The sequence below is a fragment of the Pinus tabuliformis genome, chromosome 2_1 (assembly GCF_031772625.1).
Source record: "Pinus tabuliformis cultivar Carrire ecotype Pingquan chromosome 2_1, CPIR1, whole genome shotgun sequence".
NCBI lineage: Eukaryota > Viridiplantae > Streptophyta > Pinopsida > Pinales > Pinaceae > Pinus > Pinus tabuliformis.
In genome coordinates this window covers 766,337,432-766,409,520 of record NC_142299.1, presented here as the reverse complement: position 1 = coordinate 766,409,520, position 72,089 = coordinate 766,337,432, and the positions used below count along the sequence as shown (strand labels likewise).

Here is a 72,089-nt window from a genome sequence, read left to right as displayed (position 1 = left end):
CGCGCAACAGATCAAAAATTTCCTTAGTCTTGTGCTCATTCCAGTAGTCCCCTATAGATGCCATCTTTGGTTTGTCCTTCGTCCTGATGTTATGCTTCGATAGTTTTAATGGGAGTAAGCAGGGAGCATATGTTATCGATCCCTCCTTAATATCCCTTTCTCCTTTAGTCTCTTGAAATGTCAGGTGCCTCAGTCCCTCTAAATCGCCCTCCTCTGGATTGTGCTCACCATCCCACAGGCCATGGACTCTGTGTACCCTGACTCGTAAAAGTATTTTAGGAACTTTTCGTCAATGCATCCTTCTCATAACTGTCCTGAGGTGAAGAGTATTCTTTTGATGGCATACAGAGCCTTGGTTAGCCATCTGTTACTACCTTTAAATGAAAAACTACTGCGGAATTGTTCAGCCAGTGCATCCCAGTCCCTAGTTTGTCTTCGAATTTCTTCTTGTATGTACCAAGCCTATGGGACTATACCCATGGTGTGTACAAATGTGTGTACCCATATCTCCTTCGAGATTTGTTCCTTGTTCCATCTTTCCATGCAGCATTCTAGGTGTTGTCAGGGATCAGAGTCCCCCCTGTGTTTTACACTCTCTAATGGTCGATCCCCTTCCTACTTGAACCATTCCCTCATGGCCCACTTGACCTTGTCCTAATCACAAAGGGTGTTGCAGTGAGATCCCCACCATCGTGATGGCATTTCTTGTAGTGCAATGTCCAGCAATGGTACCTTGTGTCTTTCCCTTATGGTTCTATCAACTTTACTTAGAAATACGTCTATCGAGTCTATGTCGTGGAAAGTAGGATAATCACTTACCTTTGTTCCAATCCTGTTAATGCGACATATTGTAGTGAAGCATCTTGTATTGACTTTGTATCCTCCTTGCTGCCAAGAATCCCACGCAGCCTCGGAGCCCACCTCTAAGCTCTGTATACTCCTCCAGCTGACTGACCCCTCCACCATGGTATTGATGTAATCTTCCCTCCTCCCAACTATTAATTGGTACAGTTGGACTAGTGTTCCAGGTTCATCTAGGTCATCTACTGGCTTCGTGAATCTTGGTCCTTGGTATGGATCTAGCAGCCATATTACCCGCATCCCTTCTACTTCAAAGATCATCAACTCCTTGAGATCAATGATAGCATAATTCTCATAAGCCCAGCTGATACCAAGCAGTGTTGGGTACGGATATTTGTCCCCCATTATATCTATTACCTCAAAATCTGTGTGTGTTTTCACCCCTGCAACATCTACTTCCAGCCTCCCAATGGGCAGAAAGCAGTATTAGTTAGCCATTCTCAACTTGATCGGTGAGTACTTCAACTGTGGCTTTCTCAGTGCCTAACATGTTTTTCTAGGTAGAATCTTAACGTTTGAACCCAAGTCCAACATTGTGTCTTTGATCTGGAATCCTACCACTTGTGCGTCAATTCGAAACTCCATGCCTGTTCTTTTCTTGTTTCTTCAAACTCTCCTCGTGTGCTTCTCTAGCATATTTGTTGAGATTCCTTCTTCCCCAATTTCTCCTTTTAGCAGAACAGCTTTTGGACTCCTGCGTAGCTCTCCTAACATCTAATCATTATCGACAATCTACAAGAATAGTTTGAACCATTCCTCAATCGGGTGGGACACAGTGGACTTTGATCAATTTGGTACCTTATCCTTCTAGGGTTCCACCAAGTTTTCGAACATTTTTGCTACCTCCTGATAGTATCGTTTCTGTTGTCCAGGGTCATACGATTGTTTTGGGGAAGCTACCCAAAAATTCGGAGGTTTCTCTGGCGCATCCTGATCAGCCCTCGTCTTCTTTCCTCCTCTGGTTACTATATTCATGTTGGATAGTGGAATTATTTTAGTATCTCTCGGTTCTGCATTGATTAAGTTAGCTCCCCTTTGCCTGGTTTGCTCTTCCCATCTTGCGATCAACTCAGGGTAGTCCTTTATTGTGTGTGTGTTGACCCGGCATTGAGAGCATCAAGGTATTCTTGGAAGAGGACAATCTATGGCGACATGTCCCTTCTAGTCACAGTTGTAGCATCGCACGGGTCCCCTACCCCCTGTTCTTCCTCCTCCCATTCCTTGCCCTCCGCGAGTGGTCTCATTGATTCTGATCCAATGTTCGACATTATTCGGTGTGGTGATTTGTGCACGTTTAGAACTCACATGGTCATTTTTTGGTACGGTCAAATATTTTTGCAATATCGAGCATAATCGAGCTGAGTTTCCATAGCTCCTACAGATCTCATAGTACTCAGGTTGGTTTCGGCCCAGAAATGCCCCTTACGACCCTACCGCCACAACCCCAGCAGTAAGCAGAGCCCCTGATGATCTAGTGGGCCCTAATGTAGGATTCTCCCTCTTAGCCTCAGGCATTCAGTCACGACGTGACCTTCAACCAAACAATGGGAGCACCACACATTGCGTCTCACTAGACGAACTAGTTGTAAGTCTTTGAATTTCCCTGTTAAGATGGCTATCTAGTGTTGGAGTCCCATGATCGACGAATCTTGTGACCCTGCCCCCCCTTCCTGATATTCATGTTGGTACCCTTCCATCGCCTCAATGCAATTTTCCTACTCCAAAGCATACTGCAGGGTCTCAATATTTGTTATGTTAAGGGTGTCCAAGTAAGGGGTAGGAGTGCCTTGATAAACCAACCCCTTTGGTGATTGGGATCTATGGGGTAACTTAGCTTTCCAATTGCGACCTTGAACCTCTGCATCAATTCCCAGGCAGTCTCTCCATCCCATTGTTTTATCTCCCATAACTCTGACAACCCCTGTTGATCTGTCTATGGAAGCTTGAATTCCTATACAAAGCTATTCTTGATGTCATCCACTGTCGAATTCTAGTTTAGCTATGTCATCCACCTTCACATTGTTTGGCATTTAGCAAGCTCTCCATATCACTTCACATAGGTACCAATATTGTTCCACATCCTCATTCCCTCGACCCGAGAACTCCGGGTATCTGGTAAAGGATCCTATCATTCTGACCTGAGTGTGTGCTAGAAGCACAAAGCCTTGGTTCCCTCTCCATTGAGATCCTTGCAATCGTAGATTACTAAAAATGTTATTCCCACTAGTATTCAAGGTACTAGAATCTGTTTTATATCTAACATGCACACCATGTATTTGTATTGCTTTAAGCAACTTAGCAACAAATTTACCAGGATTGTTGTAAAGTACCAAGGGAAGGTCGAGGTGAATGCTACCTGAGATTCGAGGGGTCAGATGCTTGATTTCATCTCACGCATTTCCCTCTACAAACAATTGTCTCATAACATCACACATCTCATCGTCTATCTCTTCCTCGAGATTGTTGCGGCCACTTCCATTGGACACCTCCCGTAACTGGGGAGGGAGGGATCCTACCACCTTCTATGCTTCCATCTAGCCCATTTGTCTCTATTCCTTTCTCTAAGTTCTCCTCCATCTCAACTCTTCCTTTTGGACCCTCCGACACCACTCCTGCTTGGTGTGGCCCCTCTGCATGCACCTTCATAGCCTGCATGGCCCTTTCCTGCCACTTTTCTGCTATCAGCGCCCTCCTCTGTGCTCTCACTTTGCTATCCCTTTGTGAGTCTCCTACATCCATCCTTTCAGGGGAATCACAGTGCTCCGTTCAATAGCATTTCCCCCCTTGTATCCTTGCCCCAGCACTGGGTTTTTACGCTGCCATACTCGCTTCTTGGAAAGAAATTAGACCTTCCTCCACCATCAGAACTTTAATCCAAAGAGGTACTTCCTTCAGAAATTTTCCCCTCAACCCCAATTTGAACACTGCATCAGCCTTCAAGAAGGACTGATAACTTTCTGCCGCGAACTCGACCACGTATCCCTCCAAAGTAGTATGTACCCAAAAGTCTATTACTCTGGTCAGATCGGTGTCTAGGTGTTGGAGAGCTGCAAGATCAGTGGAGCCCCAACCATGACGAGATGGTTATTGTCCTTTCAGTCAACCCTTCACTTGCAGTCTTTGTGGCCAATTGTATAGTTCCTCCAAGAACTTACACCAAAATATCTCGTATTGATTGCTTGTAGCTTCTAAGTACAAGATTTCGTCGATCACCTTAGCAACAGTCTAGCTTCGAAGGACATCTTGTTGTGACACAAACTAATCCACTTGGTTGTCCCACCAATTTCTTATTTATTTCTTAAAGATCCTCAATACCATATTCTGAACCCCTCTTTTTTATTTCAGGTCCCGACAGGGGAACCATTTGTTGGCACGAAAATGACAACACGGAAGAGACCATGGGTTCAGGCTCAAGGGGCCAACAAAACTCTACTATAGTCTAGGACAACATCGGCATTTTCACCTTACCCGGAGGGCAAGGAGTCTCACCTTAGGCGTGTCGCAACCGAAGTTAGATGGAGCTAGGAGGGGTATCGATGAAATGTAAAGAACATACAAGAATAGCTCATCACACTCAATTCGTTGTACTATCTAAGATTGTCATTCTGTTCATGCCATCACAGGAAACTACCTAGCTATTGATCATTCATCTAAAATTTTAAATAACCCATAAAGAACACAGCAATACAATAAGGAACCCAAACAACTTCTTTCATTAAAACTATCCAAGGAGGCCGCGCTGATGGATCGTGGAATATGGGAGATCATCGAAATTTTGGATCAGCAAGAACGAAAATTCTATCATCGTCCTTATATAGACCCGGGATATCCTACAGCGGGTCTACCCCCTACTTAACATATCGAAATGGCAGCAGCTTTACAGATCACAGTTTTTTGTATAGTCTTTTTTTTGAACAAACTGAAGGTTGCTGAAAGGCAACAAATCATTTTACAGACAAAAACAGGATTGCACAAGTGTTTATATCAGACAAATGAACAATGTAATTTTTTGTAAAAATGTACAGATCCACAGCGATCAAATGGCATATGCGAAAAGCATCTACATATGTAATCTTTTCATATTAATGAAAACTTTACGGATTTTTCTAGAGGAAAAAAAAAAAACTTCTTTCATTAACTGAAATATAAGAGAGTACATGACAAAATATAAAAATTTTGAGGCTCTTTTGCCAAATATACACGAAGTACTTGTTATGCTCTTAACCTGCAAGACAATACCAAAATACCAAATATGCGAAGAAATATACCCAGAACATAGAACAATGAGAAATAATAGCAAGTATTTTATTATTCAGAAAGCAAAGTTCACTTGCCTCTTTGAGGGGGCAACCTCTAATAGAGCTGAGCTCAATTACAAAATAAGACACGATGCTCCTCGAGGGGAGTCTCTATCCTTTTTATAGGATTCATACATGCAATACCATGGGGCAATACCATGGTTCTTATTAATACCATCTATCTAATACCATGGCCCATTTGCAACTAACTATGGTCCCTTCATTAAATGCGGGTTAACCACTTACAATTATTAATATGGGCTTTATTGACTCTTTACTTAACTATAACTATGACTTGATCCTATTACATAAATAAGGGGGTTAGGGTGGGACCCTAACATGCCCTCCCCCATAAGAATAGCCTTGTCCTCAAGGCTGAAGCTACGGAAACTGCTGAAGAATAGTGGCTGGTTCCCAGGTTGCATCTTTTGGAGAGGTGTCTTTCCACTTGACGAGGACTTCCTTGATCATGCGGCCACGCAGGTGCCGTTCTCATGTGTCAAGAACCTGTTCAGGTTGGAGCCAAATTGACCCTTCTTCATCCAGTTCAGGTAGACTGGTTTGAATTCTGCAATTGTTCCCAATCACTTTCTTGAGGCATGAGACATGGAAAACTGGATGGATTTTTGCAGTGGGTGGCAAAGCTAGCTTGTAGGCAACTTCTCCAATGCGCTGAAGTACTTGATACAGTCCGTAGAATTTTGGAGATAGTTTCTGACAACCCTTGTCTTTGAGTGATGTTTGCTTATATGGTTGCAGCCTCAAAAATACCTGATCCCCTTCTTGAAATTGGCGTTCTGAGCGATGTTGATCTACCTGTTGCTTCATGCGGTTTTGAGCTTGATGAAGATTCTCTCTAAGGTGGGCCAGCATGGTTGTGCAGTTCTGTAGGAGTTGATCCACTGCTTGTACCTTCGAGCATCCCTTGATATAAGAAGTAGGGGAAGGAGGGATTTGACCATAAACTGCTTCATATGGAGTCATTTTGGTGGTGGCATGATAGTTGGTGTTATACCACCATTCAGCTAGAGGTAACCACTGTACCCAGAGATGTTGTTTTTCTGAAGTGAAACACCTAAGGTAGGTTTCCATACATTTGTTGACTACTTCAGTTTGACCATCAGTTTGTGGATGATAGGAAGTACTGAGTTGTAGTTGGGTACCTTGTAGCCAGAAGAGTTCCTGCCAAAATTTATTAGTGAAGACCGAGTCACGATCCGACACAATGGAAGTGGGCATGCCATGCAATTTGAAGATCTTATCCATGAAAGATTGAGCGACCAAATTCAATGTAAAAGGGTGGGGTAGGGCGCAAAAATGAGCATACTTAGAAAGTTTGTCCACAACCACCATGATGACTGACTTGTTTCCTGACTTTGGGAGACCCGTAATGAAATCCATAGAAACCTCCGTCCAGATTGAGGCCAGGATGGGAAATGGTTGTAATGTGCCTGGGGATTTCACTGTTTCTCCTTTTTGGCACTGACAGACGTCGCATTCAGCTACAAAATTAAGAATGTCCTTTTTCATGCCTGTCCAAAAAAATGATCTTCGAGTGCGAGCATACGTCTTCTGAAAGCCTAAATGTCCTACAGTGGGAGATGAGTGCAACTCTTCCAAAATGCGGCTTTTGAGGGTGGATGTTGGTGATATTACAACTCTGTCCTTGTAGCGAAGAATCTCATCCTGCCACGAGTAGCCCGCTGTGGAATTTGGATCTACCTGCAATTAATTAATGAGTTGGGAGAGCCAGGGATGTGAAAACCATTCCTTGTGAGCCTCTTCAATCCATTCTGGAATGGGAAGGGAAATTGCGAGCAGGGTACTTTCCTCCTCAAATTGTCGGGATAACGCATCTACTACAATATTTTCACGCCCTTTATTGTAAATTATCTCATAATCATATCCCAGCATTTTGGCGAGCCATTTATTTTGTTGTGGTGAGGATAGGCATTGCTCCAAAAAATATTTAAGGCTTTGATGGTCTGTGCAGATTTAGAAACGTCGCCCCAATAAGTATGGTCGCCAGGTATCTACTGCATGTAAGATGGCCATCATCTCCTTCTCATAGGTAGATTGTCCCAGATTCTTCCCACTTAGTTGTTGGCTCGTGAAGGCCAAGGGTCGACCTTCCTACATTAAGACCGCCCCAATACCCATACTCGATGCATCACATTCAATCACAAAAGATTTGGTGAAGTCAGGTAGTGCTAAGACTGGAGTGGAACACATGGCATGTTTGAGAGCTGTAAAGGCCTGTTGTGCTTGATCATTCCAGAGGAATGAATTTTTTTTTGAGGAGTTGAGTGAGGGGCCTAGCAATGCGACCATAATTGCTGACAAATTTGCGATAGTAACCTGTGAGACCCAAAAATCCTCTGAGGCTCTTCAAGGTCTTAGGTTGAGGCCAATCCTGCATTGCCTGGATTTTTTTTGGGTCCACCCTGACACCTTCACGCCCCACAATGTGACCCAAATACTCAACTTCTTCCATGCCAAAAGAACACTTGGACATCTTGACAAATAATTTATGCTTGCGGAGCAGTTGCAAGAGAAGATCTACATGTTGAAGATGTGTGGCCCAGGTGCAACTGTAGATGAGGATGTCATCAAAGAAAACAAGGAAAAATTTCTAAGATATGGTTTAAGCAGGTGGTTCATAAGGCTCTGAAAAGTGGATGGCACATTACAAAGACTGAATCGCATGACCAAGAACTCATAATGGCCTTCATGAGTTCGAAAAGCAGTCTTTGGAATGTCTACTTCTTTCATGCGAATTTGGTGGTAGCCTAAGCGAAGGTTGAGCTTAGTAAAGAATTGAGCCCCATTTAGTTCATCCAGCAAATCATCGACAATCGGGATGGGAAATTTATCTTTGACTTTCAACTTATTAAGGGCCCTAAAGTCTGGACACATACGCCATTCCCCATCTTTCTTGAGCACCATGACCACTGGCGATGAATAAGGACTAATGTTGGAATGAATGACGCCTGCTTCTAAGAGTTCCTTGATTATTTTTCTATTTCATTCTTTTGGGCGAACGAATATCTATATGGGTGCACATTTGGTGGTTGGGCCCTTGGGACCAAAGTAATGCTATGATCATGTTCCCCTCTCGAGGGTGGAAGCTCATGAGGCTTGTCAAAGACTGGCAGATGGTTGTTTAAGATCTGTTGCATCTCAGGAGGAATATGAAGAGAATGGGATTCGAAGGCCTGGATGGCATTAAATTGAGCTATAACTCCATGGTGGCCCTTTTTTAACAATTTTTCCATCCGATGTGACCTGATGATAGAGGGAGCTCCCGCCTGGAGTTCGTGGAGGGTATGTGTGTGGTTGTTCTGCTTAAAGCTCATAAATAACTCCTAGAAATCCATTGTGATTGGTCCAAGTGTGTGAAGCCATTCAACACCGAGGACAATGTCGCACCCTCCCATGTGTATGGAAAACATGTGGGTCTTTAACTGATAATCCCCCATTTGAAGTTTGACATTTTCACAGTGGCCTTCACATTTCATTGTTCCCCCATCAGCAATTTGGACCTGGAAGTTAGAAACTGCTCGGACAGAACAATGCACTGCTTCCGTGATTCTTTGATGGATAAAATTATGTGTACTTCCACTATCAATCAAGACTACTACTGGGCGATGCTTAATAAAACCTCCGATTTTGAGAGTTTGAGGCGAAGAAATCCCTACCAAAGCATGCAGCGAGATAACTGGTTCTTCAGGTACATTGTCCTGCTGGTTGTCCTCTTCTTCCTCCTCTAGTTCCTCAAGTGGTGGGGCTTCATCCGATGAACTGTGATCAGTAGCGTCAATTTGAAAGAATTTGGGCTCCTTGCATTTATGCCCGGGGGAGTATTTCTCATCACAGTAGTAACATAATCCTTGCTTTCTTCTTTCCGCCATTTCTGTTGGTGACACCTTTTGAACCTTGAGTGTTTGGGTAGTGCTTTAAGCCTGTGGGGGGCGACCCTTGGCGATGAAATTTGGGCAATTGGACTGGGCCGCTAATGCACGTTCGACTTCACGAGCTATCCTGCAAGCATGCAGCCAAGAGCTAGGGTGGTGCGGTCGGACATGGGCTTGTATGGCTTCTTTGAGACCACTGACAAAACATTCCGTGTAGAAATCATCTTGTAGACCTCCAGTGCGGAAAGCTAAGGCTTCAAAGGCTGTAATATATTCGTTCACTGTTCCTGTCTGTCGGAGCTTAGTGAGACAACCCAAAAAGTCAGATTCATGGTCAAAGCGATCCATAAGAGCTTTTTTGAATTTGTCCTAAGTCAAGGGCCTTCCATAGCAACGTAGATGCCATTGCCACCATTGCCATCTTTTATTGTCCAAGTACATGATACCCACACTAAGCTGAGTCGCATTATCCAGGATGTCATTCAGAGTGAAATATTGCTCCATTTGTGCTATCCATGTAGCCGGGTGAGAGCCATCAAATTTATACATGTCCAGCTCGGGTAGTCGCGGATGGGATTGTCGGTGGGTGCCAAAGAGGTGAAGACACTGGTTAGACTCACCCTCACTGTTTTCATTGCCAATATATGCCTCCTCGCATGCCTCCATCTTGCCCTTAGAGAGTGTTGCATTTAAGTTCTGCAGCTGCGACACGACCTCTTTCAATGTTGATTCAAGGCTATCCATCCTCTCATTCGCCATAGCTTGAGCTCTAGTTTGTACCATGCACCGATCTTGAAATTTGGGATTGCCCGAATTTTTTTGGCACTAACAATTGAATGGTACCACCTTGCTCAGCTCATCGTTCGAACGGAGTTTTACTCCTTGCTTAGGAATAATGCAGTAGCCGAATCCCAAAAATGTCAATGCTGTCAAAAGTCATGCGAAAATCACGCCCAAGTATAGGAACCCACATAACTACTCAAATTTGGATGGCGGATCTAATGGATCTGAGAGATCTGAATGGTTGATTTGATAGATCTAAACTATGGAACTGATTATTGTTGCGAATCTGATGGATCTAATAAATCTGAATGGCTAATCTGATAGATCTGAACGGCATAACTGATTGTTGCTGCTGCGACAAAACCCCATGTGCGATATCTTATCTAGCCAAGATTATGTGTGATCCAGAGATAGAGAAGGGAACTATGGTCTCCAAGAGTGTCAGGTGCTACAGATCGCAATATACATAAGGGTCTGACGGTAGTACTCAGCCCAATTTTTCAAGGCACTAACCAAGGAGGATCAACCATACCCTTAGTCGTACAACCCGACTACCCTATCGTACGCGTGAGTAATCTCTCCGAGTGTTGTTCTCGGTGTACTACAGCAGCAAGACGGCCGACGGTTTATCTATGGCGAGGCTTCAAGGGAGCTAGGGGGGCTTCTGATATACCCAGAGGGTACTTGGAAGATAGTGCGTGCGCGGTTCTGTCTAATGCCCTACTACTCGAAGGGGTACCCACAGGGGTTACAAGGGAGTCCAACAAGTGTGACCACCTCTTGTATGTCCTGCGTGCATGCCTCCCCAAATCTGCAGGTTTATGCGCTCAATGACAGATCCCGTGGTTTAAAGACGTCGAAACACGTCTCTAACCAAAAAAAAATTGCTAAAAATTGGAGGTCCCACCAGCTTTGGAAAGCGCTTTGATACCACTTGTTATGCTCTTAACCTGCAAGACGATACCAAAATACCAAATATGCGAAGAAATATACCCAGAACATAGAACAATGAGAAATAACAGCAAGTATTTTATTATTCAGAAAGCAAAGTTCACTTGCCTCTTCGAGGGGGCAACCTCTAATAGAGCTAAGCTCAATTACAAAATAAGACACGATGCTCCTCGAGGGGAGTCTCTATCCTTTATATAGGATTCATACATGCAATACCATGGGGCAATACCATGGTTCTTATTAATACCATCTATATAATACCATGGCCCATTTGCAACTAACTGTGGTCCCTTCATTAGATGTGGGTTAACCACTTACAATTATTAATATGGGCTTTATTGACTCTTTACTTAACTATAACTATGACTCGATCCTATTACATAAATAAGGGGGTTAGGGTGGGACCCTAACAGTACTTTTCAAAGAACACAACTGATAAGAGTGGACATAAGCAGAGCCAGGGACAATCCTATCTCTTCTGCAACCAATCCGACTCTCAATATCCCATCCTTTCTCACCCTCTTCATCAACAACCACTTCCTCATGCTATCTTTTGCCTTTTATCCTTTTCTTTGCATTCCCACTGTTAGTTCCATTTGGTTTACTCCTTCCTTAGTTGCCTTCTATTTCCAGTGCTTGGCTGCTTCTGTACTCTTCCGCTAACTTGCCTCAACTGCCTGTTCACTCCCAGTTCCAGTCCCTTTCCTTTGGCTGTCAATTCCGCAACCTGAACCGTTGTCCCCGCCACCTGTTCTTGACTTTTCTTCCTGCGAAAATCCAAAATTTAAAATGAAGGTCCCAACAAAATCCACATTATATTTTATGTGAATTACACTACATCAAAGTAATACCGCCCAAGAGAGAAGTGGAGCATGAAATCCAATTATTGTTAGACTCTTCATTACTGGATATTGGGCTTTATAGACAGTTCATTCTCTCTTTATTACATGAATGTGCATACAATTATTGCTACTATCCATTACATGAATGTGCATTTAGTAGATTATGAAGAAATTTCACTTTCTGGTTAAGGATATACAAATCTTTGGTTTTGAAGTCTCCATTTGGTTCTACTTGAAAAGTGTACAATTGATCATATAATTTTAGAGACATGAACATATTTTATAAGTAAATAAATATGAAAAGCATAAGGAGCTCCAATGTTAACAAATAGTACTAATCTATATGAAATTGAACCTATCTTCTCAAGAATCACAAATGGCTACTTGGAGCTAGCTTAGCATAATGCTAATCTATATGAAATTGATCCTATCTTCTCAAGAATCACAAATGGCTACTTGGAGATAGCTTGGCATAATTCCCCAATCTCGATGATTTTTTCTTAGAATTCACCCTAAGAAATACATGATCAACGACTCTCAACTCCCTATGAGTTATGCTCATATATTCAATGTAAAAAAATGTGGGTTGTCATTAAATTCTTCTTAATTCGAGTAATTTGTTTTTTTGTCTTCTCAAGAAACTTTGGCACAAGCATGATGATATTGATTGTTAATTATCATAGCTCAATGATGTTCAACCATTTTTGTTATTCAAGGCCTCAAATGAACTTGTTTTCATTGATGCATGATACTCATTGTTATATGTAAACTCTATCAAGTGCATGTATTCTTGCCACTTGAATGGTTTGTCTATTATGTACATTAACTACATGCCTTTAATGACTTGATCAACCCTCTTGATTTTCCCATTCATTTTTGGATGCAACAATTCAACTATGTTCTTAATACTTGGAGAAAACTATTCTAGAAGTTCAATGTGATCTTTGTCTTTGCTTTTTCTACAAATTCTTTTGGAACATTGTACAAACTTACCATCTCTCTTATAAATAATCATGTTATATCCTCAACTTTATGGGTAGAATGAATGGGAATGAAACACAAAAATTGTGTTACAACCTTACCATCTCTCTCATAAATAACGATGCTATATCCTAAAATTTATGGATAGAATTATTTGGAATAAATGAAGTGTCTTTTTATTGGCTTATCCACCAAAACCATGATGGAATTGAATTGCTTCATAACCATGGGAAATTTCATAATGGAATCCTTCATGACCACATCTCATTTCTAGTTCAACATTGGTAAGGACTACAACAAACCTAGTGGATGATGGTGCTCTACATTTAACCCCCAACATTGACACATGCTTTGCCCTTCTTTTGGTATATGTGAGGCCAAAACAAATGAAATAAATAAATCTAGTATTTTCTTAACTTCTTCAAGCTACCCTACGCAAATTTTCATCCATTACTAATGTGTAGGCTAGTAAGTTCTATGATTATTTTTCAGAGTTGTATATTATTAGAGGCATTAGTGTGATATAATGCCTACAAGAGGTGTATCGTTGATACTTGCTATTCTATAGCCTCAAATGGGGGTGGGTTTTCATTGAAAATTCTTATTGTTAAGTGGTGAATCATTTTGTTGTAGTCATTCCATGTGTTTGACGCTTTCTACGAATAATTGTTATTCTAACTTACCTTTTCAATTTCTGATTTTGAATTGTAATGAAATATGTATTTCATGTTATATATGTTGAGTTTAAATTCACAATGTGTAATACTTGTCATTTATTCCTCCTTTCTAGTGGGAACGGAAGTATGTTGATTGCTTATTTTTAGACAGTCCAAAATCCCCAATTACTTGTGTGTGATGTAAAGTCTTTAAGATATATGGGAACAATGTTGTCTAGTGAAGACATTGCACAAGCTATGATTAGGAATCGAAGACGCATCTAAGCTATCAATATAACCAATTTATCATGTCACTAACGTGAAAAATAGTAGGTTCTTTAGAATTGTACATGTTCATGGTATTAACAAAGCCACATTGCCTTGACAATGGGAATGAGATGCTTACACAAGTTAAATATTGATGAAATACTTAACCTGTTGGACGGGACACAAAATGTTTATAATGCAATGGATGAGATGACGACATAAAATGATGCAAGGCCACAAGAGCACTATGAGATCTCCTAGGTAATTATAACAAACATAATTTAAAGTATTTGTTGAGTGTAAAAATGATCAATGTTAACCAAATAAGTGAGGGGAAGAATGCAACATTAGTCAAATGGGAAAATATAATGTGTAAATGAAACCAAGGTATGTTTAGTTGTCCACTCTAATTATGTTGCAAAAAGGGATTGGAGTCACAACCAACAAGCATGAAATTTGTTACTTAGATGGGACGATAATAGTGATGGAGCAATTGAGTAGTATGCCTAAGTTATTTAAAGGATTTGATATTGTTAATAGAAGCTAGTATTGTTTTCATTTACTTGAGTTTGATTTGATTTTGAATTGGAGGATGATAAGGTTGCTTTAGATCTACTAGACATATTCAAATGGCACTAGAAAAGATAATCAAACAAAGGCCAAGATCAATTATGAGCTTGTGATATACTAGTGTGATGCATAGACAAAACTAAAGTTGCATTGTGTTGATGATTGTGTCTAGGACCCATTGTGAAAATGAATGAAAGGGTGGCCCATAGAGTTTGAGGAGGTTGGGGCCTCTGGTAAGTTGTGGTTTGCGATGACAAGTAGTAGGGGCTTCCTAGCCAGTACTGGCCAGGAAATAGTTACAAAGGGAGTTGGGGCTGCCTAGCTATTAGGGGTAAGGTAAACATACCTTGGTTTTTCTCCCCTTGAGGGTTTCCACTAGAAATATTTGTGTCCCTTGTATCACTATTGGTTCAACAGTATATCACATATGTGTTGAAATATGTCTTATATTACATGTGTATTGTATGATGAGATTGCAAGTTCCACTTTATTATTTATAATTGTCGATATATTTCTAAGCTATAAATAATGGGAGCAATACAACCCCTTATCCAGCTCAAGTGAACATCTTCAGATAGATGATATATGGTATCTAAGGTGCAAAACTGAGCTACACTTTGTTGGAGTATATTTGTACATTTTTTTCCGAAATTGTAACTGGGAGATTTCATAGTTATAGAGCACTCATATCCAAGTCAGTTTCAAAATTGGCATACAATAACTAAATACCACATTACCTAACAACCTATAAAAAAAACTAATTACATCCAACGGAAAAATTGCTTGACACTTTTGAGTGGTATAGATTCTACAAAATACACCTAATATACTAAGAACCTCATAAAACATAATTACTTAGCAAAATGCATGCAAACTCGTTGCTTATTCAATTTTTGCTTTGACTAGACCCAACTTTAGTTTTGATATTTCCACTCTGTCTGCAAGTTTATGTATTGTTTTATCTTTCTATGGTCCTCCACAGTTTGAACTTATAGGTTACATCTGATTTTAGGTCCCATATTGGTCTTGCTTTCTTATATTATTAACCATATTATGAAGAATATTACATTCAACCTCCACAACTACTATTTGCCTCTTTTGTTGGACGAGTGTTCAACATTTTTGCAACTTAGGGTGAGGATATGTTGTTCATTTTCATGATATTTAGTGTACCTAAAAAGATCGATGTTCTATTTACTTGAACAGACTCTTCATGCATCTAATCTCCTTCAATTCCCTGTAATCCATGATAAGTTAGTGATAATAAGGACTTTTTACCACATAAAAGTACCATGACTACTAAGCTACACGAATACTTTGCAAAACTCTTCATGTCAATAAAGAGATCAAATAGTGCACCAGCACTCTCAACAATGGAATTCTAGACAAATTCACATAGTGAATTAAGAAAAGTCTTTCGGTAGAAATCACATAAGAGAAATTTTTGGCCGACGCATTTCGAACCAACAAGTGCAGTTCATCATCAAGACCAAATGAAGAGGCAGACCATGGAAAAGGCTTAAATAGATAGCAATGTAGAGACCATAATTTCTAATAATGACTATATTTGAACAATAATATTTAAATTATGATATTAATTTATTAAGTAACGGCTATATTAATATTATATTAACTTAATATTAGAAGAATGAGAAGTGTGTGACAAGGAGACTCAAGGCTCTCTTCATAACCCCCCTACCATAAAATTTACATGCCATGCATTGAGCCATGTGATGCTTTGAAGAACCATTACATGACTTGATCCTCATGCTAGTATGTTTATGGAATGGGTAGATCATGATCTTCACCATTGATGCTAATGAACCTCCTTTTAATAAGATGGCTGATAGGAAATTTGTTTGCAATGTAATTATTCTGCCACATCACTTTTAAAAAATTGATACTAAAAAAATTGAGTGCCTCTTTTGTTGCTCAACCTAAACACCAAATCTAGGAGATTATCACGTTTATCGCATTAGAAATCATTTTGCCAATGATGGTCTTCGAATCACCTACCACTATCAATGATTGAATATTAGATTCAATAGCTAATCTCAAGCCTTCCAGTGATGTGAAAGTTTTTGCTAGGTTATTAGAAGAAATACCATAACATTCACACAAATAATGATTCTATTATTCCTACAAGATAGCCCTTCCCACATCTACCACCTCAATATTTATATGAGAAAGTTTTACCAACATCGTGAAAATCTTGAATTTTTCATATTTAATGTTCATTTGTGATTTATTTTATTTATATTGTTTTTCAATGTTGAAAAAAAATTGTGTTCTTAATTATTTGGCCACGCTACTTGGGAATTCACACTTCAATAATCATCCATGATTTTATTCACTAGAGCTAAAGTTTGATTTGATGTTTTGTTAGATTCTTAACATTGTATTAGCATATGTATTTCTTCCAATTGTGGCAAAGCAAATAGCCTTTTTCCTCCAACTATGTTATTTCTCATGGCATATTTGCATTTGAATGTTTTTCTTCCTAACTTATAGAGGGCTAAAGGTACACCACTCATTCCAACTCTATTTTTCTTGTTTCTTCTTGAAGTGTGATTATCATATTTATTAACTATGAAATTTTTGTATTTCTACTCTTTGTTTCATCTTCAAGAAATGCAATTATTGTATTTCAACTATGAAATTTTCATCTTTCCACTTTTTTTTGTTTCTTCTTCAAGAAATGCAATTGTCATCTTCTCAACTATGAATTTTTCATCTTCCTAGTAACCTTGTTTCTTCCTCAAGAAATGCAATTATTATTACCAACCATCAAATTTTCTTCTTTATAATACCCATGTTTTTTATACTAGAAATGCAACTATATAATATCGATTATGATTTTTTCATCTTGACTTATCAAATTAAGAAACATTATAAGATGTAATAGGCTTGCCAAAGTCGACACACTATCTTCTTTCTTCTTAAGGGATGGTTGATCCCATTCATGTTCCCTTGCATATCAAAATATTAAATTGCTTAATAAATATTAATATATCCTTTGATCAAATTAAGAAACATTACAAGATGTAGTAAGACTTGCCAAAGTCAACACACTATCTTTTTTCTTCTTAAGAGATGGTTGATCCCATTCATGTTCCCTATTATATCAGAATTTTAAATTGCTTAATAAATATTAATACATCCTTTGAACATAATCAACCTAAGTCATCTCCTCAATAACAATTCTCAAGGCTGCATTTTTTACCCTATCCAATATGGTCTATAACATACAGCACTTGTAAATAATTCAAACTAAGAATAATGAAAGTCCTTCCCGTCAAACTTCTAAATGGTATTCTAATAAAACATGCTTCTTGTTACTATAGTCTCGCTCCCATGTTGAGTATCTTATAACCTTTTCAAAGAAAAAAATTCCTATAAAACTTCTCAATGTTGAAATATGATAATGGTCATAATCACATTCCCACCTTTCAACCAGAAACCTAAACCCAACACTATATGTCAAGGTGATTTACTCATGTCACTACTCAAATGTGAAAGACAAATCTAGCCTATTGATATTCTCTAATATGAAGGTAAATTGTTGCTCTCACTATGTTGTTTCAATAACCCCTCTCATTTTCTCCATCATTATCTTAGAAGAGAACCTAGCCTCTCATTCTTATCCTCTCTTTCTCATTCTCTTTACTTTTCCAATAACCCATCTCATTCCCCCTCTACCTCTCTACTATGGAAAAGAACCTAGTTTGTATTTGCAATAGCCTTCAACTTCTTGGATGAAGAAGCCCATGGTATAACAAAAGTCCCATTTAAGGTATGAGATCAATATGCAAAATGATGTTATTTGCGTGAGACTAAAACCAAATGGTCATTTTGAATCCCTACCAACTACAAACTCAACAAATGAAGTGCTATTCAAAAGCAACGAATAGCAATATGAATATATTACAAAAGTAATGGAAGGGTGAATCTTAACTTTTAACTCCACTATTTATTGTAGAAAAGGCAATGAGAAAATTTCTTGCTCCACCACATGGTGAAGGGTCATTATGTCCTTAAAAGGGAGTTTCACATGCACACCTAATGTGTTTGGTCTTTTAAAATCTAACCAAGTAGCAAATGCCAACAAGAATTTTTCACATTTATCACATTTATTTTGTGCTCAATTTTTCACATTTATTTTGGTTGAACACATTTATTTTGGTTGAACAATTTAATTTTGAGTGTAAATTTTGGAAATAGAACCAATGAATATTACAATCTTATTATACAATATATTTGCTAAGTCATATAATAGTATTAGTGAACAAATCATATTATTTTATGTTTTAAAATTTATTATTACACATTCAATTTATTTATTTTACATGTTTAAAACTGCATACCTCAAGCACCCCAACATATCTGCAAACCTAAGTCTGTTCTTCTAAGGGAGTTTTCAGTTCTTCTAACAGAGTTTCATACAACATATTTAATGTGTATTTTAACAGAATAGAAAATACCATTGAACATCCTTCGCATTTATTTTGATTTTGATTACACATTTCTATTTTGAAGTTAGATATTTAGATTTTGAAAATAAAACTAATAGTATTATAATCTTACCATAAAATATAATTGCAAAATCATATAATAAAACTAGTGAATGGATCATATTATTTTATGTTTTAAGAATTATTGACAAATTTAATTTTATTTTTTAAGTTCTTCATACTTAAAAGAGCATATCTCAATCACCGCATACAGCACACCCTGCTTTTTAAAAAGGGCAGAGCCCCACAAATTCACAGACCCAATTTTTCAAAATAGGCAACCCCACTTCTATTTGTCCATTGCACACATTCCCTATCCACGCATTTGTCTCTTTCCCATACTCACAAAAAAGCCTAGCATAGTAGCAACTTAACATTCAACCATAGCATTGAGCTTTTCAAGAATTATTTCATTTCCACAATCATGCCCTAATAACATTTTAACAAATTTAAAGTCGAGACAAGTACAAGAAAGACGAATTGAAAGACGAGACTAGTACAAGAAAGACGAATTGAAAGACGAGACAAGTATAAGAAAGAAGTAATCAGCAAACAATTTCACAAAGATTAAGATGTGACTACTCATCAACAATTAACACTAAGATCGATTAGTTTTAATTGAACAACAATGTATAAATAAAATGACATTTTATTCAACATGGAATGAGCTATATACAATTGACAATTAATCATTTGTAGATAATAATTTACATCTTCAATGAATAACTAAAATAACATTTTATTCAACACGGAGTCAACGATACGCAGTGGCAAATTAATCATCTATAGATAATAGACTGAAACTTTCCTTCAAATGTGGCGGGGCAATTTGAGATTTAGTTGGAACGAGGATGTTAATATTAAGAAATTTTAAGTATCCACTTTGTGGTATACACAACAGAGCTTGCTCAAATGCTGGTGTGAGGACTTTGACCAGCATAAACACAACAAAGCTTTGAAAATTTATGCAATTTAATTTTCGACGTTAACTATCAACATTTTCTGACATATACGTTTGTTTTCTTCAGAAAATGATAATATGCTGACAAAAATTTTAAGCATTATTCATGCAAAAAAGTAAAGCATTTTTTTGTAGACAACTAGTACCTGGGGTGAAAGTAAACTGAAACCTTTGTAGGGCTTATGTAAAAAATTTGATAGTAGAGAAAGATACCACTGTTGAATTCTGGAAAATTTTTGTTTGGCAATATACTAAGTCCAAAAAATACCCTCAACAGCATAAAGCACTGCGTCCACTAAAAGGCCGAAGAACGTAGTCCAGACGTATTTGGACTCTCAATATCACAAATTAACATATATGAACAAATGGCCTACCGCCTTTTCTTGCTTGATTTAGAATTACTAGGTTTGGATGGGGATACCAATAAGTATATAAACCCCACAACGATTGTAAGGACGGACGTAAGTGGTCCATACTTGGCTGCCAGTTTCTGCACAAATAACACGAGATTGGAGATATCAAAAGCAAGCTCGGGCATTGAATAAGAAGACTATTTATTACAGCAATTAAAAATGTCTAAGCATGTCTTATAGAAAGTGGATGAGCTTTACCTTGGCCTGACATGGGTTGGAACCGCGACCATGCAAAAGAGGCAATAAAATAAGTAATATCCTTTCACAGTAAAGCATCATAACAAACACTGCTAAAACTAAAACAAATACAAACCGATCCTTGAAGGAGAGGTTAAATAACCCATTCATACTTCTCTGAAATTATTAATTAGGTCTTCGAAGGAACTTACCCATTCATACTTCTTTTCTGGGGGTCTTTCTGAAAGTATATCCAGAGGTGGAATTGGGGTTGAATAAGCCTCCTGCAAAATCATGAGGTGCTTCATTAATATGATAACGTTCCAAATATAAGAGGATAAAATTGCATTGTAAAAGAGAGTATGAATGTAGAGCGCTACTCGTCAACAAACCTGTAACACTGACTTGGCTGCCACTCGATACTTCACCACTGCAGGTCTACCATAGAAAATCCCTTTGACCTTGGACTCCAGGACAAAGGTGTGGGAAACAGAAGCACCACTGCAAATCTCCCACTGTTAGGTTTTGTATAACACATTTCTCATTTCTAAAATTCAGAAAGGTATTATATGCAAAGTTATTGTTTTACACTTACACATCAAGTTTGTCCCAAGTAAAGGATGTGTTACCACTGACAAGACTGAATGTGTCACTGGGCCAGCTATCATCGATAAGACTCGCATCGTAGGCCGTACTGAAATTAATCAAGCACACTACAAATTAGAGGTTTTGAATCCAAAAACAGCAAAAAATAAGTTAGAAACTTCAAGATTGAGACAAGTATCATCAGAACCAAGCATTAACAAAATCACCTATCCATGAAAGATGGCCTATTTATTCATTCTCTCTAACAGGGAAATACCCTGTTCTTTATTCAAAACCACACTCAGAACATCGAGAAGTTTACAAGCCATTATTAGATTTGTCAGTCTCTTTAGCATAAGAGATTGAAATAAGCAAAGTATTTTGGTAGAAATTTCTACCGAAAGACTTTGCTTAATTCATTATGGATCACAGAAGCTTGAATACAGAAATTACTACCCTATACGGAAGGGCCACTGCTATTAAAGATTGAAATAAATTATGTAATATTAGAATTTTCATTAACACACTATATGAGTTTTGCTATGATGTTCGGGTACATACATTGTTTGATTATTTTACCATATCTTGGTTTGCGCATGCAAGAAAAAAATATTTTTAACATGTAAATAATTGCTGTAAGGTTTTTAATCAATTACGCTCACATGTTTTCTGGATCTTTGATTCTCTAACAAAACTCAAAACCTTTACAAATAACCTTAGCAAGAACCATTACAATCAGAACATGGTCAAAATAGTAATCAAACAAATACAAAACCCACAACAAAAACAAATAACCAAGAATACCAATAACTCCATGATAGTTACTTCTTGGGTGCCTAGTTATAGTTCCTCAGATATGTACTATTGAGTGGGTCCAGCTTAGAAAAAATGTTATTATCACCGCCGTACAATGAGCAGACCAATGCCTAAGGCCATAACCCGAAGGTGGTATACCTTTTGTGGTTTTTTAATTCAGAGGGGCATGAGGCCACCGAGCCCAACTTAATGGCCATGGTGGTTCTACCTAGTGTTTTAAAAACCAGCTGAACCGGCATTGGTAGCTTTGGGTAGGCTAGGTCTCCCAGCTTGTGTTCATATCTGAATTCATTGACAATGAAATTCAGAAAAAAATCACTAACGCAAAAAAATGAATTGCACTCGGTGCCATTTTTCTATATTCACCCTTATATGGCATATACATGAGCAGACTTTGCATAGTTGATCTTTAATGATTTTCATTTACACTGATATACATGAACACATTTTTTTATAGAACTTTTATATTTATGTATTTTTTAGTTAACTGGTTCACAAACAAAGCCATCAGCCGATTCCAATCTGATTCCAATCCAAGTCTGCTTTGACCCTCAAATGATTCCAAATCTGATTCCAACTTTGGAAAAAATTGTTCTACTATGCCACCTGGGAAGAGTGAACCGGCCACTTTTCTGAGATTTGAACTATGGTACATCTTTTTGGTACTTTTCTTGGCATCAAGAGTTACTTATGCATGCTCACATCATAAAGAGTTACTTAGGCATAAGAGTTGTTGGGATGTGATTGCATATAAACATCAATTCTAAGTGTAACGTGACAAATGGAGGATAATGTAGGAATTTTTTATGCGCCCATATAGTTGAGAGCGGTCTCCATTATTTATCTCACGAACTAATAGCGACAAGAGTGGTATTGTTGCACAAATACACAGAACGATTTTGACAGCAAGTTGTCACAGTTGTTGGTCTCTTCCAGTGGTAACAGGATTATTCCAGAATTCGAAATATGTTTGAACATTCTGTTGCCACCTTCAAGCGATGTACATTCAACATACCTCTTTAAGCAGAAAACCCACATGTTGACACGAAACAATTGTTTTTACAGTGCTTTCTATGTTACAGTGGAAGCCAGAATTCTTCTGCGTGACTTCAAGTGGAGTATTAGTAAGGTTAACGATGAATGGTTTGTAAACAAGGAGAAGGTTAGAATGGATGTGGGGTTATTGGAAAAGCCTATTGTGGTGATTAGATCATATGAAAAGGAATTGCTATGTGCAATATGCCTCAATTGCTACCTCCGTAGCAGAATGAAGCCGACTGTTGTGGCCATCACTTTTGTAATGCATGTTGGATAGGCTACGTTCATACCTAAATATATGATGGTTTCAAATGCCTTCCTTTACGATGCCCAGACCCGTCATCTAGCGTTGTTGCGGGTGAAGATATGGTCTTTTCTTAAGTATTTGATGAGGATAGAACAAAGCATACATGGTATCTTTTTAGATCATATGTTGAGGACAATAGAAAGACCAAGTGGTGTTCAGCTACTGGTTGTGAGTACAGTGTGGGCTCCGTTATGGGAAGTGGTCCTTATGATGTTACCTGCAAATGCAAATTGTACAGATTGAGAAGTTTAGCGATAAACAGTGTCAACCTGTTTTTTCACTGAAGTTCGTTACGGAAGCATGGCTACAAATAGTTGAATGTAGATGTGTTTTGAGTTGGACATATGCATACAGTTACAGCTAGGCCAAAATATCCCCATGAGATAGAGGGTTGGATAGCTGAGACTGACAAAAAGCCAGAGCCCACCCCTTTAGATTTTAAAATGCAAGCTCACGAATTGCTTTGTCTGCGTGGAAGCAGATGTTTTGTTTCCTGGACTTGACTGTGAAGGAAATGGTCGGCCAGGTTTTGCAAGCTTGGTGATGGGGCATTGCCTTTATGAATCAGCTTCTCTAAAGACCTTCCATGCTGACAGAAAAGTTGTTGTCAAACTTTTGGGTGATATTCGCGATCATCTTTACAAACCAAACCATACTTGGCTATTTTTTGTCCATGAACATCTAAATACGAGTACTCGTGAAAGTAGCCTCAGCTATTAATTCAAATCCAGTAAGAGATCCCAGGAATCACAAATTATATGGAGGTGAATACATTTGTCCAGAGTGGATGAAACACAGAATGGTGGCTCTGTTAGAAAAGCGAAAAGGATGAGGAAGTTCACTCTGAAGATGTTGAAACGAATTCAGGGCGGGTTCAATAACTAGTCAGTGAAGGTGAATCAGAAGAAACAGGTAACAAAGCACACGATAATCACCCAGCAGAACAAGATGAAGAATTGGATTTAGATGATTGAAGAACAGAAAGAGCCTATGGAGATTGGAGCCGTGCATAAGATTTGTATTTCCGCTTTAGGAGTGAGACTCATTTTCAAGGATTCACCAATTTGGTTCTGATGGGTGGCAATATGACGGTCAACCATTCAATTGAAGGCGCTAGCAGTGTCTCCTCTTTGTATCCCTTTTGTCGATTATAATGTTAGCATCGTGCGTACCAAGATATAAAATGATCTAACATATAGAGGCATTTCTCATCGCATCGTATAAATCACGACCATAGTTTTAAGATTTGGCCGGCTTGGAACCGATTCGGCTGAGTTGGTCCGAGTCAAGGCCTCACCAGGTCGACTCGGCCAGTGAAATGGTTCGGCCGGCTGGGTTGGATGACAGCGGCCTGTGAATTAAGAAACAACAATTTTTTTTACTTTTTTTGCTTTTGGGGGACTCCAAGGTTTTCACGATGATACTTTAATGGTTTTTTGTCCCTAAATAAGTCTCTCGCTTGATCGTGGGAGGTTTGTTTAGGTGGTATCACATATGTAGTAGAGATTCCTTAAGGGATAGCTTCATTCTTCTTCAACACCTTCCAATAGGTTCTTTGCCCCTTTCTTAAAGCAAACCTAACTTTGTGGCCCCAACCTTGGCCCTCCAAAGATGAGCATCGAGCCTTGAGTTGATTCCACGTGATGCTACACCCCTTGATGAGCCTCCAAATGCTAAAACACTAAACTTAAAAGCTTGGACATTGGACTATTTGATGATATGCCCAAATGGACTGAAGATGCCCACTAGCTGGCCTTGACCCTATTTTGGTGGATGATGCCTTCTTCCAAAGCACAAATGAGGATGGTTATCATTAAGATGACTTAGGAGGGCTAGCACATCCCTCTTTGATGCCAATGCTTACCCTTAGGGGTGCCATGTCACTCACATGCTTGAAAAGGGTGACATAGGGTCTCTCCTAGATGACATCATGGTGGAGGATGCACCTTTTGAAGATGTACACATGCACTTTGGGACTTTCTTGGAGTGAGGAGCAACACTCTTGGACCCTTGTATTAGTTCCTTGATGACTTACAATCTATTTTGGAGGATAACGCCATTTCTAGCCTCCTTGGTTATGTGTTTTTTTATCTCTATATCATCATCATGTATGTATTGGACAGTGCACTGGGTGCCATTTTGATATAATGGATATATTCATGAGCCTACTTTGATCATATGTTGTCTTCTTTCTATAATCTAATGCTGTATGTTTGGAAACATGAATGAAAATCTTTAAAATTATGTTTTTTTTTATAAAAAAAAATAAATATTTTATGTATATTTTACAACGACCGAGTCATTGAAATCAAGCCGACCGAGTTGGAGTCGGAGTTGGGGTTTTAAAACATTGATCACGACAACATCGACAATAAAATAATAATGACAAGGAAGATGAAGAGGGGAGTGTTCCGTTGAAGGGAACCAAATGATTCAATCTCTCGACTCTGCTGTTAATCTCATTTCGTGAAACCTTCCTTTTCCCCGACAGTTGCCTGGCGATTTCATTGCTTTCTATCATTCTCCTCCTGCCAGACCACTTATCGAAGATCTATATCAGTGCAAGTTAGAGGAAAATGGAGTATCTCTTGCCAGACCACTTATCGAAGATCTATATCAGTGCAAGTTAGAGGAAAATGGAGTATCTCTTTGGGAGGCTTTGTGATGTACTACAGAAAACATGGGATGTGTGCAAAAATATTGATTATCCTCATGAGCACACAGCGGAAAGCATGAAAGATCTCACTATTACAATGTTCTGGCTAACTGCTCGACCTGAGCTTGAAGGAGGCATTAGCTTTGACGAAGTTGTGATAGAAAAGTTGGGTTGGCAACACAAGGAGTGCATGCGCTATGATACAACTCACAAGTTAGTTATTAACTGAGAGCCAACTTAGGATCACATAAAAGAATTGTTGTTTGCAAATAATCCTGACAGGGCAAGGATGTTGATCTGCGTCCTCCAAAATGGGCCACGACGTTACCTAACAGGCAATCGATATTGGTATGTAGCATTGGGTATTTGATGTGGGCTAGTCTTTGGTCCCAATGGCAGTTCATTTGCAGATCAATGGTCAGGATTTGTCCCGGCATCACCCTCTTCTATTCCCGAAATCGCCGCAAGTGATTCCGTAGGCGATATGTGATTCCCAAACTGTGTGTGGTTTTCCATGGGGCCTGCCTGTGGAGGTTTGCCATTACACCAAAACCCGCAGGTGTTGGTAAACGTTACAAATCAGTAACTAGGATCCCCAGGGTGGAAATTACAGATTCCATAGAGGTGCAGTGATTCTTCCAACACCTCCCCTCAAACGCAACTCGGGGGAATCGAACCTGGGTCTAGGCTCTGATACCATGTGGAGGTTTGCCATTACACCAAAACCCGCAAGTGTTGGTAAACGTTACAAATCAATAACTGGGATCCCCAAGGTGGAAATTACAGATTCCATAGAGGTGCAGTGATTCTTCTAACACTGCCCTGATCTTGTTTTAATTTAAAATCTCAATGTTTTTAATATTTGTATTGTAAATCTAAAGAGGTAGAAGTTATTATGTATATATATATATATATATAGATATATATAGATATAATATTAAGATAATATGTTTATTTATTTCAAAACTTTTCAAATGGAAGAAACATTTTTCTTAATTGTTCTCAGAATCAGTTTTGAAACTAATCTTGACAGTTAGGTTAGGGGGCAAAAATAAAAATCCAAGAAGGTGATTTTGAAGGGGTTCAGAGTACAGTCCTCATGACGAGGTATTGCAATCAGAAAATCTGTGAAGTCTGAATAATGTATTACAGTTTGATTCCAGTTTTGGGAAGTTGCAGCCATTATTTTTTCTCTCATGACTTAGTATTCATCCATGTCTTTTCTTCTTCTAGAAAGTGTAAGATGCAGTTGGTGCTTCAGTTTAATTTTTAATGAATTTACTTAATTGTACTCATGACAATTAATCTTGAAGCCCTTAATGAAGCGCTCCACATCCAGGAACCCCATTCACATTTTCTCAGTCTTGCATTATTCTTTCTGCAGTAGTTTAAATTTAGATTCTTAAGTACCTAATTTGGACTTTGTTTTCTATTCTTCTTCAATCCACTACTCTAGTCCAGTGTTCTACAGTTCTTAGAGTTTCTCTGGCCATTTTGCTTTGGAAGGCTAGGGTTTCAAAACGAGAAGTTTTGGTTACAAGCCTTCATGGTTTGTCCTTCCAGCCACTAATTTCAATTATTTTTATCCAATTTGAAGATGTCTCGGGCACTAGTTCCCCCCACAGCCAAGAACTGTCTCTGAGAGTTACAACAAGGCCCATTCCATCTAACTACCTAGTGGGCCTTATTTAATAATTTACATAGTGGACCTAGTCCACATTACACAAAACAGCCACCATATGCAACCGATCATAATATCTAATGAGCACTTAGGCCTCCATAACATCACTAAGGCAAATCCGACCATATTTAATCTCTTCGTGAAGTGTTTCCCTCAACAAGTGTAACTATGTGTTGGGTACTTGTTATATTCTTTGCATGAATAACCTTGTGATTCACTGCGCAGAGCTTGGATTGGGGTGGGGGTGTTCACAAAGGGCGACCCTACCTCCCTCCACCCCCCCCCCCCTTCCACAATGCTTGGGGGTTTGAGGGGCAAAGCCCCCCAAAGAGAAGAAAGAGAAAGGTGGTTTTTAGCATTTGTTTTGATAGTTTTTTTACACAATTTTTTTTACTTTTAGTGATTTCCTGGCGCATGGTGGTTCAAACGATGGTTTTGTAATTTCAATAAGGAAATTATGAATTGTATTGTAATCCAAGGTTAATGGATTGAGGATTTATGGATGTCATGGGATATATACTAAGTCACATGACACGAAGAAACAAGACACAGAGGACACGTAAATACGAGTATTCGACACGAGACACAGCAACCCTAGAAACAAGACACGAGGGACAAGTTTTATATATATATATATATATTCGACACGAAACATAGCGACCCCAGCAACAAGACACGAGGGACACGTTTTATATATATGTATATATATATATAATACTATACTGAAATATAGTATTAGTTTATTAATTTAATACATCAATGGTGTTAATTGCTCACAGTTCATTGTTCATTCTTGAATCTTCATGTTATTAACTTATTAAACAGATTAAGAACCAAATCAAGGATCTCAACAAGGGCATTCTGCATATGGCACATATGACATCAGACACTAATATTTTCTTTCTCGGCAGTTTTAGCTCTCTTGTTGACTAGTATATGAATCTGACTTACTCAAGTTGCACATCCTGGAAAATGTGGGCAATTGCAAGACAGACTCAACTAGGTAGAGCCCTATATATTTAAGTCAACTCTCTGTAGCCATTGAAATTTGCAATTAAAACAATACAATGGCTATATATGCATGCTTTCTTTATTGGTCAAACTTGGAGATATGCAAGGAATCAAAAAATGTTTTGAAAAATGGGAATTCAATGGCCTAAGTTCTGATATCAGAGTGCCCAATGTACTAATTGATGCCTATATCACAAAAGGAATGATTGAAAAGGCAAGCCGCAGAGTCTTTCTTGAACATGTTTTAGAAAAAGGAGGAAAACCAAATTTCAAAACATGGGAAATGTTTGTGGATGGATATTTAGAGAACAAGCATATGAATTGAGCTATATAGGCCATGAAGAAAGCTATTTCAAAAGTTAAAAATCATGTATGGCAGCGAACACCTGAAAAGGCTCTTGAATACATTGACAAAAATTATATAGGTATGGGCGTATGGAATACAAGAAAATGTTGACCTGGTCCCCACACGCTCAAAAACAAGAAGTTTAAGCCCCAAACCACGAGTTCCAAACCATGAATGCTATTATCCAAGACCCAGGTTGACGTGAAGTTGACAATTGGGAATCACTAAAGGAACTTCTAACACAACACAATAACGACTCCAACGAGCAAACAATGACCAAGTTGCAACACAGCAACGACTCCAACAATCTTTGATGATGAAAAATGACCGAAAAAACCAAAAAAATGAACAATGAGCGGGCTTTATGAGTGACCTTTTGTGGGACACGTGTCCTAAGGGGCAAAAACATTAGGGCACATTTTTGCCACGTCGAAAACGTGTGTCACAATTGGAGGACATGATAAAAAAACGTTTTGGACATGTTTTAGGTCATATTTCGCGTCCGACACGTGAAATATGAGACATGTGACCCTGAGGGATGTGTCCTGTGACTTAGGATATATATATTGTACTGTAACATTGTAAAGATATAATACACTAAAATATTTCTAGTTTTCTTTTATGTTTTTATTAAAGATATGTTAGTTATACAAGATTAAAACCAACATTTTGTATCAAAGTAGTTTGGATTCAAGGGGATGCCTTTGTGGCAAAGGGTTTTGGCTCATGCCTATACAAAACCTTGTTACAATGGGAGATCTATGGCATACATTCTTATAGTGAAAGGAAATGGAAAGCAATTCAAAGATAGAGATTGTGAAATTCAATGAGAAAAGTTTTGAGTTGTGAATCCAATAGATGCACCGACGTGATGTCAACAAAAGACTAAACCAAGTTGGATAGAAAGGAAAAGAATACAAAACAGTTGTGACTTTCAAATTCAATACTACTAAATGTTTCAAGAGAAGCTATAACAAAAGCATTATGGAACAAGTCCATGTTCAACAAATTGATCCCGCGGAAGAAGTTGTATAACCTAAGGATGAAGGATAGAGACTTGGTGATAGAGTATTTGAACACCTTCAATACTATGATAATTCAACTATTTCCTATTGATATTAAGATGTCAAATGAAGACAAGTGTATCAGTTTGTTAGTTCTTTACTAGACTTTTGGGATATGTAGTTGTTGCCACAGTAATGCGACTATTTTTAAATTTTGATGAAATAGTCTCATCCTTTTTATCGAAGAAGATGGGACACAAAAACACAGAAAGTTAGAACACAAAAGCCTTCTCTATAAGAGGACACTCCTAAGGTGGAAATAAAAATAAGTATTAAAGTGGGAAATGTAAATCTAGAGGAATATCTAAACCTCGAAGAAAATTCGAAAAAGTGTGTTAGAGATGTTCCTACAAAAGGAAGGAATCTAATGATGTTCCTACAAAAGCAAACAAACATGCAAATCATGAGACATGTGTACTTCGTTTCTTCAAACACATGCAAATCATGAGGCATGGTTGGCTGACTCATGTGCATCTTTTTAATATAACTCCTCATAGAGAGTGGTTTTATGAGCATAAAAAGTAAGATGGCAATGATATTTATCTAGGAGATGACTCAACAACCAGCATCATGGGATAAGGAAAAGTCAAGTTGAAGCTCATGGATGAAAGGATTAGAACAATTCTCGATATTCTACACATCCCAAGATTGGCCAAAAATTTGATTCTTGTAAGCAAGATGAGTGATGCATGTACAAAAACAATGCTTGAAAAGGAAGGCTACAAGATAGTTCAAGGAGCAATGGTATTGTCAAGGGGAGTTTGGATTGGAGCTCTGTATAAGTTAATGGAAAGCACTATTAGTGATGGGTACAATAGTTCCATTGCTACTAAGAGTGGAGCTGAAGAAGGAAAAACTCCTATAATATCCAAAGAAAAGACTATGTTGTGGCATCAAAAATTGAGGCATATCAACAAGAAGGGCCTTCAAATACTACGTGTAAAGGTATATGCTTAAATGTATGTCTAATTGCTCTCTAGATTTTGATTTATGTAAACAATGCTTATATGGAAAGCAAAATCAGGTTAGAATCTCCTCTAGTGCTACGAGGGCAGAGGGAATATTGCATTCAGTGCATAGTGATGTGTTTGGACCTATGTCAATTCCAACACTGAGAAAATTTGTGTACTATGTCACATTTATAAATGACTGCTCAAGGAATACATGGATTTATTTCCCTGAGAAGAAATCAGAAGTCTTTGACAAATTTAAAGAATTTGAGACTGTTGTCGGGAATCAAACAAAGGAGAAAATTAAAGTACTATGGACAGATAATGGGGGGAAATTCTGGGGGAATGAATCTAAAAGATTCAATAAGAGGTGTAGTATAGCAAGGCAAAAAACTACTACATACACACCTTAGCAAAATCGAGTTGTAGAAAGGATGAATGGAACGTTGATGAAGTAAGCAAGGAGCACTCTTGGTGGTGTCAAGTTGGGACAAGAATTCTAGCTAGAGGAGGTGAATACTACATGTTACCTAGTATATCAATCACCCTCATTAATGTCGGTTGACGAGAATCTACATGAGGTATGGACTGGCAAGAGACCCTTTTAAACATCTCAAGGCATGTAGACATTCCAATGGAAAAAAGGAGTGAGTTGGATAATAAAGCTGAAAAATGTATCTTTATTGGATATAAAGATGGTTTGAAAAGTTATAAGCTTTGGAACCAAAAAGCTAAGAAGGTTGTGTATGGCAGATATATGGTATTTATAAAGAATCAAAGATGATGTTAAACAGGGAGTCCTACCTAGAGAGAAAGAACTAGAGAAAATAAAGTTTGAATTGAAGGGTGTGTTTAACCTATTTGGAGGAGCAATTAGTTGGATGAACAAGAGATAATTTGTAGTGGTACTCTAAATTAAGAAAGTCAAATACATGGCTTCCACTCATTCAGGCAAGGAAGCAATATGGTTATAAAGATTGTGTTCAAGTATTTGGGCTCGTACAACAAGTTGTAAGTATAGATTGTGACAATGAGATTGTAATCTTTGAGGCGAAGAACCCAACTAATGATTCTTAGTACCACTTTGTGAGAGATATAAATAAAGACAAGAAGGTGTTGCTAGTAAAGGACACTTTGAAGAATGTTGTTAATACAATAAAAAAATATGTGAGCACAAAGAAGTTCTTTTGGTGTAGAGAAACAATGGGCATTATTGCCTCAAATTGTTGATCATGTACTTTTGTGAGCCCATGTATGCAAAGAAGACAAGAAGTAGGAGAACATTGGGTATGTGTTATATTCATTGAACAACTAGCCCCACACGTGGCTAATTGCATTGAGTGCAATGCAGGGCTTGAAGGGAGAGTGGTAGCCCCCTCTGCTCGAAGGTCGACTTTCGACACTCAATGATTTTCTTTTAGTGGTTTTGTGGTGCATGGTGATTTAATCCATGGTTTTGTAATTCTAGTTAAGGAACTACAGTTGTATTCTAATCCAAAGTTAATAGATTGAGGGTTTATGGATGCCACAAGATATACATATTGTATTTAACAATGTAAAAATATAATATAATAAAAAAACTATGCTTTCCCAGGTTTAGATTTCCAATGTGAAATTTGTGTTAAATGTGTGTGTGTGACATTCCATCCTTTTTATTTTTATTACGAATATGTTTGCAACAATTAATTGTACAAGATTAAAACCAACACTATGATGTACCTTCCCCAAGCAAGGTCCCATGTACAGGCATTGTCTTCAACACTTAGAATGAAGTTGTCCAAGAAATGTGTTTGTAAGCCCTAATCCCAAGTACTAATGTTGCCCTCTATGTTAAGAAGGAAGTAGTTCAAGAAATGCATCGATAAACCCAAGACCCATGTACGAATGCACATGGATCCCCACTTATGTGCATACAATCAAAGAACAACTAAGTGTTTTGCTCAAGCTACTCATCAAGTTCATATTGATCCAAAAATCCTTCCACTTAGATATTGGAACCATCTTGAATAAAAAGATTATTTGTATAGTTGCAAATTGGTCGTTACAGATCTAGAGGAAGCATTGCCATTAGAGTAGATCCAAACTAAGAATCAATAGTCATAACCTACTCATGACTTCCCTCACTAGGGTTCACATCATAGAGTATGTTCATCAAGGAGAAGCTAAAAGTAATCTTCTCATAATGATAAATGTCCATTTACCATTGCACACAAGAATCCTCGAAACAACACCATGCAAAAATTTCTCTGTAGTAACCTTCTTTAATATCTCTCCCAAGTTCCAACCTTCTGATTGCTTCACATGCGTCCTACATATTTTTACATTGTTGGAACATGTTCTCCATCCTTTAATGATCTTCCTCAACATTTCACAACATTGCCACCCTTCTCTCCAAATCCACAACCACCCTTTTGTGACTATACAAAGCATCTTTATGTTCTAGATTGTCCTAATATCTAGGTGTAAGATTATTTGGATCCATATGAACTTGTTGAGCATCTTGAGTGAGCACTCAATCATTTATCCATTTCATGTGTCATCAATGGGGAACAACTTGCACACCAATACATGGGACTCCAACTTATACTTGGACTGTTTAATTCCTAGGTTGAGAACAATACTAGTACTTGTGACCCAAGCATATGGACACATTTTGTACATGAGACCCTGTCTCATGGGGATACATCATAGGTACAAGTGGTGATGGCAATGCTTCTTTGAATGGTGGGATCTCCCCTAGTGATGTAATGGAGGCCTAAGGGCCCATTAAAGTAATGATAGGATAGAAGCCATTTAATATAATGTGGATTAGGTCCACTATGTAGTTATTAATGAATAATGCCCGCCATGTAGTTATCAACTTAGCATTCAATACATGTAATATCACCTGAGTCATTAATATAGGCTACACTAGTGGTTAGGGTTTGTTGGGTAACTATAAATAAAGATGAAGACCTTATGGGTTAAAGGATTGTTATTGTACTGGAGAATTGCTCATTTGGTGGTTGCCTCCTCAAAGAGGCACTCGAACAAGCGTTCATCTTTCCATAAAAGGATTAGTTTATGGTGTTACCTTACCTTAAGGGTTTTGGATTTAATAGAGTATTGGGCTTTCCCAGACATATGCTTGGATTATATTGTTTGTTATTCATCTTCAGCACAAAGGAACATAACACATCCATATCTCTTCAAAGAAGTTTCCATCTTTCAGACTTTATATACTAAGGATTTTAGTATTCAAGTGTTGTTACCTGTATCTACTGTTGGTTCTCTTTTGCTGTTAGTGCTATAGAATCTGCTGCTAGAAAATTGCTGGAATTTAAGTCGTTAGTGTTGAATCTGCTGTTGTTGGTTTTTACCACTGTTACTACCATTTTTTGGATTATATTGTTTGTTGCTGTTAGCACCTATCATTATTTCAAAAAAAAACATCAGATCCATATTTTGTCTCATAACAGTGGTATCAGAGTCACTTTCTTGGCCTATTGGGAGCAATGCCCGCGATGACATATTTATCTAGATGTAGAGAAGTTATAAGCAGAGGGGTAGAGTGGTTGATAGCTTCACTGATGAATATTCAATCTTATGGGAATCTTATAATAAAGAATTGATGAAAATCTCTTGAAATATAAAGAAGATCAAAGAGAACTTGAAGACTCTATAAGAGAGGAAGCAGCAATTGAATGTGAAAATACAGATCATGTTGACGATCATCAGACTGAAATCAACACCTTAGATCACAGATTTGACACTCTAGAAGTTGAGGATGCCTTATGGATGCTTTATCAACATTAACTTCAGCATTTTGTTAAGGCTAATAATGGAAAAGAGGTTTCAGTTGAACCATCAGTTGAGGTTAATCAAGCTATTAATCTCTAACCTGCATCTGAGATGGTTCAAAAGGTTAAACCAACTCAAGGCGGATCTTGGTGGACAAGTCATATTTGAAACACATGCAGCCATTTTCAGAACATGTGCTCATAGGTACCTATTTATTGTAATATAGTATACACCCTATGATTATTTCATTAGAACCAAGCAGAATAAGGATATCATATCGGATGCAAACATACTGTAAAGGGCTATACTTCATGAAGACACAAGGGGGGCAGCTATGCTATTTCCAACCAAGGAACCCCAAACATGAAGAGCCACACACAAAAAGGTGGGGCCAAAAATGCTGCACACAAGGGTTTCATGCGTCTACCTAAAGGCATTACTATATTAGAGTTATACCTATGTTCCACCAAGACTCAAGAAAGGGGGGACGCCAGTGTGGTGGGACGCACAGGGAGGACATGTACAAGTACACTAAATTGATTTAAAATTTAAATTCATCATTCATCATTCTAGAATCTAATTAGTACTAAGCAAAATAGACTATTGTAGATACTGAAGTTTGAAGACTGTAACAGTAAATTGATATAACTCAAACTCAAAAATAGTAAAGAGTGACAAATCAAAGAATCAGTCTAAGGTCATCGATATCTAGAGTCAAGACTCGAAAGTTAAAAACTGAAAAATAAAATGGACAATGAGCATTGAAGGAGAGTCACAGGGGAGGAGAGACAACAGTTAACTGGTAAGTCAAATAGCGCCACGCGATAAGCCGAGTACAGGTAAGTTTCGTAAGTCAAATGAGTAAGCTAGGGATTGCAAATTAGTTTAGGTTTTGATATTTTTTATATATTTTCCTTTTTAGTTTTAATTTTAAATTTTTTTATTTCAAGGGTTATTGAACAAAATTGAAGGGGCGCATCCCACCTCAAAAGGGGTGCTTAGTTTTAATTTTAATTTTTCTTTTATTTCAAGGGTTATTAGACAAAATTGAGGGGGCACATCCCACCTCAAAAGGGGTGCTTCTGGGCTTGTGCTCTTGATTAAAAGCTAGTTCCAGACCCTCATACATGATAGAATCAAACAAAAACATTGAAACCCCCCTAAATCCCAAAATTCTGAAAACTGTTAAGTCCAATGGATTTTGAGCGGGATCTAAAATTCTACTTTCTCTATATGAAATCCAATGATGTCAAGACTCAAAACCACGCACAAACATCCTAAGTCAATTAATGGTAATGTCAAAGATTAAGTAAAAGGATGAAAATGAGACACCTAACCCTTTCTAAGGGGGGACACCCACAAGCACTCCTTTTGGGAAAACACACCCCCCAAATTGGGGAAACGTTTCTCCTTGCATCTCCCCATGTCTCCCCAAAAGGGGAACGTGAGGAAACATTTCCCCAAGCATCCCCCCATCCCTGACGTGTGGGAAGTGTGGGATGTGTGCACCCCACCCTGGGGGACATGTCCCCATTGAACACTGAGTTATCAGATATGTAGAGAAAAGGTATTGGCAACTTGTGATGTATGGACCTTCACTAGGTGGTGCAGTTGTAGTGTTAACCCTTAAAATCTTGGGGATAGTTGCATCATCACTCTCGTCAAAAGACGGGGACAATATGGCCAAATGTATTATATTTCATTGCCTTCATCTAAGAATGTTGTTCATAGGGAATTTATTCATTGGAAAGTACGGCAACAATATTTAAGGACATCCTGTTTCTTTTTTATAATTGTTTTGATTGACTGTTTGTAACATCAAATTGATTGCAAAAGTACGGAAAAATTTAGACACTAATTAGTGACTACATTTGCCTCTTAAGAAAGCTTTTCAATTGCCTTCTCCCTGAGAGTGATGAGAAACAGTCTCATTTCATAGGGGTGGGATATCAGATCTACAAATTCATTGTCACAAAAGAAAGGATGACAGCTTTGTTGATTTTGGACCAATTATGCAAAACCAGAACCAGAATCCATCAATTGAAGCCTAAACCAGTCTTCTTGTTGATTTTGGGTAAAGCTCATATGCAAGGAGATTTCATTTCATTGGGGATTCAATCACCAAAAACCCCCATTTTAGTACAGAAACTGGTCCGCTAATGCATCATGTCAAAAGAAAAATCAGTCAACATTCGAGAAATGACTATTACATAGAGTTTAGGGATGACTCTAATTTGAGATGGGAAGAAACACAGGTTCAACATGTAGCCCTTTGGGAGGAATGCATTAGCCCTTGGTGATGAACTTATGCCACTTATTGTCTCCAAGTTTTGCGACAACAAACTGGAAAGCAAAAGCACACATGCAAGACAACTAATAGAATTTGAGGACTGGAAACACCACATTCAAATTGTTGCAGACAGACCAAAAGATGCATTTTGTCGGCAATATGTCCTTGACCTGATTTACCATAGAGAAGGCACTGTGGAACTGATTGAAAATACATTACCTGAATGAGAAGAGCAGGATCTGTTTTAAGACCTATATCCAATGCTTTATTCAACTTTCCAAGCATTATTCCTCAAATTGAACCAGCTTCCAACAACTAGCTACAAGTGTATTGGTTTTCAGAGACAAGGTGCTAAAGCAGTTACAATGACAACAGAGACAGTCAAAATTTGGTCATCGAAAAACAAGACTTTCGGAAAGTGCTTGAGGATGTTTCAGCATTCATAACTTGGTTTGGACCACAGTAAATTATCTTGGGCATGCACTTTATAAGCCGAATTCAAAGTTTAAATGTCACTCCTCTACACACATGAATCAGAAGTCTCACATCTATAATAACCTCTGTTATCAGCACAATTACCGCAAAAGGGATAGTCTGCCCATTCTGTGGTTGCTTACCTCTTACGGTGAAACCAAGAACCTATATATTTGCTGATAGAGGAAGAATGACAGAAAATCTGTTTAAAAGATTTTAGTATTAAGGATGATAAGGGAACCATGAATAAAACTTTTAGTTGGATGGGTGAAGATCAATGGGAGAAGGCACTTCATGGTTTAAATAGGACCAGACACTGCGACAGGAATCAAATGAGACGTGCAAAAGGCAATGGTTGCAGAACAGCCTTTATAATTTTAACCACTACAACCTGTTCAGTTTCACAACTTCAATATGTGACTCAATCACTACTACAAAGGTAGAAAACAGAATCCACATATTCAACAGGAAGCAAGGAACTTGAAGTAGCAACAACCACAACAGAATATCTTGCATCATGTTTGGAATGTGCAGCAGTATTAATCAAAGAGCCATCTTCTCCCATACAAGCCCTTTATTTTCATTCAGTCCTTTGCTTCCTAGATTATGCAAAGCTTCATTGTACCATAAAAGCCGCAATGTTCTAGTGTCATGCGAAGGCCATAAACAGGTGTTAGAACACATTCCAGATTAGTTGAGGGTGTTTCCTAAAAAATTGATTGTAAAATTGGACTAGCATGCAGTATTTGTGCAGAAAGAAGCAAGGCGCTCTTACTGCTCAGGTTGAATGAGATGTGTGTGTCATGTAGGTAGCTAAACTAAAATGGGAAGATATTTGACAACAAACCTCAAAAGTCAAGAAAAGGAAAAATGGCCTTTAAAAATGAATAAATAAATAAACTAAAATAGATCCATTTTAATCACAGGTCTACTAAAGAACAACAGTTTTTACTAAAAAAATTCAATCCCTCTCATTGTCTGTAAATCTGGGGTTAAGAAGGATCTATGCTAGCTTTGTTAGTGATAATAATTACATGGGAACATCTTTTCCTGTTCATTTCTTAGCTTAAGGAGTTATTAATGCATGCTCACATCAATGGCTACTCTTATGTATTCTCACATTAATGGTCATTGGTATGCATGCTCACATCAATGGCTACTCTTATGTATTCTCGCATTAATGGTTGTTGGTATGCATACTCACATCAATGGCTACTCTTATGTATTCTCACATTAACGGTTCTTGGTATGCATGCTTACATTAATGTCCCTCACTCATTAGATCCTTGCAACTCCACCTACATTTAGTGTTTAGTAGCTACCAAGCATAAGTTAATCAAGGATTGTTCCTTTTTTCATGGATTCCTCTGGTATGCAGTTTGACTTTAAAAACCGTTCTTAAGCGCAAGAGCAGAGACTACACGAACTAAGGCCCAAGAGTGATTTATAGGTCCAATGGAAACCTTATAATTGGATAGCTTTGTTAGTGATACTACTAATGTGGGAACATATTTCTTTGTTCTTTTCTTTTACACATGAGATCAAGGGATATTGTGGAGTGTGATATTGCAGGTAGTTTGCAAGAGATTAGTTGGGCCAAGAACAGTGTCGATACTGAAGGAAAGGAATTTCTTTTGTTAGTGCTGAATTTGTTATTGCTGGGTTTTATGATTGTTACTGCTGTTGTTTGTTGCTTCTTAAATCCATCAGTTTACAACTTTACATATTTTCAAAATTAAAAAAATTATCAGATTGCAACTTTTGATTCATAACACTAAGTACCTATACGCAATGTTTGACTAGGGTAAAATTATTTTCCCTTCATCGAGAACTCGGCCATCAAACAAACAAATATTAAAGTTTTAAACTTATAACACTGGTGGCAGGGACAGAAGAAACAAATTAATCATATCTCCAAAGCTCAATGTGGAAATGGCAGTCAGCAATCACGAATAAATGGCAAAATTGATGAGTCAGACCATCTATTTCTGAATTTTTCATATCGATTAGTGAGCAACTGCATAATGCCTAAGAATATGTGGTCAAAAAACATTCAAATCTGGAATGTCAGACCATTAAGTTCATTCCTGTGTATATATGCCCCAATTATAGTATAGGTATTCTTCCAATTATTTTAGCCCTTCGATTCAGCCCTTTGACATGGAATAATAGGTTTACCTTTGACCACAACATTCCGAAAGTAAGGTATGGTTTGTTGAAATTTGGTACCAGAGGACAGGTGGTTCCCTAAGGCTTTGATCTTTGGCCTAGGGAAAAGTGTCCAAAAGAATTTAATTTTTCTCCTAAAGTGACTATAATTTTTATAAAGTTAAATCTAATTTAAAAGTGACTTTAAGTGATAAAGTTACTAAAGTCTAATTTTAAAATGACTTTTATAAAGTCAATGAAAAATTAGAAAGGAAAAGTGACTTTGGAAATAAATGACTAAGTGGGTCTTTATTAAAGTGGGGTGAATTAAAAAAATAAAAAGTGAGATTTAAATGAGCATTTAATCTCAGCCATAGATCTCAATCTATTTCAGCCATTGGATTTAGGGATCACCCAAAAGTCACTTAGAGTTAGATTAAAAGAGGAAAAGGAGGAAAAAGTCATTCATTCTTTCATGAGCAGATTGGGAGAAAGAGAGCAGGAGAGATTTCTGAGCAGAGAGGAGAAGGAGACAGCAGCTTGGCACACATTCCAAGGCAGCAGTTGAGTAGATTTGTATAGCTGATTCAGCACATAGTGAAAAGCAGATTTTGGCACGATTTTCAAGGAGTGGTTTGCACAAAAATCGAGGAGCAGTTTGCTGATTTTTCTGCACCCAAAACGAAGGTCGTACAGCACATTTATTGTAGGTCGTACAACACATTTATTGCAGTCCGTACAGCGCATTTAATGCTGGCCGTACAGCAGCATTTAATGCTAAAAGTGGGCACGAAAGTCAAGGAGGCCGTACAGCATTTATTGCTGTCCTGTTTGCTATAATCTCCAGATTGCTGTGAAGCACAGGAAAAGAGATAAGTTGTAAATTTGCTTGCTGACTTTTTGCTGAATATTTCTCACTGTAAAAAGGCAATTTTCAGAAATAAAGAAGAGCTCTCGAACTGGTTTTCCCCAAGAGTTGTAGGGGGTTTTTCCAGGGTCACCTTGACCAAAAATCTATGTGTTTAAATGTGTTTTAATGGCTGTTTGTAACTGCTGAATTTTATTTCTGCATTTTTCAGCATTCTGTAAAATTTCCAGAATTTGTGTTGTCAGCAAAAATTTATTTTTCAGTGTTAAATGTATGGATACGGGAATGGGCATTTAACTATATGTAAGAAATAAAGTGAAACTGAAAACCGGGGTGGGAAAACAGAAATTTTTACATGGTATCGGAGCTTGAGTGGTGAAGCGCAGTTTGGGACAGCAAGGAGGAAAATTACAGCTTGCTGATTTTTCACTCAAAAAATTCCAGCAAGCTGATTTTTCACAAACAGCAGTTTTTATCTTTACTACAGCAATGCTATTTTTCAGTTTTAGGACTGCAGGATGTCATTGGGATTGAGGGTGGAGGATAGGCTGGATGGGCATACAAACTACAGCGTTTGGAAGGAGAGAATGCAGAGTATCTTTGAGGAGGCAGAAGTCTAGAACATCATGGTGCATACCACACGGAACCCTATTGTTGTGCCTACTGATGCCACTCAGTTGGCTGAGTATAATAAAAAGAACAACAAGGGTAAGAGACTGATTCTAGATGGAGTCAAAGACCATTGCATTCTTCATGTGAGAGGAAAGAGAAATGCCCATGAGATGTGGACAGCGTTGTCCAATCTCTACCAGAGTATCAATGAGAACCAGAAAATGGTCCTGAAGGAGAAGCTGAAGACTATTAAGATGGGTAATGATAGTGCAGCTGGATATCTCACAAAGATTACTAATGTGAGAGATGAGTTGGCAGCAATTGGAGAGGCCATTCAACCCACTGAGTTGGTGCGGATTGCAGTGAATGGCCTCCCCCGTTCATGGATGAACTTTGCTGATGGGGTTTGTGCACGTGAGACCCTTCCCACATGGGAGAGGTTTTGAGATGATTGCATTCAGACAGAGATCAGGAAAGGTCAGCTTGGGGCAGCCAAGCCAGTTGAGCAGGATGAGGATGTAGCACTCTCAGCAGGAGGTAAGAAAGGCAAAGGGAAGAAGCAGGCTTCCACAAGCAATGGTGGGGGCAAAGGCAAAGGTAAAGGTAAACAGGATAACACACAAAAGGACTATTCCAAGGTGAAGTGTTGGAATTGTCAAAAGATTGGACACTATGCAGTTGTGTGTCCGGAGAAGAAGAAGAAGAAGGGGAAGAACCAAAACATGGCAGCTTCAGCAGAGGTTGAGGACTTTGCAGTTCGTTTTGACCGAGAGTTTAGGTTCACTGCGTATGAGTCCTCTAGTGCAGGATCACCTGCCACACAGGTTCAGAGGGAGCATGCTTTTCCCTCGATTAGCGGAGCATCTTCAGGTATCTGGTATGTGGACAGTGGGGCTTCACGTCACATGACAGGAGTCCATGAGTACTTCTCAGAGCTTTCAAAGAGTGGCACTGATATAGAGGTAGTACTCGGTGATGACAGAGTTGTTAGAGCAGTCGGGGTGGGGACACTGACATTTCAAAGGGAGTCCAAACCTCCCTTGAAGGTGTCAGATGTTCTTTATGTGCCAGGGATGAGGAAGAACCTCATATCCGTCTCAGCTTTGGAGGACAGAGGATATGAGGTACTGTTCAGGGGAGGACAGGTGTTGATGTATCCCAGGGGCACTCCAGCTGATTCAGCTAGAGTGATAGGTGTACGCCATGCAAAGGTGTACAAGTTTGCATTCCAGTCCCTTGTGGCATTGAGCAGTAGTATCGACAGCAGAGCTAGCAGTTCTAAGCTGTGTGAGATTTGGCACCGCAGGATGGGACATATGTATCATGGAGCCTTGAGGACATTGCGGGAGATCACTACAGGTGTGCCAGATTTCAGTACTAATAACTTTGATACTTGCAGAGGATGTGCGATGGGCAAGTTTGCCAAATCCCCTTTTCCCAGCAGTGACAGCAAAGCGACTGGGATACTTGATTTGATTCATTCCGATGTGAGCGGTCGGATGTCTCATGTTTCCTTGAGTGGATATGAGTACTATGTTTTATTCATTGATGATCACTCCAGGAGGACCTGGATTTATTTCTTCAAGACCAAGAGTGAGGTCTTCAAGCGGTTTCAGGAGTTCAAAGCTCTTGTGGAGACACAGACAGGTCGGAAGATCAAGTCCCTGAGGTCGGACAATGGGGGAGAGTACACCCTTGGAGAGTTTGTTGACTATTGTGCGGAGGCAGGCATTAGGAGGGAGTTCACTGTTCCTTACAACCCCCAGCAAAACGGGGTTGCGGAGAGGAAGAACAGATCCATCGTAGGGGCTGCCAAAGCCATGTTACATGATCAGGGGTTGCCATTGTTCTTGTGGGGCAGAGGCCTGCAACACAGCTGTTTATTTGCAGAACAGGAGTCTGCATCGTGCCTTGGGGCACATGACTCCGAAGGAGGCCTTTTCTGGGAAGAAGCCTGATACTGGTCATCTTCCTATCTTTGGGTGCATCACATACTCCTACATACCCAAGGAGAAGAGGACCAAACTAGAGCCCACCGCAGAGAAGGGTATCTTTGTGGGCTATAGTGAGACCTCAAAGGCCTTTCGGATTTACATTCTTGCACAGAGGAGAGTTGTTGTTAGGCGGGATGTGAAGTTCGAGGAGGACAAGGCCTTTAGGAGATCACGGAAGTTAGAGTATCTGGATCAGCCAGACCCTCAGCAGCAATTGAGTCAGTCGCAGGGATACAGTGGGCAGGGATCAGGAGGATTTGGAGGTACATCTATGAGGATATCAGGTCCGTCAGTGAGCAGTGGCTCACCGAGCCAGAGGCGTGGTGCTCCAGGCAGCATGCAGAGCAGTTCACAGAGCAGTTCACTAGGGAGTCCACTGATGGACAGTTCACATGGTACCTCAGCTTCTACAGGTTCAGGGGCAGGCAGGAGGACAGCAGACAGACAATCAGGAGTTCAGACTCCTGATGATGATGAGGAGGAGGAGTTTCATTCTCCAGTGGGAGAAGTGCGCTCAGGGAAGAGGAAGCCCAAGTGGCTTCAGAACACCTTGAGAGATGCCACATCTGTTGCTGAGCCGAAGAGGCCGGTCAGAGAGAGTAGACCACCTGAGAGGTTTTGTAGCTATATGGCAATGGTTACCAGCATCCTTGACTCTGAGCCTTCTAGCTATGAGGAGGCAGCTAGCCAGCAGGTCTGGAGAGAGGCCATGCAGGAGGAGTATTCTTCTATCATGAAGAATGATGTTTGGGAGGTGGTGCCGAGGCCTGAGGGCAAATCCATGGTTACTTCCAGATGGCTTTACAAGGTAAAGCATGCTGCAGATGGCAGCATTGAGAAATTCAAAGCGAGGTTTGTGGCTAGAGGGTTCTCCCAGGTAGAGGGAGTTGATTATGAGGAGACATTCGCTTCCGTGGCTCGATATACTTCGATCCGCTCCATTATATCGATAGCAGCAGAGATGGGTTGGAAGATCCACCAGATGGATGTGAAGACTGCATTTCTCAATGGCTTCATACAGGAGGAGGTGTACATTGAGCAGCCACAGGGCTTTGAGGTGCATGGGAAGGAGTCCCATGTGTGCAGACTGAAGAAGGCCCTTTATGGCTTGAAGCAAGCTCCCAGAGCTTGGTACTCCAGGATAGATACATACTTGCAGGGGTTGGGTTTCACAAAGAGTCAGGCAAATCCGAACTTTTACTTTATTGTGATAGGTGAGGAGCCTCTCATTCTGGTGCTGTATGTGGATGACTTGGTCATTACAGGTGCAGAGAGACTCATAGAGCACTGCAAGAGAGATCTTGCGGCAGAGTTTGAGATGAAGGACATCGGCTTGATGCATTACATTTTGGGTTTGGAGGTGTGGCAGGAGGAGGGGCATTTCTCCCTAGGGCAGGGGAAGTATATTGTGGACATTCTTAGCAGATTCCACATGGAGGATTATAGACCCATGTCGACACCGATGATCACCAACTGGAAGAAGCTTCATGCTTCGGATTCCGAGTTGGTGGATCCCACATTGTACAGGCAGCTGATTGGTTCCTTGATGTATTTGGTCAAGACTAGACCAGATATTTGTTTTGCAGTCAACACGAAGAGTCAGTTTATGTGTGAGCCTAGGAAGGTTCACTGGGTGGCTGCAAAACACATTTTGCGGTACTTGCAGGGGACAGTGGATTATGGTCTGGACTACAGGCAGGGGGATGGAGTGAGATTGGCAGGTTACACTGATTCTGATTGGGCAGGTTGTGCTTCTGATAGGAAGAGCACTTCAGGGTGCTGTTTTGGGTTGGGTTCGGCAGTAGTGTCATGGTTCAGCCGGAAGCAGCAGTCAGTAGCATTGAGTTCAGCGGAAGCAGAGTATATGGCAGCCAATCTAGCTAGTTATGAGGCCATATGGCTTCGCAATATGTTGTTTGGCTTATTTGGTCAGCCATTGAGACCTTCAGTGATTTACTGTGATAATCAGAGTTGCATTAAACTCACGGAGAATCCAGTATTTCATGACAGGTCAAAGCATATCGGGATCAAATATCATTTCATCAAAGACTGTGTTCAGAAGGGCGCTATGAAGCTTGAGTATATTCCCACTGATAAGCAGGTTGCAGATATTCTTACCAAAGCCTTACCACGGGGCAAGCATGACTACTTCAGGAACAAGATGGGTGTGGTGAGGAACACCTTCCTCGATAAGAGGGAGTGTTGAAATTTGGTACCGGAGGACAGGTGGTTCCCTAAGGCTTTGATCTTTGGCCTAGGGAAAAGTGTCCAAAAGAAATTAATTTTTCTCCTAAAGTGACTTTATAATTTTTATAAAGTTAAATCTAATTTAAAAGTGACTTTAAGTGATAAAGTTACTAAAGTCTAATTTTAAAGTGACTTTTATAAAGTCAATGAAAAATTAGAAAGGAAAAGTGACTTTGGAAATAAATGACTAAGTGGGTCTTTATTAAAGTGGGGTGAATTAAAAAAATAGAAAGTGAGATTTAAATGAGCATTTAATCTCAGCCATAGATCTCAATCTATTTCAGCCATTGGATTTAGGGATCACCCAAAAGTCACTTAGGGTTAGATTAAAGGAGGAAAGGTCATTCATTCTTTCATGAGCAGATTGGGAGAAGGAGAGCAAGAGAGCAAGAGAGATTTCTGAGCAGGGAGGAGAAGGAGACAGCAGCTTGGCACGCATTCCAAGGCAGCAGTTAAGCAGATTTGTACAACTAATTCAGCACACAGTGAAAGGCAGATTTTGGCACGATTTTCGAGGAGTGGTTTGCACAAAAATCGAGGAGCAGTTTGTTGGTCTTTTTGCATGCAAAACGAGGGTCGTACAGCGCATTTATTGCAGTCCGTACAGCGCATTTAATGCTGGCCGTACAGCAGCATTTAATGCTAAAAGTGGGCACAAAAGTCGAGGAGGTCGTACAGCATTTATTGCTGTCCTGTTTGCTGTAATTTCCAGATTGTTGTGAAACACAGGAAAAGAGATAAGTTGTAAATTTGCTTGCTGACTTTTTGCTGAATATTTCTCACTATAAAAAGGCAATTTTCATAAATAAAGAAGAGCTCTCGAACTGGTTTTTCCCAAGAGTTGTAGGGGGTTTTTCCAAGGTCACCTTGACCAAAAATCTTTGTGTTTAAATGTGTTTTAATGGCTATTTGTAACTGCTGAATTTTATTTCTGCATTTTTCAGCATTCTGTAAAATTTCCAGAATTTGTGTTGTCAGCAAAAATTTATTTTTTCAGTGTTAAATGTATGGATATGGGAATGGGCATTTAACTATATGGGAGAAATAAGGTGAAACTAAAAACCGGGGTGGGAAAACATAAATTTTTACATGGTTAGTAATAAAGCGCCTCAAACAAACAGCTATGTATCTATGTCATTTTTATTAATGTAATCACAAAGAACTCTTCTTGTGCATTACATGTACAAGAAACACTAGGACAGTTCCAGCAAATCTACAGAAGCTGATAATTCCCATATCAAAGCAGACTCCAAGAGGCTTCATCGAGTAATATGGAAGATTGAATCAATTAACTGAAAATTCAACCAGTGAATCTCTACTAGGTTTCTAATTCCAAACTGAAAAGTCTAGGTACCTTTGGGTTTACTTTCTGCCAACATCTAAGGAGGGCCGCACTTTTGTAGGAAACAAAATCAAGCTATTGTTTTGACAGACTTATACTGTCAATGGCAAGATACTTGTACTTGAGATAGACTTCAGCAGTTATCGAGTGCCTTGATATATTTATACCACTCTTTTGGAATGTTCATGCAGAAAATTGGTTCTTTAGTATTTGGAAATAAGAAACTGAAAATATTAAACAAAAAGAGAGTTTTCTATCAAAAGTGATTTCATACAACACATCATAATAAGAGGTTAGAACATCATGGCCACAACTACAGGGGTGAAATTTGATTATAAGTGCCACATCTGAAAGAGAATTAGGAACAAACATACCTAGTATTAAACCAAACAAAAATGTAAAGGCAACAAAAAATAACCCCATTGCTACTCAATCTGTGTACAAATAAAAGTCAAGACAAGGAAATAATGAAAATCAACAACATTTGATTTACCTTGAAGAATAAAGGACGAAGAGTTCTCTAGTTAGACAAAATCAGGTATAGAAACCCTCATTTTAGAAGCAAACAACTTCATAGTGGAATTGGATAAAGGCAATTATGCCAGCCATAGTTAGTTACTTGCAAAAGTAATACTTTGTGTAAGAAAGTAAAGAAGACACTTTTACTGCATGCTTGGACGAGGTCAGACGTGGAAACCATCACAACTACTCAAGGTGCAGTGGTTGAGGTAATAAAGCCTTGCAGCAGGGACCAATAAGAAAATGACAATTTAACAATGTTGGATCATCCAAATACAAACAGATATGACATTGAAAAGACAACTCCAGTATATATAGAGATAGATAAGCCTACAAAATGTTAGCCTCTCACAAAACAATAATAAATCCAAAAATAAATAAATAAATTAAATATTCCAAGTTAGGAATTTGTGCCTAACTCTTGGGTTGTTCCTCTAAGATAGGAGTTAGTTTAGGTAACTCCTATATTGGTTTGTGTCTGGTGAGAAATTATCTCAACCAAAGGTGTCTAAGATAGCACACACTATCTTGAGAACACTGTCTCTCATCTATTTATTTGTAACACTATATTCAATTATTTTAATGAAAATGAGAGAGAATACCTGAGGAAGCATGAGGCTTCAGTGTTTTCTGCCAATATTTTGTGTCTGGTTTATTATGTGTTGTTTATATATTTGTCTGAGTTAATTTTATTTTTCAATATGTGGTATCAGAGCTAAGGTATTTGGTGTCTGATCATTCCATGGTAGTTTCCATGGAATATTGTAAGTGTGTGTATAGTTTCGCTGTGTGAAATAGTTGTGGAATTACCAGTGCATGGAATTCTTTTTTGATGAGAGGTGGAGATCACAGAAGCGAAAGGCCTGTGTTTGCAGAGTTACTGCTCTATTTGGAACAAATTTATTTCTGTAATGCGATCAAAACCACAGCTCGGTTGCACTAGGTTTCTCAAGACAATTTCAAATCTAATGAGCCAAACTTGAAATGTCTAAATATTTTTCTGTTTGTACATACAAGCGAAATTATCGTTCATAAACGCTGGAAAATATGTGTAACCCATTATTCTAGTTCATCAGCGTTCAAAACCTGCAATGTGCTCTGTTCGGCTTGGGTTTTGCAAAGCGAGGCACGAAAATGGCTTAAAATCAAACTGATGCATGCACCATCAGAGTTTATACGGTGTTGAGCAGTCCTTCGAAACTTTTAGTAGAGGGCTCGATAGCTGGTGTATGGAGTTTCTACTGCGGCTTGTGAATATTGTGCAGTGCATAGAAACACGCGACTGCAGGGTATTGTGGAAGTTTTTTGAAAGCTGAATGGAAGAGCTGTGTATACCTTGCAATGAAGAGCGTGCAACAAAGAACTGCGTATAGGAGCTACAACAATGCAGATGATGCAAAGGTGGAGATTTCAGCTACGCAGGCTTTTGGAAAATTCTACCAAACAGTCAATTGGTATGCAATTTGTTTAGCTCATTATAATAGGAAAAGAAATTTATCAATTTTTTAAATCTCGAGATTCCATGTTCACTATTGGCATATTTCAACCTTCTACTCTCGTCGCTGCCTTTGTTCTACTTTGCCCGCCTACGCTCCTGATTTGAGCTTTTGAATCAAGCCAATCTTCACTGCATATAAAGATTTCTTTGCATCGGTTATTGCACTATTACCATAGTCAGTAACAACTCTGTTTCTTCCATGATGAGACTGTGTGGGGAGGTCTAGTGACTTCACGGCTGGTGGTTACTCTGCCTAACAGAAATAAGTTGCAACCACATGCGCAAACAATTGATAAAGTTGATCACCAGAGCCAAGGCCGATAAACTGGAAAGTGCGCACCAGAATTCGTATTTTTGTGTTTCTTCAAGCGAACTACAGCCACATTTGTTAATCATTTTTGCCCAACGAGCTGTAGTATTGACTTTGACATTTCCAATAGTTTTCTTGAACAAAATTATACGGCTTCCTTCAATTTCTTCTGTTTATGGAGTGTGGCTCACCTGAAACAATTGTTGAAGAAAATTCCACCACGAAATTGCTGCAAATGAAATCAAAATCATTGAAGAGACCACTTAATTGCTGCAGATGAGATCGAACCATTAAGGAGACCCCGGAATTACTGTGATTGGCAAGATCCACATTACCCATGGAAGCTACATATCAGTAACCATTGTGCAGATCTTACCCAATTTTCTCAGATCAAGTGAAGCGTTGAAAAAAAAATAGTAATTTTATGAATTAGCTTTCAAAATGGAGTGCGTTGAGCCAGCTTGGAGGTTTTCAGTGCTTTGTGCCAGCTTAAAGGGCAGTCTTCACTTACAATTTCGAATGGGTAATTTTTTTCTCTCTGCAAAATGACCAAAATGATGTGCGTTGAAATTTTTCATGTTGTTCTACGTAACTTCTCCACATGAATTTTTTTTTAAAAAGTGATTTGACTTTGTTAAAGGAGATCTTTCATTTTTAAAGTGAATCCATAAAGTTCACTTTTTAATTCACTTCATTCAAAAAGGAACTTCATGAAATTCATTCACTTTTTAATTCACTTCTTTAAAAGGGAATTCATGAAATTCTTTTAAGGGATGTTTTCGTAATGGAGTGATAAGCTGTGACTTTAAATTTGTAAAACTTTTTTGGAGTGATAAGTGGTGGATAATTTTGGGAGATATAAGGACTGGAATAGGAAAGAGGATTATTGCATAAGGTGCATATTTTGTAATTTTGGAGTGATAAGTGAAGATTTTTAAAAAAGGAAGCTCATCGTTGTATTTTTGAAGAAAGCTTTTTAGCAGAGTATACTTTTATTTTTGAAGACAAGGGGTTGTGTGAAGGTGAAGGTTGATGTAATTCACTATTTAATAAAGACATTTTTTTTGTGGTGTTTGTGTCCTAAATCCACCCGAAATTGAATAAGAGGATCTTAGGTACACGAAGAGTGTGTTGATGATAGTGCATGCTTCATGTTGTTGCTTTTTGTCTAGTTTTGACACATAAATGATCTCATTTGACACACATAAAGTTCAATGCAAGCAAGCACAACACCTATAACGTAATAGCTGCAAGGAAGGATAATTAAGCTCAACATATGCATTTGTGTCACTACAACAAATAATCAAAGTTTTCAACATCAGCATTCTACCTCAACAAACAAATTCACTCAAATACAATCAAGTTCATGAATCTGCAAACTCCAGCATTTCAAAGCAAAGTCTACATCACTACAATCAAGTTAATGAATCTGTAAACTTCAACGTTTCAGAGCACAGTCTACATCAACATTATTGAACTTGTAATCAAACTCAAATTACATTGAATTGTAAGGGTGCATTCTCGGTTGAAACCGACACCCAAGTCTTGAATTGAGTCAAATTGAATTCATTGTAGTGAGTCATTAAATCATTAAGCGTTTTTTGGGTGCATTTTCGACAGTGTTCGACACCCTTCCTTTAAGCAGAATCAAGTGAATGCACGAATTTTAACTCTAAAGCAAACAAGCAACAAGTTCACATCTCCTGCAAGCAAGCGTGAGTATTCATTCAAGCAATTTGCGTCAAGACAGTACAAAGTTCAAACCTTCAAGCAAGCCAGAGTGAAGTTCATTGCAACAACCATCAAAGCAACCAAACAAGTTCAACTCTAACACCAATCAAGCAAGTTGAGATCGACATCAAGCAAGTGTGGCTATTCCTTCAAGTGAGCGTGAAGTCATCAAGTAAGGCAAGTGAACAAGTTCAGATGGCGCAACATATTCAGTTGTTAAACATTCTTCACAGTTTGATCATCTCCAGTGATGAAGACATGGTGCACATCAACAAAGAAATTCTTGCTAATCTTTCACGGCATCTACGACAAACACATGAAACCATTGAGTTTCTTCAACTCGAGTCGCAACTTCAAAGGAATGAATTGCAAGAAAAGAGTGATACTTTCAAGTCTTTGAACCATCCAGATGATAAGTCATTCATCCCAACAGCTTCAAGTGTTGAAGTTGTTCCAGTTCAAATTTCTTCCAAACCCATCATCAAGCCCTGGGAAGAAATTCAAAATAACAAGAATCGACGAGGCTTAGGATATGTCTCTGATGACACCAACTTACATATCCCAGATTATTCCAAGCCAATTAAGTTCGTCAGTGCAGGATTTCTTGCACAACTCACCTCAGCAGGTTCTGAGAAAGTTGCAGACAAACAAAATTGCACGCAACCTGAAGTTGAAGTCCAACCGAAGTGTTCTCATTGTCAAAGAACCGATCATATGGAAGATCAGTGTTTTGATCTCCATCCTTATCACCATTGTGGCAAGTAGAATCATTCCTCAGAAAGATGTCGCAACCAACGAAAATCAGCCAGATTGAAGATACATTATGAATGGATCGATCCATGGGTATGGTCATCCACAGTCAAAATATTGTCTCGGTTCTACAACCGACTACAATCACACATAGTGCAGCCAGCAGTGAACCGATGATGGTACTCTCATGCAATTGAACGAGGGAGTACAACAGTGAAACTCTCCTACACCTGAAGGGGGGGAGTTCAAATATATTTCGGAGAAGATTGTCTCTCCTTTCAGCTGACAAAGGGGGGAAATGTCAATGAAATTGACAAGTGGTTGTCAGACTAAAAGTCTCGACAACATCAGCGATGCAACCAGTGGGCATCTTCATCAGCCAGTGGGCATTTTTCAACAGTGAGCATCAGCAAATTCGCCAGTGGCCAGCAACAGTGAGCAGCTTTCATCATAGCAAAAGCAACATTGAGTTGTTTTTCGACATCATCAACCAATGGGCGATCATCATCAGCAAATACGCCAGTGGGTGTTCATCAAATTGTGTCAATGGACACCGAATGCTGTTTTCAAGCAAAGGATAGTTGGATCCTTTTGCGGCTTGGCATGTGATGCAGTTGTCAAGCGTCAATCAGAGATGAATCAATAATGCAGCTGACTCAGTCTCTTCATATTGCAGTTTCTTCAGCATGCAGTTTTGGCGGTTTTTTCAAGCAATGTTTTTGAGGATCAACATGAGAACTTGGAAGATGGTTCCTCATTCTTATTTTGGATTTATCATTGAGGGGGGGGAATGTTAGCCTCTCTCACAAAACAATAATAAATCCAAAAATAAATAAATAAATTAAATATTCCAAGTTAGGAATTTGTTCCTAACTCTTGGGTTGTTCCTCTAAGATAGGAGTTAGTTTAGATAACTCCTATATTGGTGTATCTGGTGAGAAATTATCTCAACCAAAGGTGTCTAAGATAGCACGCGCTATCTTGAGAACATTGTCTCTCATCTATTTATTTGTAACACTATATTCAATTATTTTAATGAAAATGAGAGAGAATACCTGAGGAAGCATGAGGCTTCAGTGTTTTCCGCCAATATTTTGTGTCTGGTTTATTATGTGTTGTTTATATATTTGTCTGATTTAATTTCATTTTTCAATACAAAACAGAAAACAGACTTGAACAATTGAACTGTAATAGTAGTTATATGTTTTTGCAAAAGAAACAAATGAAAGGAAATTAAGCTCAACCAACGTATTACTGTATATTTTACAAGGGAAGCACCTGCAAAAGAAATGCAGGCCATGCTATTAAGCAAATCGTTGAGACTCGAGACAATAACAATTGTGACAGCAACGACAAACATCAGATGCAACAGTGTAACAAGAAATTAGTCATGTGCCATGATTGGAAGAAACAACAACAATGGTTAATAGTTCATATGAAATGTACAAATAAGATATGTGGCCAATCACAAGATGGTAGTACTTGCAAGTTGCAATGCATCAAAGTGCAAGAAAAAATAGTCACCATTAGTATGGCTCAGATAGTGGAGAAAAAACCATAGAAAGCCATGGGAAATTTGTCAACTATAGAACTGCTAGAACTTGACAATCTCAAAAAATTGAATTTAGGCTTCTGTGATCCATATCAATTTTGAGAAGATACTTCGGCGAAAATCACATAGAGATACTTTTGTCGACGCGTTTCGAACCAACCAATGTGGTTCATCGTCAGGACAAGTTGAATGAGCAGATCTTGCTCATTCAACCTGTCTTGACGATGAACCACACTGGTTGGTTCGAAACGCGTCGACAAAAGTATCTCTATGTGATTTTCGCCTAAGTATCTTCTCAAAATCTCAAAAAACTTAAAAGACATTGAAATTTTTGAGAAACAAAAATAGAAAGGTGGTTCTATTTAGGAAACAGACATCTAAAATGTTATTTGCTTCCTAAATAGAGCCATAATCACTTCATCCAGATAAAAAGTAGAAAAATAACGTGAAATTTTCTAAAACCATTTTTTCACTTCCTTGAGATTTTGGAGAAAGGACTTCAAATTGACCCCAAATCCAAGGTCCTGGTAAGCAAAACATAGGCATTTTCAAGGAATGATCATCCAGATTCACACAATACAAACCAAGAACCAGAAGCTTCAGATCTAAAGGCCTCTGCAACAAGGTTTACTAAGCAGTAATTAATCAGTCAACCTTCATATGTGTAATTAATCAGTCAACCTGGCCTTTTAGGAGAGCATAGAACATAAAGACACTCATTTAGAGGAGCAAAAACTACAAGTCAAAAAGGCAAAGAACAACTGCATAGTGGATTTGGATAAAGGGAACTATACAAGCCATGGTTAGTTGCTTTCAAAAGTAATATTTGCTGGAAGAAAGTAAAGAAGAGACTTTTACAGCAAGTTTGAAATCTGGATGAGGTCAGCCATGAAAAACATCATAGCCACTAAAGGTGTGGTGGCTGTGGTCAGAAAACTTTGCGGCAGGGATCAATAAGGAAACCACAAACTAACAATGTTGGATGATCCAGACACAAAGAATATAACATTGACAAGACAACCGCAGTACAAATACGGCTATATAAGCCTACCAAACAGAAAAAGTCTTGAACAAGTAAACTGCAAAGGTAGTTATACGTTTTTGCAAAAGAAACAAATGCACCAGGAAATTAAGGGGCCTGAAAGCAAGGTTGCACAACCAGAGCAATATTGTAGATTTTGACAAGGACAATACTTGCAGAAGAAAAGCAGGTAACGCTATTGTGCAACATCATCCAGACTTGATAGATAATAACAATTCTGACAGTAATGACAAACATCAGATCCAACAGTGTAACAAGGAAAATGGCCATGCACCATGATTGGAAGAAACAACATTGCTTCATAGTTCATATGCAATATATGAAAAAGAACTGTGGCAAATCACAAAGTGATAGTACTTGTCAGTTGCAACCCATCAAAGTAGGGGAAAAAACACCCACGTGAGTATGATTCGGGTAATATAGAGAAGACCGTCAAAAAATTGCCACCTACTAGAACCACGAGAACTTACCAATCTCAAAAAAGCCATAGAAATTTTTTAAAAATATGGAAGGACGAGTGCTATTATACAACGACGAGACTCTATATATAGTAATAATTGTGACAGCAATGACAAACATCAGATGCAACAGTAAAATAAATAAATAAAATAGTCAGGCATCATGATTGGAAGAAACAACAACGGTTCATAATTCATATGAATTATATGAACAAGATCTGTGACAAATCACAAGGCGATAGCACTTGCCAGTTCCAAACTTGCAACCCATCAAAGTGGCAGGAAAAAAGGTTATATGAGTATGAGTCAGGTACCAGGGAGAAGGCCATCAAAATTTTGCCACCTACTAGAACCACGACAACTTACCAATCTCAAAAAATTGCCAGAGTTTTTTAAGAAACAAATACGGAAGGGCGAGTGCTTCTATTTGGGAAACAGATATCTAAAATGTTATCTGTTTCATAAGTAGACGCATTACCAATTCATCCAGAAAACAAGTGGAAAACTAACCTGAAAATCTCTAAAGTCAGTTTTGACTTTCTTGGGAATTTAGAAAAAGGACTTCTAGTTGACCGAAAATCCAATGTCCTGGTAAGTGAAACATGGGCATATTCGGGGAATGATCATCCAGATTCACTTGGTACAGCCCACGAACAAAAATGCTTCGGATCTAAAGGCATCTGCAACAAGGTTTACCAATCATCGGTTGCGGTTTGATTCCAGTTACTCATAACACGACCTTCATATGCGTAATTAATTGGTCAACGGTCAACCTCGCCTGTTAGTGCCCTAGCCTAGCGACATAGCTTGGGGAAGGTTATAGCTTGAGCATAAATTGGCCTGAAAACTCTGATTTATTATGCATTTCAAACAATTGGGTATGCAAAAACCTATATACAGTCAAAGAGATTTTGATTCGATCGTTAAATGGGGCTGTTTCAAATACCTTAGAGACATGATTCACCCTCACGGGCCATCTCAGCTGTGCAAAGGAGCCATTTCAAATGGTTGGATGAAGTCTTAGGCGACTTGGGCGAAATAAACATCTCCACCTACAGTTTCTTAGATAAAGGGGTCTCAATGACTGTTGAAATCGAGCTACAATTTATCAACAGATTCCTAGATTTGACAAGGCAATATTTGCCCTATTGCGATAAGATAAATCATCATGTTATATAACAAACCAGAAATCTAACCAGTGAATAATACAAAACCAAAAATACATATCCAAACCCTGATCTAGGTTTTTCTTAATAAATTTAAGCAAATAATTTCGCGCCGAATAATTTCAATACACACAGGAAAAAAAATGAGGTCCTAAGCTGACTGAAATCTTACGTGGATCCTCTGTTGTAAAGATCGATGGAGACTGTAACCCGTTCTGTATCAGGTTTCACTTTGCTCAAAGAGACCTTCTTATGTACCACCATGAATGGAGTTTCTGCTGCCAAGGCTACGCAAAGCAGGCCACTAAAAGCCAGCAGCAGACATAGAAGCCTTGAACCCTCCATTATTCTACGCTTCCACGATACTCCAAAATCTCGCACAAAAAATAACACCCCACGATCACCAGGAACGAAATATATAACCAGACGCGGAAAGAGTAAGATGGAAAATTTCGATTGCAAATTTAAATAATTAATATTAATATTTAAGAAAAAAATATAGCACACTTTAAATTGTTTGGGTTCGAGTGGGGTTAATTTCATAACAAATGTAATTCATATTGGTTACCGTATTCAAAACAATAAAATATTTATTAAATTTGTTTTGTTAAATTTATTTATATATTTAGAATTTTATCTTAAGTAACCAAAAAATTTATAATTTATTTCAAATTATATTATTAAATATAATTATATATATTAAACCATATTAATTTAATTTAATTTATAAACTTTAATAATTTTATTTTATTTATATAATTTTATTTTTATTTATTTATTTTATTTAAAAATTTTGATATTACATATTAAATTTGAAAATTGAGTAATTTGGTAGGTTAAGTATTTTTATGCTGAAAGGCGTTTTCTTTGTGAGGTTGGGCCAGCAAACACTGTTTGTCCACCTAATCAAAGAGCTTTAATTTCGCCCTTCACCCCAATTATATTTTGACACGTTCACTAATAATATTTTGACACGTTCGGGCAAGTTTTGCAGTGAGTTTCCATCCTTGATCAATGAATCCATCATCCTGATGCACATTTATGAACCCATCGTCTTGAATTGTTCCCACAGATTCGGACCTTAATGTCTGATAGGATTTTTAAAGAAAACACGAAAAGATCAAAGAGCAGATGTTGCGTGTTACAAAAGATTAGTCACTAGTCATATACAGGATGTGACAAGGCTGACGGCGATGATGATTCCCGTGGTAGTGTTAACAGAAATAGCTAAGTAGGTATTCCCTTCAAAAACGCTTTCACGCTCCTAGAATGTCCTAGATTGTGGGGAAGAAGATCTGATGGACAACTAGTGTTCACACTAGATAAGCCATTCCGAAGATTTTGAAGCTTTCAATACCATGAGCTTGATTCACACTTGAAGAAAAGTGAATTTGAATATGTCTTTTGCACGGGATGGTCGCTGCTAGGACCGTGCCTTTGTCACTATGCATTCTTTTAGGGTTTCTAGGGTTGCTCCGTGGGAAATATCTTTTAGCATTAAAGTTCGATAGCTTTCCTCATGTTCTAAATTGCCAAGAATTGAATTGTCTCTGGTGGGTCGTGATGTCTCGCTTGCTATCATTCTTAAGCAAAATAAAGTTGTTTTAAATCTTCTTGTTAAAAAGAGCTTTCCATGAAATTCTTGATTGTCTTTTACAGTTTGATTAAAGCCAAGGATATAGTGATGCTTCACTTGCAATAATTCATAAGCTTCACAAAATTGTTTTAAATCTTGTCATAAAAGAATGAGCTTCCATTAATATCTTCACGATTGCCTACAGTTACGATTTTGAAATCTCGAAGGATTTAGTTTTGTTGTGAAAAACATATGTCTTTGAAAATATCTGCTCCCCATGGATGGTGTGACTTCTCTAGACCTCAAGAATGACCTCTTGATGTCTCGGGGTGGTCAAATCTTCATTCCAGAGATGCAAGAAGTTTTGGTCTATGGTCTTGTTGGCTTTGTGCAAGCTGCTCCAGGACTGATCTCCTTCTTGTAGCATTCACTCAATGTTGAAAATGCAGCAAGAAATTCCTAAATTAATTTTGTCCTTGAATTAAATTAGGAGAAAAATTGTGATTCCACGTCACAATACAACTTGTACGAGTTAACTAAGTTAATTTGACTTAGTTGGTTCAGTTAATTCGAGTTGAGGGTCTAACTTGAGTCATTTAGAGTGTCTCCTACTTTATAGTAGCCCCGATTGAGTTTATTTTGAGATGTAATTAATTATATCAGTCTAACTGAGTTAAAGTCAATTAAACTAGTTCAAACTAATGAAGGAACTAGTGGGAGGTCTAGTAGTGTGGTGCTTCTTGCATTTGAGTGTGATGCTACTTGAAGTGCGGTGTGGTGCCACCTAAAGTGCAGTGTGGTGTTTCCTGAAGTCAAGTGTGGTGTTTCTTGAAGTGTAATGTGGTGCTTCCTGAAGTGTAGTGTGGTGTTACCCGAAGTGTAGTGTGGTGTTGCCTGAAGTGCAGTGTGGTGATACCTAAAGTAATCAAGCAATAAAATGATGATTCATTCATAAATAACTCATGCATGTCAGATCAGAGAAAGACCCAATTGATATTGGAGTTCAAGGAAAGTGTATTATCACTTGTATACTCATCTAAATTGTATAGATGGTGCATGCAGTGAGAGGAAGAGCCTAAAGGAACTGCACAATCCAATGGAGGAAAATTCCTATAAGCTAGGGGCCTAATTCCTCATTGAACAAGACAAGGAAGTAGGAGCTTGGAAGGATAGGAATTTGGCTAAGTATTGGCCAAAGATAGCCAGTCAAGTAGAGGATAAAAAATACTTGTGCAAGTTGAGCTCAAGGTTGAGCAGAGAATAATGTATTCATCCAAGGCTTGCCTAGGAAGCAGTAAGTCAGATAGAGATAGTGCAGAGATTGCTCAGGCTTGAGAAAAGCATTGTACTCTTCTCATATTTTCTGACTAATGAAATATACATATAACATGGGTTTTTAGCTGTGGATTTCCCCAGGAAATCATTGTATTATGTGTTGATTGAATTCTTTCTCTTGTATGCTTCGTAATTTCGCAGTTGTTTAATTATTTTAGCTGATGAGTAGAGTAGATTCAAGTCTATTGTTTTAGCATATTACGATTAGCAGTATGAATATACAAGGAATCTCTACATGGTATCAGAGCTATATTTTTAGAAATTTCTACATGGTATGAGAGCAGGAATCACTATCAGAGCAGGATTCACATTAGATATGGAATTTCGAATCGTAGATTGATGGAGCTCTAGTTTAGGGCAGATCCAGAAGACCCTATGTGTAGGCTTCTTAATGGAGCTAGAAGATTGCTAGTGGGAAGATTAGTGAGCCAATGTTTAGTGACACAAAAAGGATTTGTGATCATTGACATTGGTAGATTGAGGAGCAGAGAGATTTCCCACAAGTAGATTGAGACTCAGAGGGAGTCTACTTTCAGAGGGAGCATCCCTATGGAAGCTAGTACTTCAGGATCTGGGGAGGTCAAACCCATTATTGCATTGGTTGTAGCAGCAGTGTAGAAGCAACAATAGAGCAGTAGCAATAACAGTATGAGTAGATCTAATTTAGCTCATGCATGCAAAGCCTTGAGGAGCAAGGAAAAGGTTAGAGACTTGGTGGTTGAGAGGAAGCATGAATTACCTATCAACATGCAATCTCAAAAGAAGCTTCAACAAGTTGTGGAGCAACCACAATTGGAAAAGCATAGAGGAGGCTGAATGGATACATCCACTCAAGTGGAGACCTCCAGTAGGAGGAAATTTCGAGCCAACTGGGTGGAGGGAGCACATGCAGCCATACCTCCAGGTGAGAGGTGGGGAGATGTGAAGCAATAGTCCCAAGAGTGCAGAAATTTGGGCAGCATCCATTGAGGTGTTTTTTTTTATCTCATGGATCATTACCTTGCTAACAGGGACCCATAATATTCAGTAGCAGGAGGATCAATGTCAATCAGATACTGAGGAGTGCATAGTAGTGTTGATAGCAGAGCGGGAAGCTTAGTAGCAAAGTCAACAACACATTTTTCCCAACTGTAGATAGGGATCAGTGTCAGTTAGATACTAAGGAGTGCAGAGCGGAGTTGACAACAGTGAGGAAAGCTCCGTAGCAAAGTCAACAACAACATAATTTTCCCAGTAGACAATTGCAGACACAATTGATTCAGTTTGTTTTTTTTTTATACTTTTCAGTTGCAGATGTTGCAGTGGCAACAACAATAGTGAGAAGTGTTGCATGCAATACATTCCAAAGGTGCTAGATCGAGGTAGATGTGAATCCCTTTCTTGCTAAGAGGGAGTGTTGAAAATGCAACAAGAAATTCCTAAATTAATTTTGTCCTTGAATCAAATTAGGACAAAAAATGTAATTTCACCTCACAAGACAACTTGTACGAGTTAACTAAGTTAATTTGACATAGTTGGTTTAGTTAAATCAAGTTGAGGGTCTAACTTGAATCATGTAGAGTGTATCCTACTTTATAGGATCCCTGGTTGAGTTTATTTGAGTTGTAATTAATTAATTCAGTCTAACTAAGTTAAAGTCAGTTAAACTAGTTCCAACTGATGGAGGAACTAGTGGGAGGTCTAGTAGTGTGGTGCTTCCTACAGTCGAGTGTGGTGTTGCCTAAAGTGCAGTGTGGTGTTGCCTTAAGTGCAGTGTGGTGCTACCTAAAGTCGAGTATGGTGCTGCCTGAAGTGTAGCGTGGCGTTGCCTAAAGTGATCAACCAGTAAACTGATGATTCACTGATAAATAACTCATGCATGTCAAATCAGATAAAGAACCAGTTGAGATTGGAGTTTAGAGACAATGTACTATTAGTTGTATAATCATCCGAATTGTAGAGATGGTGCATGCAGTCATAGGAAGAGCCTAAAGGAACCGTGCAATCCAATGGAGGAAAATTCCTATTAAATAGGGGCCTAATTCCTCACTGAACAATGCAAGGAAGTAGGAGCTTGGAAGGCTAGGAATTTGGCTAAGTATTGGAAAAAGGCAGTTAGTAAGGCAGAGGATATAAAATACTTGTGCAAGTTGAGCAAAGCATATTGTATTCATCCAAGGCTTGCGTAGGAAGTAGTGAGACATATAGAGATAATGCAGAGGTTGCTCGACTTGAGCAAAGCATTGAAATCTTCTTATATTTTATGACTAATGCAATATATAGATAGCAGGGGTTTTTAGTTGTGGCTTTCCCCACGAAATCATTATGTTATGTGTTGATTTAATTATTTCTCTTGTATGCTTCGTGATTTTGCAATATTTTAATTGTTTCCACTGATGAGTAGAGTAGATTCAAGTCTATTGTTTTAGCATATTACAATTAACCGTTTGAATCTACGAGGAATCTCTACACTCAATTCCTCCTCAAGATCTCATATTGCATTTAGGGATTAGGACAAATAATAGTGTGTCTAGGGATAGGAACAAAATCTTCAGAAGGTGGTGAAATGGTGAAAAAGAAAAAGGTGAAGGCAAATTCCTTTTTCTGTGTGTGTGTGTGTGTTTTTTTTTTATATGTGCAAAAGTGGATTCTTGAGGATGAATTTGGCTAAACAAAGTGGCTGAGGGGTGAAGGAATTTGGGTGGACCTCTCTCAACATTTCCCAAGGAAAAACATGACCTTCTGACCCCTTTTCCAAGTGGATATCCCTCCTATATCATTTCAGGTTTCTCGTGTAGCAATTCAGGACATTCCTATAGCAGTTTAGGACAGTCCTGTAGCATTACAAGAATGAGGCAAAATATGGTTCAATTGCTTGCTAGATTATGGAGAGAGGTAGGGAGGTGGATGAATGAGGATGAAAATATAATGGATGGCTGGGGAAAATGGAGAAATTGGCTGTGTACTCTGTTTTGTAACCACTGACCCTTTGACTGTTTGTACTCCTCAAAAAGAAATGTCAGCATAATTGATGTAAGGACTCCTCCTTGTGTCTTATTTTCCTTTTTTCTTTTTATGTGTTTTTTGTTTTTGAGACATGCAGACTGCCTCTGGAGAGGTTTTCAATCTGCATGCCTGTCCTAGGCACCTTAGAGGAGGTTTTCACCCAGGGATCTTTTCATTTTATTTTTTTCTTCGTGTTTTATCTTTTTTCTTTGCTCTTGGGTTTCCTCACATAGGCTTTCAACCCTAGAGTTGGCCTTAGATGCCACATGGAGGTTTTCATCTAGGCCCTTTATTTTTTTCCTTTTTTCTTTTTCTTTTTTCAGAAGCTTGGTGGACTAAGGGTTGTGAGCCTCCCAATCACATTCAACTCCTTGCTAATTGAACTAATAAACTCTTATTTGGATAGAGGTCTTTTGTACAACTTCAACCTATAACCATTAACAAGCAAGGGAATACCTTCCTCATCAATTGTTCTGATTTGGACAAACCCATTCTCATGACATCTTTCCACCAGATAGGGGCCCAACCATCTTATCATTAATTTTCCTTTGAAATCCTTGAATATGGAATCATACAACAGGGTCAAATCACCTTCTTGAAAATTCCTCTTCTTAATGTTTTTATCATGCCAAATCTTCCTTTGTAGCTAGATTACCTCAGTGTGCAAGAGAGCTTGTAGCCTGAATTCATCTAAACCATTGAGTTGGAGCAACCTCTCGTGATGTGTTGCAATGATGTCCAAGTTTAACTGAGCTTCCCTCCTTAAGGTATTGTATTCAAATTCAATGGACAGTAGGGCCTTCTTCCCATAGACTAGTTTGAATGGAGGAAATGTAGTGGTGGTCTTCCAAGTGGTGTTGTAGACCCAAGTGGCTTATACAAGTCTGTCTGCCTAATCCTTTCTGCTCCCGCTAACAACCTTGGTCAAAATGTTATCCAATTCCCTGTTTGTGACCTCCACTTGCCCATCTTCCTAAGGGTTATAGGCAGTGGCTTCCCTATGCTTGATGTGGTGCTACTTCATGAAGTCTTCGATCAAATTTGAGGTGAATTGTGTTCCTTGATCAGTGACCAATTCTCTTGGAAAACCAAACTTATAGAAGATATTATCCCTCAAAAACTCAACCACCTTTTGCTCAGTTGTTGCCTTAACTGCCTTTGTTTCAGCCCATTTAGTCAGGTAATCAATGCACACAGTGATATACTTCTTCTATCCTAATGGGGGATCAATGGGCCCGATGAAGTCCATGCCCTATTTCTCAAATGGCTTTAGAGTCACTTGATATTGTAAGCAAATTTCATCCTTAGGTGTGGGCTTACCCATCCTTTGGCACTGATCAAACATGGCGTGTATCTTCTTGCATCTTGATGTAGAGTGGGCCAGTAGTAACCTGCTTGTAGAACCTTGAAGGTTGTTCTCTTAGCAGAAAAATGGCCTCCACAAGGTCCATCATGGCATGTTGAGAGGATGTAAAAGACCTCCTCTTCCCTCACACATCTCCTCAAGATCTAATCTTGCCCCAACTTGAAAATATTTCCCCCAATCCAAGTGAATGGGGCACTTTTCCTAACAATCTTTCTTTTCTCCTTGGAGGATAGATTAGGAGGGAACCTCCTAGCAACCAAGTAGTTGGCTATATCAGCAAACCAAGGAGAGAGCACCAAGATGGAAAATAGGTGTTCATCTAGGAGTTGATCATCTACCATTTCTTCCTTCTCTGCAGGCAAGGTTAGTCTTGACAAGAAATCTGCAACCACATTCTCTTTTCTTGGTTTGTCAATAATAGTCAAATCAAATTGTTGTAATAATAACAACCATCTAATTATCCTAGCATTGACATCAGGTATATTCACTAAATATTTAATGGTTGCGTCGATGTGTATATGGAAATTTAATTCCTGGTTCGAACCTCTAAGGATGGGTGCATTGGTTAGCTTTTCTTTTGGCACTTTGAAGGCCTCTTGACAATTGTTTGTCCAACAAAAGTCTGAATTCTTAGCCAATATCCCAAACAAGGGTGAAGCCAATTTACTGAATTCTTTAATGAACCTTCTATAATACCCAACCAACCCAAATAAGCTCCATACATCTCTTTGCTTTTGAGGGATACAAACCCTTTCAATGATGTCAATTTTGTTGGGGTCAACCAGTATCCCTTCCTTGGATATGGAATGGCCAAGGACAATCCCTGCATTCATTAAAAAATCACATTTCTCAAGACTCAATGCCAAAAGATTCATTTCAATGCAGTTCTTTAATAATTTGCATAGATTAGAAAGATATTCCTCGAAGTCACATCCATAAGGAGCATGTATATCTCAAAAATGTCATGAACAAGGTCATCAAAGATACTTAGAACTTTTCTCTGGAAGGTAGCAGGGGCATTACACAGACCGAATGGGAGGACCCTATCGACAAAGGTACCCCAAGGACATGTGAATGTGGTATTGTCTTGGTCTTTAGGGCTGATCTATATTTGGTTGTACCCACTAAATGCATCTAGGAAGGAGAAGAACCTCTTCCCTGCAAGGCCATCTAGGATTTGGTCAATGAAGGGAAAAGGGAAGTGGTCCTTCTTTGTAGCCTTGTTAAGCTCTCAGTAGTCAACACAGATCCTCCACTTTCCATTTTTATTGGGGACTAAAACGAGAGGGGACACCCACTCACTATTTGAAATAGGGTATATGAACCCTGCATCCAATAGCTTATGTAATTCCTCTTTCACAATGTCCTTAATAGTTGGGTTCATCCTTCTTTTGGGTTGGCACAAAAGATTGCATCCATCTTTGATGTATATATGATGAGTACAGAATGAGGGATGCACACCTTTCATCTCCTTATAGTCCCAAGCAAAAGCATCTAGGTGTTGCCTCAACACATTGCATAATTGTTCTTCCTGCTCGGCTGAGAGAGAGGGGTTGATATTTAGAGTTATGGATGGGATAATCTCCACAACCTTGGCATGTTCTAGGCTAGAGTCAGCAGAGCACAAATCAGTCCAAGGACTACTCTCAGATTCCTTTATCAGTTCATCAATTAGCATGGCAGTGGGAGGTTGATTTTGTAAGATATGGTCGATAAGGTCATCTTCATCAAGCTGCCCCCCACTATAATAGTGTCTAGTGTGCAGACTGGGTAGAGGGATGTCTGATAAAATTCTTCCTCTTCCTCATCCTCTAACCATAAGGGCAAGTCATGCTCAATAGAAGGTTGAGAAGGAGGATATAACACAAGTTGTTTTGATAAATGCCCATTCTTGATGGTCATGTTCCCAGCCCTACAACTAATGTAGGCATCAACAATGGCCAACCAAGGTCTTCCTAGGATGAGAGGATAGCCATTAAACTTGGTTTTTTTGTAGAGGACAAGGAAATCAGTGGGGTACTCCTAGGAGTCAATGGAGACCATTATATCCTCAATAACTCCCTTAGGAGCTACTGTGGATCTATCTGCAAGCTGCAGTACTATAGTGGTCTTCCTCAAGGCCCCTTGGAGGTTGAGCTTGAGCATGGTTTCCCTGGTCATCACATTTATTACAACCCTAAGGTCAATCAAGGTATTAGGGACCATAATGGCATCAATGTCCACATCCACTACTGGGCTACCAAGATCCAATTACTTTCGGGAGATTACACTCCCAAGCATCAGATCAGACATCTATCCAACAACAATGATAATGGGGGTATATCTTCTTCTTCTTATAGGCCTCTTGAAACAATCTTCCTTAATAATCTTGTTGTAAATGGGGACATCTTTGATGGCCTGGAGAAGAGGTATTTTGACACATGAGTTCTTCAATTCTCCCAGAAATTCAGTGTCTTCTGGGGTGTGTTGTTTAGGGTGGACCAACCTTCTAGGGTAAGGAGGTGCATTGGATTAAGGGGCAATCTGTTCCTTATCTTCTCCAATCTCTCCAGGTGGAGAAGGTGGGTGATAATCTGGGAGCACCTTCCCAGAGCGAGGTTTGATCTCTTGGATTTCCATAACATAAGCAGGATAGGATGTCTCCCCACTATAAACCTGTTGTGCCTTCTTATTGTTCGGGTTCGGATTGGGTTGAGTAGACATTTGAGGTTGCTTAGGTGGGGTATGGTGAGGGAGTTGTGGTTGAGGTTGAGGTGGAGGCAAAAAAAATATGAGGTTGGATTGTTTGAGGCCTCCACCCTTGTGAGAGGTTTCCCCATTGGGAAGATTGAGGTGGATATGGTTGGAAAGGAGGGTGAATAGGCTAAGGAGGATATTGAGGAGTATAAGGCCAAGGAGGAGGTGTGGGCCATGATGGATGAGTGGAAGGGTACCAAGGCTAGAAAGGTGCATTCTGATTTGGATTGTAATGAGGATAGTGCACACCTTGCATGCCCTATTGATATGGCTAAGGGCCTTGAGGCCTCCTTTGGTTAATGAAGCAGAATTTCTCTGAACCACCTTCTGCCCCTTGGTATATAGCCTTCAGACTTAGCAGAGAGGGACATTTTTCTGTTGCATGGTTTTCTTCACAGACATAGCAAACTTCTATGACATTTAGTGGGAACTCATTCCTAGGGTGTCTCTTAGTGCATCTAGGGCAGAAGATAACTAGTGCCCTTTTTGCTTCCTCTTGCTTCCTTTTAATTTGCATAGTATCCATCTGTAGGGAAAATGTATGCAACATTTCACTCTTAAAATCCTCCAACATACTTCCTATCTCATGTTTGATTGCTAATGTAGAGGAAGATGAACTAACCAAACATTGGCTAAAGCTACCCTTTTTCCTAGCAGCCCTAATGTGACTCCTGAATATTGTTTTGATGTCATCATAAAGCAATTGGTAGATGTCTCCTCCATAGAACATGTTTAGGGTTTCCATTACATCCCCCCTGATCCTTTAAAGAAGAACTTGCTTGAGTGACTTAGGGTCAAGGGTACACTTATCCTTCCTATAATCAAGTTGGAATCTTTCCTCATAGTCCTCTAGGGATTCAATTGGTCCTAGGGCCATCCTCAAGATTTCCTCCTTTGTTTCTTTGGACCTACAGTAATCCCTGTACTTGTCATTGAAGTCTTGTTGCATTTAGGTCCAGGTAGTGATTCTTCCTCTAGGTAAATGTTGAGAAATGGCAACAAGAAATTCCAGTTTAATTTGTCCTTGAATTAAACTGAGATTTAAAATCTAATTCTATTCTCATAGCAACTTGTAAATAGTTAATTGAGTTTAATTAACTTAATTAGCTTAGGAATTTCGAGTTGGAAGTCTTTTTGAAGTCATGTATATGTTCTCCCTAAGTTTTAGGGGTCTATTATGAGTCTAAATTGAGTTGGAAATTAGATCACTCAATTTACTGAGTTAAGTTCAGTTAAATTAGTTCCAAAGTGATTGTGGAACTAATAGAGGACTAACAGTCAGTTGGTGCAGTAGTGCATCCACTAGTGCTACTCCAGTGAACTAAATATTTCCTCATGAGAAACTCATGCATGTCAATTCAGAGAAAGACACGGTTGAGACTAGAGTGTAGGGGCAATGTACTATTAGTTGTATTATTTAATGGAGTGTAAATACTATGCATGCATAGAGATTGATCCTATGTTTGGATTGCGCAGTTTTGGAAGCATGAATTCCCTTTAAATATGGGTTATTCATCCTAGGAATTATGCAAGAGATTAGGGGCTTGGAGAGCTACAAAATTGGCTAAGTGTTGGCCAAGAGCTAGCTTGTGAGCTGAGAGAGTTGAGCATACTTGTGCGGAATTGTTCTAGTGAGAACAAGCTTTGTATATTCACTTGTATTTCTGATATATGCAATACAGATAGCGGTTTTTTGAGCAGTGGATTTCCCAGATACATCTTGTGTTATGTGCCATTGGTTTATCTTCTTCTTGTTCATATTGTTTTCATCGATCTATTGGCTTCCACTGGTTGAAAATAGAAGTAGATTCTTGTCTTGTGCTTTAGTACATTGCATGAGCTTATGAATCCACAAGATTTTCTACTTGGTATCGGAGCTGAGAATAGTATACTAGAGGAGATTTTGAAGTTTTGAGTTTTGGGTTACAGGTGAAATTTGAATTGGCAATACATACATCAGGATCGACAGATGGTGTTCTACGATTTGCTGCTCAAGTATGCCTTGGAAGGTAGCTCAAATTTTATAGCCTGGAGGGACATAATGGAGGTTATGCTAGAGGATAATGGCTTGAAGGAATTCGTTGATCAAGAAATTCCTAAGCCAACAACATCAGATGCATAGAATTTGGCTGAATGGAAGAAGTGTGTAGCGAAGACGAGACAGATAATCCTTGAGGGAGTTTGAGACCACATTGTCTCGAGTCTCCATGGCAAGGAAACTCCATATGCTATGTGGAAAACATTGACAGACTTGTATAAGAATAACAATGACCAAAGGAAATTGGCACTAAAGGACAAACTTTGGAAAATAAAAATGGAGAAAGGTGAGACGATTCCAAAATACTTGACTAAGTTCACTCAATGTCATGATGAACTTGGAAGTGTTGGAATCACGGTTGCCAAGGATGATATGGTGAGTCTTTCTCTTCTACGACTCCTAAAGAGTTGGCACAATTATCAGGACTCTGTCAATGGTCGGGAGAAGTTGTTGGATTGGGAATGACTGTGATCGGATTTGATGTAGGAGGAGATCAAGGGGAACACCAAGGATGGCTATTCATCAAAGACTGATCATGAAGAGAACTATGCCTTAACGATTAAGGCAAAGAAGGGGAAAGGGAAAGCTTCCCATTCCAAATCGAATTCTTATCATGGAGGTAAGAAGAAAGACATGACAAGAGTTAAGTGCTTTCATTGTCATGAGCTGGGCCATTTTGCTACAAATCGTCCACTCAAGAAGTCCAAGAAGAAGTCCTTAGGAGGAGTGGCGGGTGAGGCTTTGGCCTCTCAATTCGAATTGGACTTTCCCTCATTGCATGCATGGTGTCATCAATGATGGGAAGTGTATGGTACTTAGACAATGGATCTTCATTCCACATGACTAGCGAAAAAGTGTTATTCAGTGACCTAGAGGAGAAATATCTCCAGATGCATATCTAGATGGGTGACGATAAGAAGTATAGTGTTACTGGATTGGGCATGATTTCTTTTTAGAGGGAGCATGGGGCTCCACTCACATTGAAGAATGTTATGTGTGTGCCTGTGCTGAAGAAGAACTTGGTATCTGTTGCCATGCTTGAGGATAAAGGCTATGATGTGATCTTCTTGAAAGGAAAGACGTTCCTTTGACACATAACCACGGGTCAAGTAAAGAAGATAGGGATTCGGGTGAAGAATCTATATAAGATGGAGGTAGAGGAGTGTGCTTCTTTGAGCATAAAAGTAGAAAGGGTGTGGAGCCGAGACATTGATGAGTTGTGGCACAGGAGATTGGGCCACTTGCATCATGGGGCTTTGAAGATATTGCAGCAGATCTCTACTGATCTTCCCAAAGGTACGCTTGAGCAATTTGATACATGCAAGGGGTGTACTTTGGGAAAATACACCAAGTCTTCCTTTCACGACAGAGACAGTCGAGCAGAGGCTATTCTAGAGTGAGTCCATTCAAATGTGTGTGGACCATTCTCGACAACATCCACAACCAAACACAGGTATTATGTTATATTTGTTTATGACTATTCTCGTAAATGTTGGATATTTTTCATGCAGAAAAAGGATCAAACTTTCACAAAGTTTTGTGAGTTTAAAGCATTGGTGGAGAAAGAGTCAGGCAAGAAGGTTAAAGCTCTATGAAGTGATAACGATGGTGAGTATGTCTCAAATGAGTTTAAGAACTTCTGTGCAATAGAAGGGATTAAACGGGAGTTGACGACACCCCATAACCCTCAGTAAAATGGGGTGGACGAGAGGAAGAACATAAGCATAGTAGGGGTAGCAAGGGTGATGTTGCATGATTAGGGCTTACCACTACACTTGTGGGTTGAGGCATGCAACACAGTGGTTTATGTTTAGAACCGTAGCCCACATTGGATACTTGATATGAAGACACTAGAAGAGGCTTATTCCGGTAAGAGGCCAGATGTTGGTCACTTCAGGATTTTTGGATCATTGATATATTTCCATGTGACCAAAGATGCACGGAAGAAGCTTGAGCCTACATCAGAGTTGGGGATATTTGTGGGGTACACTGATACACCTCACAACCATCATGTGTACTTGCCGACCAGTAGGATGACAATGGTCTATATGGATGTCAGATTCGATGAAGAGAAGATCGTGCGAGTTTCCCTTGAGAGGGAGCTTGAGCTACATGCAGATGAGGAGATTTTATCTCCTAAGGTTGAGAAGCCTCAAATTGATGTGGAGCAGCCACATGAAGAGGATCAGAGAGTGGAGACATCCACTCAGGGAAAGTCTTCCAAAGAGGGAAGAAAGCGCACCAGAGAGGCTGACAGATTGTTGGATGATGCACAAGAGAATGTGGGAGCACCCACTTCTCAACGCATGTAGAGGAGGTCACCTGAGAGGTACACTGGATACATGGCTGTTATGAGCAATGTGTTGTGACAGAGCCATCTTTCTTTAAGGAAGTAATGCATCAACCGGTTGGGTTGATGCCATGGTGGAGGAGTATGACTCCATAGTTCGTAACAACATTTGGGATGTGGTGCCGAGACTGAAGGACAAGTCAGTGGTCAGCTCTCGTTGGCTTTACAAGGTAAAGCAAGCTGCAAATGGTAGTGTGGAGAAGCATAAGGCTAGATTTATGGCCCATGGCTTTTCATAGGTAGAGGGGATTGACTATGATGAGACCTTTGCTCCTGTTGCAAAGTATTTGTCAATCAGATCTATATTGGCATTATCAGCACAGATGGGTTGGAAGATACATCATATGGATGTAAAGACAACATTCCTTAATGGCATGATTAAGGAAGAAGTGTACATAGAGCATCCTGAAGGTTTTGAGACCTTTAACCGTGAGTCGCATGTGTGCCGGCTCAAGAGAGCGTTGTATGGACTGAAGCAAACACCCCATGCTTGGTACACCAGGATATATAGCTACTTCATCGAGTTGGACTTCACGAAGAGTGAAGCGAATGCGAACCTGTACCACATTGTGGTGGAAGGTAAGTTGTTGATCATTGTACTTTATGTTGATGATTTGATACTGACTGATGATGATCAACTGATCAAGTCTTACAAGGAGGGCCTTGCAAGAGAATTTGAGATGAAGGAAATGGGGCTCATGCATCACTTTCTTGGCATGGAGGTATGTCAGGGAGATGGGGAGTTATTTGTGTTTCAGGCCGAGTATGCCAACGAGATACTCAGGAGATTCTTCATAGAGAGTAGCAAACCCATGGAGACTCCTCTAGCAGGTAACTGGAGGAAGGAGGATGCTACTTCAGGGGAAGTAGTGGAAACTACTATTTACAGGCAACTTGAGGGTTCACTCATGTACTTGGTGAACACATTACCAGATATGTGCTATGCAGTTAACCAGCTTAGTCAAGCAATGGTTAGAACAATGTAAACTTTGAAACGAGAACTATCGCCAAAAACCACGTAAAAACATCAAAAACTGTGCTAAAAACGAAAAATGTTGATGCTGGAATAACACCTTTTTTTTTTCTTTTTTTTTGTAGGGTAAATTTTTAACATGGCAGTGAAAACTAATTTTTTGTGCAAAAATTGTCCAAAACACACCCTCAAAATGAAAAGTGTTGATGTTCGAATAACACTCCTTTTTTTTTTTTTTTTTTTTTTTCCAATGGTAATTTTTGTGCAAAAAACACCCTGAAAACGAAAAGTATTGACATAGGGAAACCACTTCTTTTTCAAGGGTAAAATTTCAACATTTTAAAATAATGGCGTAGAAGATTTTATCATGACTCCAAAAAACATTAAAATTTCAAAAGAATAATGAAAACATTAAATAAAATAAAAAATTATAAAAATGAAAAAACACAAAACAAAAAAAAGTTAAAAAAATAGCAAAACATAAATTAAAATATATACTATATATATATATATATATATAAAGCAAAAAAAAAATCAATCATAAAAATGTTAAAAAAAAAAAACAAAATTAACATAAAAGATAAGAATTAAAAAACTAAAAAAAACTTAAAAATTATCAACAAGGAAATAGTAAGAAAAACATATTTAAAAAAAAAAAGATGGAAAAAAAATTATCTTGTAGACAATAAAAAAATTTTCAAGTTGTTTTATTTTTCTTTTTTTAAATGTTGCTTACTTAAAAAAACAAATACAAAAATATATATATAAAAGACAAAAAAATTTTTATCTCATAAACCATAAAATAATTTAAAAAAAAAATAAATTTAAAAAATATATAAAATTAAGTAAGTAAAAATAGAAAATTTAAAAAAAAAATTAAAAAAACATTAAAAAAAAAAAAATTAACAAAAAATAATTAAAAAGACTAGTAAAATTAATATTAAAAACATTTAAAAAATTAAAAAAAACAAAAATAAACACAAATTATAAAACAAAAAAATATGATTTTTTTAAAAATATACTATCTTTTCAAATTAAAAAAAAAAAAAAAAAAAAAAGCATTTTTGATTTAAAAAATAAAAATTATTAAGCCCTATCTCTTTTATTTAAAAACAAAATTAAAATTTAAAATTTTTAAACTAATTTAAAAAAAAAATAACAATTTATCTTTTAAACCATTTTTTTTTAAATAAATATTTTTGTCGCCCCCCAGCCACCCGTGGTGGCACGACCCTGGGCGGAGGGCTGTGTGCAGGCCCTCCGTCTAGGGCCACGCCACCACGGGTGGCTGGGGGGTGGAGAGGCGATTC

General features: G+C 38.6%; 1 protein-coding gene across 1 annotated transcript; it reads right to left on the bottom strand.

The window, feature by feature from the left end:
• Positions 1-19,573: 19,573 nt before the first annotated feature.
• Positions 19,574-55,847, bottom strand: LOC149202831 (translocon-associated protein beta (TRAPB) family protein). The gene is made up of 6 exons (XM_089403270.1): positions 55,593-55,847; positions 20,781-20,879; positions 20,578-20,686; positions 20,398-20,469; positions 20,207-20,212; positions 19,574-20,085 (listed from the first exon to the last, which is right to left on the bottom strand). Exons 1-6 carry the CDS (start codon positions 55,763-55,765, stop codon positions 19,966-19,968), a joined length of 579 nt encoding a protein of 192 aa, XP_089259396.1. The 5' UTR covers positions 55,766-55,847; the 3' UTR covers positions 19,574-19,965.
• Positions 55,848-72,089: the final 16,242 nt, after the last annotated feature.

Excerpts from the sequence above, each read along its gene's own strand:
- LOC149202831 (XM_089403270.1), bottom strand. The coding sequence starts at position 55,765 with ATGGAGGGTTCAAGGCTTCTATGTCTGCTGCTGGCTTTTAGTGGCCTG. Across the intron at positions 20,880-55,592 it reads CTTTACAACAGAGGATCCAC|TACGGCCTACGATGCGAGTC; the intron begins GTAAGATTTCAG and ends GATTAATTTCAG. Across the intron at positions 20,687-20,780 it reads ACTTGGGACAAACTTGATGT|TGGTGCTTCTGTTTCCCACA; the intron begins GTAAGTGTAAAA and ends GGAGATTTGCAG.